The sequence below is a fragment of the Thalassophryne amazonica genome, chromosome 11 (genome assembly GCF_902500255.1).
Source record: "Thalassophryne amazonica chromosome 11, fThaAma1.1, whole genome shotgun sequence".
In the NCBI taxonomy this organism is placed as follows: Eukaryota; Metazoa; Chordata; class Actinopteri; order Batrachoidiformes; family Batrachoididae; genus Thalassophryne; species Thalassophryne amazonica.
The window spans coordinates 38,028,760-38,100,848 of NC_047113.1; the positions used below are offsets into that span (position 1 = coordinate 38,028,760).

The following is a 72,089-nucleotide window of genomic DNA, read 5'->3' on the forward strand; positions in this document are numbered from 1 at the left end:
TTCATCTTTCCTCAACCCGTTCCATTCCTTCTTTTCCTCTACTTGCTCTTTCTCTCTTCGCTCTCACAGGTGGAAAAAAAGCCGCACGGAGGAATGAAAGGGACAAGATCCTAATTAGAAGAGGAGGCTGAGACAAAAGCAGTGGGATAACGAAGGGAAGCAACGATAACAGATATAAAACACAAAGCCTTAATCTTAGAGAGCGTTTGGAGGGATCTCTTATTTCTTGCATTCTACAATGAAGCAAGGCAGGAGGATTGTGGGTACGAGAACACGAGGGGATAGGATGTGATTATGAGTGCAGAGCTGACAGACAGAGATTGGCATGTGTGTGTGTGTGTGTGTGTGTGTGTGTGTGTGTGTGTGTGTGTGTGTGTGTGTGTGTGTGTGTGTGTGTGTGCGCATCCCCAAAGGGCCATCAGCTCCCTCTGTGCAAAGAGACCAACTTAAAAAAAAAGAGTTCCAACTATGCAAGAACGTGCAGCTGCACTTTGAGCATTATTGGCTTATTTGGAGGAAAGCGCAACAAAATAAGAATTTCTTTCAATGAACATTGGCTTATTGGATCCAAATTAAGTTTTATGCAATGTTGCACCAACTTTAAAAATTCCCAGAAAGGGGAGCAAAGAGAAAAACCTAAAATCTCAAGTATATATTTTCTTGCTGCCCGTGTCCTCGGCCAAAAGGAACAACTGGTTGTTTTTGAAACTCCGTTCCTCCCAGCGTTCTTGCATTGCTTGTGGATTCTGTCTGTTTACTTCCCTGTCATGCCATCGCACCTCCAGCGTTACAATCAGGCTGGGGAACTTTGGTTTCTTTGCTGCTGCTGTGAAACTCCATTCAGATGATGAAACTGCGGTGCAGCTGTGTCTGCGGCTCACGCTGCGACGCTGGTGTCTTTGTGGCGCTCTGCTCTACTGAGGCATTTTCTCACTGATGAAAGAGAGTGGAAATGTGTCTCTTTAACCCGCGCACGTACATCTTCTCAGCGATAAGTCATTGTGACTGTCATGTGCTCACAGGTTTGTGTGAGTAGATTTGATTAGACCTTAGTGGCATCATTTCAGGTGTATTTAAAACAGGAATGCAACAATACCGATACTCGTATCCATGTTAGTGTTGATACTGAGGGCACGGTGAGTTGAATTGCAGTAACAACGCTGTGACTAGCATTGTAGAAAAGTTGCCAGATTTGATTTTCAGTTGCTGTGTGATCACGGTGGTATTGTATGGTTTTGTTTTTGGATCATGGTTGTTATTGGGAGAGAAAAATGGGGATTGGTGCATCCCTCATTTTAAAGGTCAGTTGTGGAAGTATGCATTGATGCTGTGTATCGCCACATCCACCATACTACACAACTGCCTTGAGTCCTAGATGGCAACCACCTAAGCAGATAACTGTTCAAGAACCGAGTAATATGGTCAGCATCAGCAATGACCTGGACGGTGAGGTCACTGAGGAGTGCAGAACGTTTGGTTACACTAAAAAAAAATGATGCACTGGATGAACTCAATCCAGTTATGAGCAGGATTTCCATCTAATAAATATATGTAGCCCCAACTCAAATAAAGTGCATCCATGCAAGATAATTAAATTTTATTTAGTTGGGATATATATTTATTAGATGGAAATCCTGCCCATAATTGAACTGAGTTCATCCAACATTGGATGAACTCAGTTCAATTATGGGCAAAAGTAAGTCCGTTCGGCTGCTCCCCTGTTTGCACTCGGGGTCGCCACAGCAAATCCAAGGTGGATCTGCATGTTGCCCTTCCTGATGCAACTCCACATTACATGGAGAAATGTGGCAGGGGTGGGATTTGAACCCAGAACCTTCTGCACTGAAACCAAGCGCATTAACCACTTGGCCAGAGTGATACACTCAAAAAAAAAAAAAAAAGCCTGACTCATTGGACTGGATTCCACCTAATAAATATATGTAATCCCAATTAAATTAAATGACATTATCCTGCATGGATGTGTTTTATTTGAGTTGGGGCTACATATATTTATTTGATGGAAATCCTGACCATAATCGAATTGAATTCATCCAATGAATCATTTGTTTGAGTGATACACTCAAAAAAGACTGACTCGTTGGACTGGATTCCACCTAATAAATATATGTAGCCCCAACTAAATTCAATGACATTATCTTGCATGGATGTGATTTATTTCAGTTTGGGCTACATATATTTATTAGATGGAAATCTTGATCATAATTTAATTGAGTTCAGCCAAAGAACCAGTTTTTGAGTGTAGGTGGAACATATCATCGTCCACCACAAACGACAGGCTGATGATGCCAACGTCACTGTTAAACTCTTTGTAGAGTTCTCAGAAGTGGTAGAGATTAATCAGGCAATGGTTTGGAAAACACAATGCAGTTGCTACACCTGGATGCTGGATCATGTACGCGGAAATGCACCACGTGGCCAGAATGTCATAGATGATGCTCCCTCACCTTGCAAGTGATACTCCTTATCACCACTCGTTTGTCATTCCAGTAGTATTCAAGGATCATTGGAGGAGACCTTGTACCACAGACATCCAGTCATCATCTTAGGTCACTGGTTAGCGTACAAGTTGGACAACCACACAATAAGACAGGAAACACCATAACCCTAAAGACTTGGACCTTAATTTTCCAAAAAAGGTATCAGCATCAACAAGCACGTCTGTCCAGCAACCTCATGACTCTATGAGTTCTTCCCAGGCATCGACCAATCTAAAAGGCCTACCCTCAGTGATTTTCATTGTTTGCACTCTTTATTCACACACTGCATTTTATAGGGGTTTCCAAAACCTTGGAATATTACTGTGTGAATGCAAACAAAGGAAAGGTGAAACATTTTAAACTGGGATCAAAAAAAGTATTACCATGTTTTCCAGAGTTTTTTTTTTTTTCTTTTTTTTTTGTTAGCTTGTGAAGTCCTGCATCTTATACTCCAGTGGGACATGCAGTTGTTCTAAATAATAATACAACCCCAATTCCAGTGAAGTTGGGACACTGTGTGAAATGTAAATAAAAATAGAATATAATTTGCTCTGCACTACTGACAGTCAATGCTGAAAGGTACATCCAGGTTTTGGAGTAACACATGCTGCCGTCCAAGCAACGTCTTTTTCAGGGACGTCCCTGCTTATTTCAACAAGACAATGCTAAGCCACATTCTGCACGTGTTACAACAGCGCGGCTTCGTAGTAAAAGAGTGCGGGTACTAGACTGGCCTGCCTGCAGTCCGGACCTGTCACCCAATAAAAATGTGTGGTGCATTATGAAGAGCAAAATGCGACAACGGAGACCCCGGACTGTTGAACAACTGAAGTCGTACGAGGTCTATTAGAAAAGTATCGGACCTTTTTATTTTTTGCAAAAACCTGATGGATTTGAATCACGTGTGCTTGCATGAGTAAACCTTGTACCTTCGTGCGCATGCGTGAATTTTTTCACGCCTGTCGATTGCATCATTTTCTGGTAAGCAGCCTTTGTGTGAGGACATGTGTAGTGTGCTCGGCGGATTTTCATTTCAAGGAAAAAGACGGAATGACTGGAGCAGCACTGCATCAAATTTTGCCAGAAACTGGGTGACAGCCAGGTGGAAACCATTCAGAAGATTCAGACGGCTTTCAGTGACTTTTCAGTCGTGTGACTATCCGAGAAATTGTGGAAGAGGTGGGCATATCACAGCATGTCCTGTGAGACAGAGGTGCTTTTGCTCCGCCGTCAGCTTCGGCACGAATTTCACCGCCACTCTTTTCATGGCCAAATCTTCTGTCACAGTGGAATGTACCAAAAAAGTGCTGATGTCCACCTCTTCCGCAATTTCTCGGATAGTCACACGACGGTCCCGCATCACCACAGTGTTCACTTTGGAAATGATCTGGTCATTTCAACATGTTGTTGGCCCACCGGAGCGTGACTCGCTCTCCACCGTTGTGCAGACGTCTTTAAACCAGTTGTACCTCTCCTTAATCTGTGTGATGCCCATAGCATTGTCACTGAAACCATCTGAATCTTCCAAATGGTTTCCACCTGGCTGTCGCCCAGTTTCTGGCAAAATTTGATGCGGCGCTGCTCCAGTCGTTCCGTCTTTTTCCTTGCAATGAAAATCCGCCGAGCGCACAACACATGTCCCACACAAAGGCTGCTTACCAGGAAATGACGCAATCGACAGGCGTGAAAAAGTTCACACATACGCACGAAGGTTCACGGTTTGCTCATGCAAGCACACGTGAATCAAATCCATCAGGTTTTTGCAAAAAATAAAAAGGTCCGATACTTTTCTAACAGACCTCGTACATCAAGCAAGAATGGGAAAGAATTCCACCTCCAAAGCTTCAACAGTTAGTGTCCCCAGTTCCCAAATACTTATTGAGTGTTGTTAGAAGGAAAGGTGATGTAACACAGTGGTAAACATACCACTGTCCCAGCTTTTTTGAAACATGTTGCAGGCATCCATTTCAAAATGAGCAAACATTTGCAAAAAAACAAAGTTTATCAGTTTGAACATTACAGTTTTTCCTCAATCGCTTTGGTGCATTTCTCACAACAGTATTAAACTTTGCACAACAGTTAGTGCAACCTCCACAACATTTAATCATTTGAGCACAACCTAGTGGCAGTTTCATGTTCATTTCATCAAAGTGCACATGCTTTAGGACATGTAGCAATTGAGTACATACAACTCTCTGCAGTTTGATCACTTTTAACTTGTTTTTGTCATGTCCGTCAAAATAAACTATTCTTTTAAAGGCTGAATAGTTATTCTCTTTACAATGAATAGTCCTCGTTTCATTGCTTGAGTCATTCCACTCAAAAATGTTGAACACATTGTCAAAAATGTGTCAAGCACTTTTTTCCTATATATATATATATATATATATATATATAGGAAAAAACTAGATTTGACACATGCAAAGTGATTCAGTTTGTGTTATTCCATCAGTTGCCAGTGTTTTTATGACACTGCTATGACTGACTAAATGTTTCTGTTGGAAAACAACGTGTGTCAGTGCTTTGGTAGATTTGGTGAACTGTGTTAGTGTATTGTATTTTGGAAGTGTGTGTCTGCGTTTATTTAAACTGTGTGAATTTGAGCATGAAATTACCTGTTTGGGGAATTGTGTGTTTCGGGTGTGATGTGCTTTAACAGTTTTGAAAAAGTGTTTAAGGTTCTGACAAACGGGTCATAGCGGTTGTAAAAAACTGTAATGAGAGGGGGTGTGTCAAGTATTAGTTGCAACCAATGATGAGACACTTTTTCAGAGTCACTCCCAGTTGAATCCCATGAACCACCACTTTACAATCATGTATAAACCAAGAGGCATGATAGGCACAAGGTGCATACTGTATCTACAATATGGCAACACATGGACGGTCAGCCTCATGGAAGAAGGGTGAGGATGAGTGGAGGAAGGGTAGAGAACCAGGGAAGAAGAGGAAGAAGAGGTCAACCACATAGGCAAATTCCTGATGAAATCAGGGCAACAATTGTGGATCATGTTGTCAATCACGGCAGCCTAATGTTGGGAGAACCACTGTCAATTCAGTCATACAAACATTTCGTCGGGAGAACAGATGAGAATATTGTAATTGAGAGTAATTCAGCACGAACCAATTTGCTCTGCACTCTGTCATACATGAGGCTTGCATTGGGACATAACCATGTAGCATTTTACATGTAGACTTACAACTTTATTGAAGCATAGATTTGGTGTGGTATATTGTGTTGTAGTGTCATAATGTAGAACAGTATTGCCATACTATAGTACTGTAAAGATTTGCCATATTTGCTATACTTTTATTCTGCACCACATAGGACTACAAGACAACCTTGCAGAGGTGGAAGAGGTCCCCTTTTTACTCTGCAGCAAGTAGAGGGCATTTGTGCAATGGTGGTTGTAAACAATGCCATAAGACTTAAAGAAATACAAAGTGCAGTGCTAGAAAATGACAACTTTTTTGGAAATATTCAATCCATATCAATTGCAACCATAGGCTGAGTCCTCAGAAGGACTGAAATGTACATGAAACAACTGTACAATGTGCCCATGCACATACATTCCCGAAGGGAATTTATGTTTGTTTTCTTTTGCCCAATGCTGTGAACACATTACAGTAGAATTGCAAAGGGCATACTATAAAGTAAAATGTGAAAAATGCATATTCAGTGTCTTGTATAATTTTACTTTAGTTTTCAAAATGCCATAAATGGTATATAATGCAGCCTTGAGCATTTTCAAGTAAAAGTACCAAAATGTAACTTTTTATTTCGCATTAGGAAACACTTGATCACCAGAGTGAACTGTCACAATGAAAACATGTTCAAGCCATTTGACTTGATTGTTCAAAGATGATGATTGTTCATTCTGACATCACTGACGCTTTCATTGAAATAAATACTTGCTTTTGAAGAATGAACAACCCATTTTGAGCACGTGACTTGCTTTTGAGGGATAGACAACCTATTTTGATCAAGTGACTCACTTTTGCAGGTTATCTATGTTTTGCAGCTGGCACTAATTGTTTTGAGAAACGCCTTAGCAGTGGTGCAAATGTAAACTGTGTGGTGAGAAATGCACCAAAGCGACTGAGAAAAACTGTAAATATCTTGTCTTTGTGGTGTATTCAATTGAATATAGGTTGAAGAGGATTTGCAGATCATTGTATTCTGTTTTTCTTTACATTTTACACAGCGTTCCAACTGCATTGGAATTGGGGTTGTAACTATTAGTAACTGTTTATATAGAACTTTCCCAGGATTCAAAGGACTAAACAAAATATACTCCAGTAATAAAAGAATAAATGTCAATAATAATGGGTTATTAACCTCGCTTGCTCGGTCTGTACAGGAAAAAAATCAGACCGAGGTGATGACAGTGCAAAAAACATTGAAGTCTGATATGTTCTCATACAGACCAAGCAAGCGAGGTATAAATCATGTAATTATATGGCTGAGTTTTAGCTGCGTCAACAAAATTTGATAGATATTTATGGAGTATGTTCATGTCCGACTTGGTTCTAATCGTGTTTTTGGCTTTCTGGTTTGTAATGAAGTTTTCCATCTAATCTTGACTATGTTTTCATCTTGTCAGTCTTCATTTTGCATGTCCACTTGGAGTTCGTTTGCTGTTAATTCCTCCGATTTGAGGGAAAATGTCAAATGTCAAAGTTGCAAGTCTAATACGCAATCCAGACGATTGTCATGGCAACGGTCTGATATAGGAAAATAGACTGGAAATCAGCCAATCACAGCGTGTGTACTGTGGTAGCCATATAATAATAATAGAAAGTACACAACACCAGTGCACAAAAATTACAAATTAAAGAGTTGAGAATAAAGGTGCAACTTTAGCTACTTATGTTTTTTCCTCTTCAAGAGGCTTATACTCCAGAAAACAGAGTCAGTATTAAAGTTCCATAGATACATTTTGCCCGTTAGTTGCTAACAACTGTGTATAACATGACCTCTTTAATTCATGCTCAGAGTGTAGTCATGAAGAAAAAGGACAGAAAGCTGTCAAATGTTATTTGTATGCATGTTGCACACATGACAGACAGGTGTCAAATTACTCCTCATACCCAAAGCAAGCACCCCCAACAAGATGTTGCCATTACGTGCACCTCCTGCGTGTCACAGCCTGACTGAAATCAACAGCGAGCGATGGCCTGGCAGCGTGCGGCTCCACAGTCTTCCCTGAGGTGGTGCAAGACTTCAGACAAATGTCTTGTTTGTTCACTGCTGAACGGCCATCTTTCAAGGTGGCGGCACGCCAGCGCAAACACACAGATATGTGCACAGGGACACATCATTAATCTCCCTCACTAGGTAGGTAGCGAGAATATTACGAACCAAAATCATAACGCATCGCTGTAGGGCAGAGGTCGGCCGGAGAGAGCGTAGAGGCAGCTGTGTAATGAAATTACCATCTGACACCAGAGATAGATAGATAGATAGATAGATAGATAGATAGATAGATAGATAGATAGATAGATAGATAGATAGATAGATAGATAGATAGATAGATAGATAGATAGATAGATAGATAGATAGATAGATAGATAGATAGATAGATAGATAGATAGATAGATAGATAGATAGATAGATAGATAGATAGATAGATAGATAGATAGATGTTTGTGTGTCTGTCTGAGTGAAAGTGTGACAGTAAATAGCCTTATCCTCCATTAATAACTACCACTAATCCCCTGATGTGATTACTTCTCCCTGCTCCCATCCTCCTCTCCTCCCCCCCCACCTCCTCTCTCCATCCTTTCACACTCTTTCCTCCATTCAGCAGCGCCAACCACTTGTCTTCCACGGCAGAGCTCATCCAGTCCAATCCCCAAACGGATCCAAGGCTTCCACTGTGTTCAGCTGCCAGGCCGATGGAGGTCTTCCAATCTGACGCCTCTCCTTACGACAACTTGCCTCTGGGCAGGTGTATTAAAAAAAGCAACAGTCGGTGGTGTTAGAGGAGAGAGACAGAGGCACATTTAAACAGATTAAGAGCCGTGCATCTGTTCAAAGCTCTGACACTTAATGCCGCCTGAATGAGAGGTGACGTGTGATATGAATCGTGCGAGATGTGGTTCTGGATGTTCAAACGTTTATGGAAATATCTGCAAGCATTAAGGATTATGGGTGTGCAAAGGGAGGCAACAAGAATGTCAGTATAGCTATTTCTGTCCTCAATAACGGGCTGCCAAATGCTTTTTTTCAGGATTTGATAAACTCTGTACATCAGTATGAAGTCTACTGGGTTTCTATGGAAACTTAGACCGAAAGGAAGGTTGAATTTGCCACTTAGCTCAAGATCAGCTCAGCAGTAGTACGATGTGGTTTACTTTTTCAAAATGAACTGACAATACAGCATGAAAGAGCATTTATAATTATTCCACAGATCATTGTGTAATTGTCATTTAAAGGATTCCAGCCAAAGTTTACAAAAGTTGCCTCGTGCTGCAGTTTAATTAAATTCACTTGCCCCGCTGAAGGTTTGAAAAGATGCAAGAAATAATCTGTAAATGAATGTTAACACATTCACAGATGAATAAAATAGCGCAGAGAGATATAACTGCCAGATGAACGTTCTTGCACATGTGTGTGTGAGCACACACACACACACACACAAGAAGCAACAGTGAAGTAAAATATTGCACTTGGTTCCATTAGTCTACTTGACAATGTCGCCATGGTAACTCTTATATGTGACCTTCAAATGCGCTCTGTCTCCATCAGGCTCAGATCGACTAATCACATCTGTGCAGCCGTGTTGTGTTTGTGCACATGATTTTACTTTCCTATTGTTCTCAGTAAATCTGTTGCTGTAATTTCAGACACTTTTGTGCTGATTGTGCACACGCCTGCCTTCAGAGCTGCTGTTACTTTGCTTGGAATTTTCCTCGGCCCCAACGATAGCTTTGCTTTAACTTCGGTGACGAGGAAAGTTCTGAGAGCTGTCTTGGTTACTTGAATCAATTAGTGCTCTTTCATCAGTCACTGGCGTTCCCCTGCACCCTGCGTGCCTCTCTGTGCTTCTGCGTCCCCCTGCTCTCCTTTGTTCTACCTAACGCTCCCTGCCCCTTTCTCTTCATGTTCAGTACTCTCATCTGCTTCTGCTGTTTGTATATGGTGCTCCAGAAGAGCCAACATCTGGCTGCACCTTCAGCCCAGAGACATGTGTCCTTTGTGGGCAGCGGTGTCTGGAGAGCAGCCCCTTCTGTGGGGATCGGCCTTTGGTGCGTGTGTGTGTGTGGTACCTTCAATGTCTCCATTTCCTGAGTGCTGGTGCCTTGATGTGGCCAGAAAGGCAGTGAATGATTTATGACAGTGCTAACTCCATCCCTGCTGCTAATACAGCCATTACTGTGACTGTACGTGCACTCCCACCTGCAGCCTCACACTGATGCATGCTGCAGCTGTCACGGCTGTGCATGGCGAGGGCTGCCGCCGTCTTAATGGATGTTTGATCTAATTTAAAGAGCCATGCTGTGAGAATGGGGTGACAAAGCCACTGGGGCTGTTGCAGCTCCAACTGTAGGTTAGAAGTGTTTTTGTCTCACTTGTTGTTTTTTTTGTTTTTTTTTTGCTTTGTGTTAAAGGTGTTCTTTTTAACCATTCAATGATAAAAAGGATTTTTTTTCTGCACCACTATCATTTTATTACTTATTCAAGTAAAGGATTCACAACCTTATATCACCAATATTTAATTTAATCTTTATTTAACCAGGTTAGTCCCATTGAGATCGAGGTCTCTTTTGCAAGGGAGACCTGGACAATTCTAAAGTTTCCATTCCAACTAACCTGCATGTCTTTAAATGTGGGAGGAAACCGGAGCACCTGGAGGAAACCCAAGCAAACACGGGGAGAACATGCAAACTACACAGGTGGGAATTGAACCCATGACCATCTTGCTGTGAGTCAATAGTGCTAACCACTAAGCTTCTGTCCCGGCCGTATGAGCAAAATGTGCCTTGTCCATCAACAGTTTAGAATTTTGACAAAAGTGCATTAAATACAGTGACAAGCTGATGACACATGATGTGGGTGGTTGTGTGTGTGTGTGTGTGTGTGTGGTGTTGGGGGGGCTACCACACTAGTCTTGATGATAGGACTACAGAAAAGAGATAGATATTCAGTTGAGGATGGCCATGAACTGATGCAGAATGAAAATGATGCACAGTGGATTAGCAATCAATAACTACAGTAACTGGAATCCTGGATGTAGTAATGTCTAAACTACCGTGTCTTAGGTTCTTTTCTGACCTGGTCACCTCCTGTGCAGGTTTTGTATGTCCCCCCTTTTTTTCCATGTGTTCCTTCCAGGTGCTCCAGCTTCCTCCGATTTCCAAACATATGCAGCTGACATGAATTGGTGACTTGAAATTGACTGTTGGTGTGAGTGAGAGCATCAATGTGTTTGTCTGTGTATATGTGTCGGTCCTACGACAGACTGGCGTCCTGTCCAGGGTGTGTCCCACCTCACACCCTATGAGTGCTGGGCGAGGCTCCAGGGCCCCTATGATACTTAATTTTGGCGTAAGCCAGTATTGAAAATAGATATCGCTATGTGTCAGTCCAGCGATAGTGGAAGTGGATTTAGAAAATGATAGATGGATATGATTGACACAGTTAATCAAAATATGCCACCAGAGGTCTGGTTGAAAAGAATTGTGGATAAAATCTGAACATAATTCACATGAAAGATTTGCTGGATATCTGCTGGACAGAGATAAGATGACACTCACACAGGTCTCTTCTCTCAATTGTCAATACTAACGTGAAGTTCAGTGACGACATCTTTACTTGGTTTGGCGAAATGTGTCAGCGCTATGTTTATCACAGCTTTATTAGACTCTATAAAGGTTTTTTAATCTAAGTTGGAAATCATAAATTCCAAGTTCCCAGTTTCCATCAAATGCAGCAGGATGAATTTCGAACCTTGCCCATGCTCCCTGCAAGATCTCACAGAGCAAACACTATATTTAGAAAGGGATTCCCCCAAAATAAATACTTTACAGGCTGTAATTTTATGATACACTACAAAAATACAGGTACTTTATTGACAAAAGTAAGTTTTGGTGATTTTGTTGATAAATCACATGAATATACTTTAAGGTTTGTTGCCTGGTGCAGCTTCCTGGCTGGTGGCAGCAGGGGGTTGGGGCTGAAGGCCTTTTTGAGGTAAATTGGTTTTGTGGCCAATCAAAGTGGCCTCATCAAAGTCTGCCATCCCACAATGCTCCTCGCCTCTTTTCTTCAGTTTATGCAAGTGGCACACAGAATCATCACATCACAGAGAAAGATGATTGAAACGAAAGCCGGAAACCCAGGACAGCACCGGGGTACCAGAATTTATGGCACCAATGTGTGAAGGCAGAGGACCACAGAGGAGAGGAAGCAGGGATGTGGCGACTCTCTTGTTTACAGGTCATGGTCACACAGCGTGTGGCAGCTTTGTGCGTCAGCAGCACAGTGATACCACTGGAAACCAACAATCAAGTCATATTTACACCAGCATTTAATTCAGGAAATTTAGACATTTAATTCAGGAAATTTAGACATTTAATTCAGGAAACATGTCAACAACCACAATTGACTAAGGCAGGATGTCCTCCGATCCACGGTTGGCGGTCTTTAGGGAAAGACCATTTCCGCTGCATACATCATAACAAGAGACATTTTCTGCAAACATTCATGCAACTTTCATCTTCACTGTGCCACGTGTGGCCTGCTGAGAGAGAGGTTTGGTTATAACCCCCCATCAGAAGGAGACTCCCTCACAGACAGCTGCCTCAAAGGCTGACAGACGTATCAGATCTCCTCAACTTCCTCATCTCCTTAATTAGGACAATTAAGAGATTTATAGGACAGATGGATGGAAATCCAGCTGGCTGCAATGTCTGCCCCTGAGGACGGCTCTGTGATGTGAGATCTGAGTACGTGAAATAAGTTCTTTTGGCTTCTCCCTTTCTGCTCTGGCTCGCCTCAGCAGATCTGACATGGATCATTTGGCACAAGTTTTATGCCAGATGCCCTTTGTGACACAACTCCACATTACATGGGCACGAGTGAGCTTGACCCGCCTGTTTTTGGAGGAAAGTGCACCGCATGATGTGTGATGGGAGCTTCCCAAAAAGGAGTCAAACTATAGGTGGGACTCTGGCGCCCTCTGGTGGTTGTGTGGAATTGGATTTTAGAAAATCTTGAAATGGCTGTAAACCAAAACATCTGTGTGGCAGTGAAAGTGTACCTGTTGAACAACATCAGCTCTACATTTCTATAAAAAGCAACAAGAAAACAAGATGTGTATAGAGCCAGTCAGAACATGGAAAGGATGTATTTTCAAGGGTTAGGGTGTATTTTCAATTTCAAAGCAATATTTCTTAACAAAATTGGATCCCACACACATATTTGATAGATAGATAGATAGATAGATAGATAGATAGATAGATAGATAGATAGATAGATAGATAGATAGATAGATAGATAGATAGATAGATAGATAGATAGATAGATAGATAGATAACAAAAAAATAAGATAACATTTTTAAAAAACATAAAATAGTTCAAGTTTGCCTGGTAAGGTACTTATATGTATGGCTGAATGAAGTGCTTGCAATCAAGTTAGAGCTAAACAATTATATATATATATATATATATATATATATATATATATATATATTGTTGTGTGTTGGGAAGGTGCTGGCAGAAGAGTCCTTCACCCTCATCAGCATTATTAGCTGCACCTGTGGATGATGCTCACGTGTAAACTTAAAGACTTTCAGCTGAAGCAGATAATGAGATGGCGTTCTGCATTTAAGCCATGAGTGGTTCAAGCAGAATTGCCGGGAACTCGACCTTGTGACGTTCGTTTGTGAGATGCTGAGGACCGCGCCTGGGTTTGACACATCGTGCCTGTGAAGGAGGACGGGTGAGGGACACATGCTGTCAGCACACATCAGAGGTGATGATTGTCTGAATAAGTGTTAACAGTAATTTGGTATTTTGTTACGCAGTATATTTGAACATTGATGAGAATTGTGCAGTTTGCTTCTCACTGCCGTGGCGTACGGAATGATGATCCTCCACCTGTTGTGAGAAGCTGCTCATTTACATAAAGCTTAAATTCAGACCTGAATGTGTTGCTGATAGCGTGTGCCTTTAAAGGATATTTGTTGTAGCTGTTGACTTACCTCACCTTTTCCATCCTTCACAGAGTCAGTTTGTCGTATCCACCTGGGGGGTGTTCGGCGGTGAGTCTGGGTCCAGAAGCGTCGGGCTTCGATCCATTTGGGCGCTGGAGAGTGCGCCGTCCTTCACCTCGCCAGACAAACCGCACATTTATGTTGTACACAATTATTGCACAGACGGGAAATAAACTTGTTTTGTTTTTGGAACCGCTTTCTGGTTATTTTAGCACTGGGTTCAGTCAGACATTGGTCCGCTCCTCAACCTGCGTCTGCACATAACAGTAGTTCCCGGCCATTCCAAAATGGACCCAGTGGCAGAAGCTGTTCCTTTTGCTGAAAAAGTTCAAGAATACTTGGAGAAGATATGGGAGCAATTACGGCCTCTCGCAAATCAAATTAAACAAACAGATGCTCGCATTACGGAGCTTGCAGCGCAAGCCGTTCTGCTTCCTGCTGCTCCAGCTGCGGCACTATCGATACCGGTGCAGATAACTCCGTCACCCAAGGGGAGGCGGAGTGCGGCGGATTATTCCGTGGATTTCCGAATTTTTTCTGCTCAGTCCGGTTGGGATGCCGCAGCTTTGAGAGGAGTGTTTGTGGATGGTTTGAATGATTCATTAAAAAACGAGCTAGCAGTCCGTGACGAACCAAAAGATTTAGATGAGCTGATATCTTTGGCTATTCATCTAGATGATCGGATAAAGGAGCGTGGACGCGAGAGAGGGCGGACATCAGAGCGGGTCTTTTCGTCTCGGGGTTTTCCCCGACAGGGCTGCCTCTTCTTCACCCCACTGAGACTCCTCCGACGGGACCTCTGGCTCCTCTTGCGGATGAGCCCATGCAGCTCGGACGAGCTGAAGCCGCCATATTGCCCCGGTCGCATAAGCGTCAAGAAAGAGAACAATGACGTATCTCCAGGTGTTCTTAGACAGGCATAATAATGGACACACAAAAAAATAAATAAATAAATAAATAAAAGGGGTTATAATTGTTTGGGGATTTAGAGGCGGTTCTGGTGGAGTGAACGACTGGCAGTTCGGAGCTCGGCTGGACTCAGATAATCATAGGTTTTCATTTTTTGGACTAAGGTAATTTCTGTTTGAGGATTGGGTCGTTTTGTTTTGTTTTTTATTTCCCTGCTTCCCTAACCCCAACCTCATATTGCTCTGAGACCGTTTTGTCTTTTGGGTTGTGAGGTGGTGCAGGTTGGTCACGCTGAGCGTTTCTCAGAAGACATCTGCACCTAGGGGGGGGGTTGTCAGGGGCGGTTTTTGGGTTTGGTTAGGGCCCGGTTCCTCTCCAGCCCCGGTGGGCCTTTGACCGTTCGTCATTGGTGTTACCGGGGTGTGGTGCAGCGGGAACATACCTCAGTCGGAGTGGTGGGCCGATCTGTTGCCATTCGCCATTTCGGTAGTTCCACCCCTCCCGATAGGCTGGTGGTATGGTCGGGTTGGGGCACCGGACGTCTTTCCGGTTTTCCGCTGCGCTTCGGGGATGGGACCGGGTTAGTTTTTCCTGTTTCCTTCCCCAGCTTAGTAGTTTTGTGCCGTTTGCCAAAATTGGGCTATCGATAGGCTCTGGGAGTGGTCTGGGGTCTTTCGGGGTGCTGGGGGGGTAACAGGGTTTGATAGTTGTTTTATTTTGCCCCCGGGGTGTTTTAATGAAGTCTGCCGGGTGTTGGATTTTTGTGTTGTTATGTTTCCTTCCAGGTTCCACCTCCAGGGTCGATGGGACGGTCCTCTGGGGGGGAATTGATTGTGGGGCCAATTAACCAAGTGTGGCCGGGTCTGGGGTTCCTGGGTTGTGGGGAGGGTACCTCCTGGAGTTGATGGTACGGTCCTCTGGGGAGCGCTGTTCCTCCGTGTAAACCTGGGGACCTCTGTAAGACTCCGGTTTTGGTTGTTCTCTCCTGGAACTGGCGGTAAAGGTCTTCTGGGGGGGGTGTTTGTTATTTTTCTTTGTGAATTTATGTTTGTATTGTGTTGTTGGGGCTGTGTTGGGTTATTGCATTTGGGAGTTTTTCTTTTCTTCCCGGGGTTGGATGGGACGGTCCCCTGGGGAGGGTTTGGGTGGGTTTTGTGTTTTTCTTCTATGTTGGGTTGTATATGGGACTTGTTTGGGATTTTTGTTGATGCCAGCCGGCCTTCCAGCCGTGGTGCCCTGTCCTGCCGTCTGCTTTCTGTCATGGACCCCGGAGGGAGGTGTTGTTCTCGGGCCTGGTCTGTTCGGTCGCCGGGAGGCTTCCCGTTGATGTTTTTGTGTTGTTTTCTTTTCTTTGCTCTCCAGGTGGTATGCAAACTGGTTTTTGTCTGTGGAGAAGGTGCTGGCAGAAGAGTCCTTCACCCTCATCAGCATTATTAGCTGCACCTGTGGATGATGCTCACGTGTAAACTTAAAGACTTTCAGCTGAAGCAGATAATGAGATGGCGTTCTGCATTTAAGCCATGAGTGGTTCAAGCAGAATTGCCGGGAACTCGACCTTGTGACGTTCATTTGTGAGACGCTGAGGACCGCGCCTGGGTTTGACACATCGTGCCTGTGAAGGAGGATGGGTGAGGGACACATGCTGTCAGCACACATCAGAGGTGATGATTGTCTGAATAAGTGTTAACAGTAATTTGGTATTTTGTTTTGTTTTTGGAACCGCTTTCTGGTTATTTAGCGCTGGGTTCGGTCAGATGTTGGTCCGCTCCTCAACCTGCGTCTGCACATAACATATATATGTGTGTGTGTGTGTGTGTGTGTGTGTCAGGCATTCAGTTTTGTTTTTGTTTTTTTTTTCTTTGGTTTTTTCTTTTGTTTCCCAATCAGCCCTGTGTATCTAACATTGATGAGGAAACCAAGATTAATAAATGCTGAAATGATTCGCATTTGCTGCTAGAAGAATGTTTTTCTACACATTGAAACAAATTGATGATCCAATGTAAAAAAGGTAGTTTTTCCAAAAGTGAGTTGTTGAAATGAAAGTACTAAAGTTTCAACATTATGTGGTTTTGACATTGACCAAAATCACATTTGTGATTTTGAAAGTGCAGAGTAACACAAAAATGTGCTATGCATGTGCATTCACACGCTGTGATATAGAACTGACAACAGACACACCCTTGTAAATATAATTACAGTTCAAGAGAATGTGACACAGTGACTGTTAACCCAGCACTGAAGAAAGCATGACTCTATTTGTGATTTCTGTTAATGTTGGAGGATCCAGCTCACCGTGACCCTTAACTGGAATGAGTGGGTATATATATATATATATATATATATATATATATATATATATATATATATATATATATATATATATATATATACACACACACACACATACATTTTGGTGGTGCTGCAGTGTGTGTGAATATTAATAATGTGTCAACAACCTGGACCTCATTTGTGGCATAAAATAAAGTTGTTTACTCACCACTATAACTTTGGTGTCATTATTAGTCCACGGTTCAAACGACGTGTTCAGTTCAAATCTGAGGCAAACATTTTTTGTCTTCTACATCTTTTTGTGGTACACAGCACCAACTACTGCACAGGAGGAACCTAGAAGTCAATGTGACTCATTGATTTCAAAATGCAGCTCTTTTCAACCATTTGTGCGGTGAAGTGACATGTCAATCATCTATGGAGTTAAAACTGTCTCATTAATATTTGTAAATGCACACAGGGTGATCTACAAATAATCATTGATTTGCAAATGTGTTCAGATATCCACAAATGCAAATTTCATATTTGTAACTTGTAAATTGGTCTTTGCAAATAATGTTGTATTTGCAAATATAAAACTTAATTTGTAAAAAAAAATTACATTTGTAAAACTGGAAATTGTATTTGTGATTTGAGTTTCAGCATTTGTGGATCACCAATTACACGCATTCATCGCTTTCCTCTGCGACGTCATTTTGAGACATTCTTTTCGCGAATACAGATCCACAAACAAATGCCGACTGATTCTTCTTCTTACTTATAAGGTTTTGAATAATCAGGTCCCATCTTATCTTAGGGACCTCGTAGTACCATATTACCCCATTAGAGCGCTTCGCTCTCAGACTGCGGGCTTACTTGTAGTTCCTAGGGTTTGTAAGAGTAGAATGGGAGGCAGAGCCTTCAGCTTTCAGGCTCCTCTCCTGTGGAACCAGCTCCCAATTCAGATCAGGGAGACAGATACCCTCTCTACTTTTAAGATTAGGCTTAAAACTTTCCTTTTCGCTAAGGCTTATAGTTAGGGCTGGATCAGGTGACCCTGGACCATCCCTTGGTTATGTTGCTTTAGACGTAGACTGTGGGGGGGTTCCCATGATGCACTGTTTCTTTCTCTTTTTGCTCCGTATGCATCACTCTGCATTTAATCATTAGTGATCGATCTCTGCCCCCCTTCTCGGCATGTCTTTTTCCTGGTTCTTTCCCTCAGCCCCAACCAGTCTCAGCAGAAGACTGCCCCTCCCTGAGCCTGGTTCTGCTGGAGGTTTCTTCCTGTTAAAAGGGAGTTTTTCCTTCCCACTGTTGCCAAGTGCTTCCTCATAGGGGGTCGTTTTGACCGTTGGGGTTTTTCATAATTATTGTATGGCCTTGCCTTACAATATGGAGCGCCTTGGGGCAACTGTTTGTTGTGATTTGGCGCTATATAAGAAAAAAGTTGATTGATTGATTGATTGATTGATTCACAAATACACACGCACACTGGATATTCACTAGATGGCAGTGTGGTTCCATTCATTGATGTGGCAAGCTGAATTATTTTTAAAATTATGTGTCCGCGGATTTCATCATGGGAAAGGGGGCGGGGGTGTTAGTGTTGTACTCTTTAACGCAGTGGTTCAAATAAGCGTATTAAACAGCATTGCGCCTGTGCATGCTCCGTGACACAGACAAAGTGAAAGTTCTAAAAGTTGCTGCATTTAGCTAAGCTTCACACAGGAGCCACACAGCGTCACCTCAGCAACCAACCACTCCCGCTTTACGACAACTGTCACAACAGCTAGGCTCCGGGGATCTGATTTGTACCTGTAACACACAGATCAGCGTCCGCAGACTTATAAAACTTGCATTATTTATTATTACTCAGTAACGATCACGATTAAAGAGTCATCCGGGAGCATATAGTTTCAGCTTGCCACATCAATGAATGGAACCACTCTGCCATCTAGTGGACATCCAGTGTGCGTGTGTATTTGTGAATCAGTCGGCATTTGTTTGTGGGTCTGTGTTCGTGAAAAGAATGTCTCAAAATGACGTCGCAGAGGAAAGCCATGAATGCGTGTAATTGGTGATCCACAAATGCTGAAACTCAATTCACAAATACAATTTCCAGTTTTACAAATGTAATTTTTTTTTTTACAAATTAAGTTTTATATTTGCAAATACAACATTATTTGCAAAGACCAATTTGCAAGTTACAAATATGAAATTTGCATTTGTGGATATCTGAACACATTTGCAAATCAATGATTATTTGTAGATCACCCTGTGTGCATTTACAAATATTAATGAGACAATTTTAACTCCATAATCATCTGTGTCCAATCAGATTTCAGGGGAGTCCAGTGCAAGCTTGGCCTCCGCTCTAGCTTCACTCATGCCAGGAAGTGTTCAACATTTGACATTTCCTGTTTCACTGTGGACTCAAAATTTGGTATTTCCTGTTTCAGTGTGAACTTGCTACTGAGTGCCTGCGAGATTTCATGGGCTCTAGACTGTCAATCCAAGAAGTGTTGATCCAGGAAGTGTTTGACATTTGACATTTCCTGTTTTACTGTGGACTCAAAATTTGGCACTTCCTGTTTGGGACTCCCTGTACAATAGAGTGAGCTTTGTGCTGCTGTGCGGCACTTCACTTGTATGAAATCAATGAAGTTTGCAAATAACATGGAGTCTAATAGTGCTCCATTCACCAACTTCTACTCAAACTCTACAGACAAACTGATACATTAAATACAGTGCCCTCCAAAAGTATTGGAACATTTGACATTTCACACATTTTAATTTGTTTGTGTTATTTCAAATACAAAAAAAAAAAAAAAAAAAAAAAAAAATCTAAGGTTATCTTCCTTAAACTCAAACCTGAAAGCAAATCTCTACAACTTGATATAAATTAATTAAAAATATAAAAGCCAAGCGATGACTGATTGCATAAGTAAAGGAATGCTTAGGTATAATATCTGTAAATAATGTTTTATTGCCACTTTTCTTCAGACAAGTCAGGGGATGGATACATGATACATCTCCAAGTCACTGAATAGGTCTTGGACTTTATTTACATCAGTTATGAAGAAATACAAACAGCATGACACTCTATGGTAAATCTGTGTGGAGTAGACAATTCTCAAAAAAAAAAAAAAAGAAGAAGAAGAGCGAGGAAAGCCACCAAGACACCCAGACAACCCAGAAGAAGTTACAGGCTTCTGTGGCTGTGATTGCAGAAATTGTGCATCATGCATGTTTGGCATTTTGTATCCCCAGTTATACAGCTTCATGATGAAGTGGTATAGAGGAGGGTTTTCTTTCACCAGAACATCAACTCTAGGCTTGCATCTTGGATGAACCTTCTGGCAACTTTTAGCTGAACTTTCAGTTCTTCTTTTTAACAAAATCCTCCTCTGTACCACTTCATCATGAAGATGTATAACTGGGGATACAAAGTTTACTATTCTCAAAGAAAACAGCATATATGCATAATTAGCACATTAGAAACAAAACAACACATTGGATGACCGTGTTTGTGTGTGTGTTAGAAAGAGGAAATGAGTCATGTAAAAATAAAATGCTGCAATAAGTAATTTTGGATCAACTTATATACTGAGATAAATTGAAATTGCAGGAGATTTATTTCTTATTTGTCGTACATGGGTGATTCTTTAACTACGGGCACTATTGGCCTTGTAAATGTAATTTCCAGCACACCATTGCCTTACAATATAAAGCGCCTTGGGGCAACTGTTTGTTGTGATTTGGCGCTATATACATGTGCTCTAATGTCACTGTTTATCTCCATAGAAACTACCCAAACAATCTTTCATACAAACTGTTTAAAGGGAGATTACAGTGTTGTGGTGGAAATTACGGCAATAGTGTGGGACAACTACATTTTGTTTAAAAAAATCACAACAGTTGTATGACATTGAATACCCCAATTATGTTTTGATTATTTTACTGATATTTTATTCAGAGATATTTTAAAACATTAAAAAAAAGATATTTTAAAACATATTTAAAACGTTTTTTTTTACCATTCATTTTTATCATTGAAGATCAAAGTCTGGGTGTGGGACAAGCACAAAACGGCAATATTTGCATACAATGATGCTGAAAAAAGGTGAAAAAGTCATCATAGACTACTAGAACAAATTTCTTAACACACTTTCATTGTAAAGATAACTATAAAAGTGTGAAATTTCCCCTTTTTTCTGTTTTTCATACAATATGATCAAAGGACATAATAAGTGCCTGTAGTCTAAGAATCACCCACATATCACGCGCTCTTTATTTCAAATTTCATGAACAAAATCATATCAAATTACTCTCTGCAAATCTAAAACTGCAGAGTAAATCTTAGAGCTCTTGCAGCGACTCTGATGCTTGATAACGTATTTTGCCGCTGGTCACCCACCTGCAGACAAAAACATAGTAATCGCTCCAGTTTTATACATATCTGTTCAGATCTGGTCAGTATTGTAACCACTCACATTTCTAGGCTGCCTTTCCTCTGCTTTATCCCTGTGGATACAGATCATGAGAGTGAAATAAAAAATGTGTCATTTTATTTATTTATTTATTTATTTTGATCCGCCAGTGATGCTGTTTGCATACTCACGGTGAAGTCGCCAGGTGACCACCATGGTGATAATCACCACCACCAAGACCACTGGCACAACAATGGCAGCAAGGTGTCCGCTTTGACTTTCCTCAACGCTCACCTTAAAAAATATTTAGACGTGTGATCCTTCAGTGGCTCAGCGTGTCATGAACTTTCACTGAAAATGCCCTTTTCACTTACAGCAGCCTGATGGTCAGCAGATACGGTCGTAGTGAGTGTGCTTCTCCAATGACCTTTCAGGCAAATCAGAAAAGGAAGCAGCAAGAGGAAGTTTTTAAAATGTTGCTTCTCATAAGACTGACAATCATGAAAAAATAAATAAATCACAAACTATCAAGTCATGTGCAGTATGTTTTGTTCTTACATTTGTATCTCATGCAAGACTACAGCAGAAACAGCAACAACAATAACTTCATTTTTACCTCCGCCAGCGAAGTTGGAGGAGGTTATGTCTTTGCCCCTGTGTATTTTTTGGTGGTGAACAGCCTGGAGCCTACAATTTTTCACATATCGTTATCCAATTTTTATTGAAGATTCATATCCTGACAACCAAGAACTAAATCAGTTTTCAAGGGCATAGGTCAAAGGTCATAGTGAGGAAAAATCTCTATCTTTAACATTAAATGAATTTTCAAAAATTCATAACTGTCACAAAATATCAAATTTCTTTCACATGTTATCAACTGGCAGTTTGATCTGGATCTGATCCAGTGTCACAGACCGAACGGTCCCCCTAAAAATCGCCCCCCCCATGACGCGGTTCACGGATTAAAACCTCATTTCTGCTTCAAACTGCACTCCAGTCATCATTTATCTCAGCGACAGATATCTGAAGCTTTAGTACAACAATCATTTCCACATAAATTCAGCATTATTTCATCATAAAAAGCAGTTTTGCCAAAGTAACTTTGAAAAGTTACTTCATTAGTTATATAGTCCTATTTTACAGTTACTTTATACAGTTACTTCTATAACAGCTGCAGACAACTTGTCAGCAGCAGCTGAATGTAATTAAAGTAATTCCCTAACTTGGTTATTTTTAAGATTTAGTACTCAGGAAAGTAACTATTAGTTACTTTGCTGATTAGTTACTTTGCTGATTGCTCATGTAACCAAGTTAGATTACGAGTTACCTTATTAGTTACATTACTTATTAGTTGCAGGTTTTCGGCAGATTCTAATAAAGTAATTGCATAAAGCTGCTAATGAAGTAACTGCATAAAGTAACTGTATAAAGCAACAAAAAAGTAACTAAAAAAGTAACTTTTCAAAGTTACTTTGACAACACTGATCAAAGGCAGAGGAAGCGTTCAGAGCTAAACGGCTAAACGAGCTGCAAGCTGATGCGTTCACTGCTCGTCGGACATTTCAAAGCGTCACAGACTTTCACCTCGTTTCTGCTTAAAACTGCCTTGTTTCTGTTTAAAAGTGACTTTAAGTAAGGATTAAACAACGAGAAGCCGCGGGATGCACGACACGGAGTCTAAAACACGACAACGCTTATACCATGGTCCCACACAGTCAGCTAACACACAAATATTTATTTAAGTTAACAGAACTTGATAAAAATGCGTAAGTATTTGGACTATTTTATGTTTTGTCTCCGATGCGCTTACCGAGTCTGCAGGCACGCGCTGCATCGGGCCACTCACACCGCCCCCCTCTTTGCTTTGTGGAGCTGCGGCAAACTCTGGCAACAGGTCCAGAAACTACGCTCGCTGTTTTGATGCGGAGCGCTCGACAGCCCACAAGGATACAACCGGTTTCTTCTTCTTTGCCATCTTCAATCTTGTCCAGTTCGTCTGATGTAAAATCTTTATGCCGTTGCTCTTGCTGTTCTTCTCATTCGCTCTCCTCCTTTTTCCATTCCTCAAATGTTTTATTTTGGCCAAAAATATTAAAATTCACTTGGAAATCCATGTTATATCGCGTTTCTGTCATTCACCTGTCAAAACAGCTGATCTGCAGCAACTGATTTGTGCATTGCTATGGTGACGACCAGAGCGGAGTGATTATAACAGTGACTTAACTCGCCGAACTACGTGTGCGTATACAAGAAAATAATGCACGCCAGTTAGACATGGAATTCTCACTGACCATGGTATAAAATGATTTAAGAGGTTTTACCTTTATCATCTGATGGTTAATAGTCACATTAATCCTTTTGATCGCTTTGGGTGAAGAGACTCCATCTCAGACGTGCTGCTGTGGTCCAAAATGGCGCATGTGTAGATGCAAAAGGCGGACAGCGATTTTCAGGGGCGGACCGTTCAGTCTGTGACAGATTACAGATTTTGTGGACATTTAAATTTAGCTTTGAAAATCCAATTTAAGGTGTTTACATTATATCTTAATCAAACATGCCCCAATCACTCTCACATTTGCCAGTGAGATGCAGACTGACACTCACTATCACCTGACAAAGACATTTGAATTTAATATTGAAAAGTCCATTTGGTTTAGATTTTGCATTATATCTCAATCAAAAGTGTCGCAATCTCTCATTTTTCTGTTATGGATTTACCTGCATCAACAAAATTGGATGGAAGTTCTGATTTTATGCCTGTTTGTCTTCCAGTTATCAGTTGGAAACTAAGTGCCAAAAAGCAATGACAAATTGTGCATAGCAGAGATAACCAATGTTCTGTATAAATTATGTGAAAAAGAATTCAGAAACCAAAAAGGTTGGGAAAAAAACCTGACAACGCCACAAAAAAAAAACTTTGATTCAAGTGCATAAACTCCTGATATTTGATCACATCTAATTTAGCTTATGAAAAGCCACTTCTAACAGGACTTTGACCTTGAAAATTTCCAATTGGAAACTAGTGTTGGCGGTGGTTTGCACTCTATGAGCACGGTGCTCTAGTTATAACAGTTTCCAACAGGTACGTCCAATAAAACAATTCCAAAATCATAAACGCAAAGTCAAATGTTAAATACCTCCAAAATAACTGCCATGTGCTTCAAGCTGATGCACTGTAATTTAAGAAGATTCAGAAATGAAAGAATTTCTGGTGGGGAAACAGATCTGCACGCAAAGTGTGACAGCATGCAGCAGATCGTTAATGGGAGCAGCAGTCAGCAGCATCCACCACGGCTACCTGGACACGAGGAATAACACTTGTGCTGTACTGTACGCTGCTTTGCACTAAGTAGAAGATCGGCCTCAAAATCATATTTCTTGATATCCTATTAATACACATAAAAGAAAGTATGAAGGAAATAACCTGCTTCTCCAATAGTGACGGTAAGGACGTTACTGGTGTCACTCATTCCCCATCTGTTCCTGGCAAACATGCGGATGTTGTATGTTGAGGGATGTATCTCTATTATTGTGGCATCTGTCTCATTGGAGCTGAAGTCCACAACTGTCTTTGTGTAATCCCATGACGCTGTGAAGAACAAAGTCAAATTCAACTCAGATGATGACGCAAAATTAAGTACAACAGGTTGATCTCATTACAGTAATTCTCTCACCGTTCGCTGCTTTATACTCCAGGTTATAGCCAGTGACGGGGCTGCCTCCATCATAGCCAGCAATCCAACACAGAGACACTGTGTTGTCATTGATCTCGATTAACTCTAAGATGGGTGGATCCGGGACCACTGACAGGCAACAGAGATATTTTGTTTTTGGGGAAAATACAGTTCATGTCAACATTATGTCATCAGCAGACAAATTCAGTTGTGAACACAGGCTCAGCTGTTATGCTGCAAATTTAAAATTGATTTTGGGATCAAATTTTGATTCAAGTAAAACTCAGACCACAGGAACATATTTAACTAAATTTGTCAGGCAGTCAGCCTGTGATAAAACTTTATACCTGGAAAGAAAATTGTAGAACTTTCTGCAAAGACTGTGGTCATAAGTGGCGTGGTCTCAGAAGATTCAGATGATGATGATGATGATGATGATGATGATGATGATGATGATGAAGATGATGCGAGTACTTGAGAAGAGATTGGAAAGGACAGTTTAATTAATACGTAAGATTTCAATGATTAAAAAAATCCTAAGAGAATCTTCAATTTGGCTGAATTTATTTATTTATTTTTAGAGTTTGGTCAGATGTCTAATGTAGTCTCATAAAATTGAACAAATGACAAGTGCTTCCTATTAAGCACTTGTCAAAAAGTTAGTGTTGATCACTGGTGTTTTACAACAAATATTAAACTTTGTAGCCAAAAAACAATGTATAGACACTGTGGTGAAAGATCCTAATATAACTGAATGAAACCATTTTTTCATTATCTAAGAAATGGCCTTTTTTCTGAGACTGTCACTTTAAATGGAAAGGACATACTGCTACCAGCGTTAGCCCAGAATTAGAATTGCATTTTGCTGAAGAAATTTAATAAAGATTGCATTTCTTACATATTTAAGCACATTGTGCATTTTGTATTGGCAGTCATAAGAATTAATAAACAAGTTTTGGTCAAAAATCACACTCCTTTTGCTGTAATGCCCATACTAACATCCTTCTCAGTGAACATGTCCGGCAGCATTCAGTGTCAAAGCTGAAGAAGAGAACATTCAAATTTTCCACATGTTGTTACGACGTCAGAATAATTGTTGTCTGTATTGTTGTCTTTCTTTGCTAACAAAATTTTAACTATTAGAGAAAAAATTACTCATAACCATCCCAAAGACGTATCGTTATCTTTGGCTGCTTTCAGTGATGCCGGTATTTGGTTAGACTCTTTCTCTCCGATTGTTCTGTCTGAGTTATTTTCATTAGTTACTTCATCCAAACCATCAACATAGTTATTAGACCCCATTCCTACCAGGCTGCTCAAGGAAGCCCTACCATTATTTAATGCTTCGATCTTAAATATGATCAATCTATCTTTGTTAGTTGGCTATGTACCACAGGCTTTTAAGGTGGCAGTAATTAAACCATTACTTAAAAAGCCATCACTTGACCCAGCTATCTTAGCTAATTATAGGCCAATCTCCAACCTTCCTTTTCTCTCAAAAATTCTTGAAAGGGTAGTTGTAAAACAGCTAACTGATCATCTGCAGAGGAATGGTCTATTTGAAGAGTTTCAGTCAGGTTTTAGAATTCATCATAGTACAGAAACAGCATTAGTGAAGGTTACAAATGATCTTCTTATGGCCTCGGACAGTGGACTCATCTCTGTGCTTGTTCTGTTAGACCTCAGTGCTGCTTTTGATACTGTTGACCATAAAATTTATTACAGAGATTAGAGCATGCCATAGGTATTAAAGGCACTGCGCTGCGGTGGTTTGAATCATATTTGTCTAATAGATTACAATTTGTTCATGTAAATGGGGAATCTTCTTCACAGACTAAAGTTAATTATGGAGTTCCACAAGGTTCTGTGCTAGGACCAATTTTATTCACTTTATACATGCTTCCCTTAGGCAGTATTATTAGACGGTATTGCTTAAATTTTCATTGTTACGCAGATGATACCCAGCTTTATCTATCCATGAAGCCAGAGGACACACACCAATTAGCCTAAACTGCAGGACTGTCTTACAGACATAAAGACATGGATGACCTCTAATTTCCTGCTTTTAAACTCAGATAAAACTGAAGTTGTTGTACTTGGCCCAACAAATCTTAGAAACATGGTGTCTAACCAGATCCTTACTCTGGATGGCATTACCCTGACCCCTAGTAATACTGTGAGAAATCTTGGAGTCATTTTTGATCAGGATATGTCATTCAAAGCGCATATTAAACAAATATGTAGGACTGCTTTTTTGCATTTACGCAATATCTCTAAAATCAGAAAGGTCTTGTCTCAGAGTGATGCTGGAAAAACTAATTCATGCATTATTTCCTCTAGGCTGGACTACTGTAATTCATTATTATCAGGTTGTCCTAAAAGTTCCCTAAAAAGCCTTCAGTTAATTCAAAATGCTGCAGCTAGAGTACTGACGGGGACTAGAAGGAGAGAGCATATCTCACCCATATTGGCCTCTCTTCATTGGCTTCCTGTTAATTCTAGAATAGAATTTAAATTTCTTCTTACTTATAAGGTTTTGAATAATCAGGTCCCATCTTATCTTAGGGACCTCGTAGTACCATAGCACCCCAATAGAGCGCTTCGCTCTCAGACTGCAGGCTTACTTGTAGTTCCTAGGGTTTGTAAGAGTAGAATGGGAGGCAGAGCCTTCAGCTTTCAGGCTCTCTCCTGTGGAACCTAGCTCCCAATTCAGATCAGGGAGACAGACACCCTCTCATACTTTAAGATTAGGCTTAAAACTTTCCTTTTTGCTAACGCTTATAGTTAGGGCTGGATCAGGTGACCCTGAACCATCCCTTAGTTATGCTGCTATAGACGTAGACTGCTGGGGGGTTCCCATGATGCACTGTTTCTTTCTCTTTTGCTCTGTATGCACCACTCTGCATTTAATCATTAGTGATCGATCTCTGCTCCCTCCACAGCATGTCTTTTTCCTGGTTCTCTCCCTCAGCCCCACACCAGTCCCAGCAGAAGACTGCCCCTCCCTGAGCCTGGTTCTGCTGGAGGTTTCTTCCTGTTAAAAGGGAGTTTTTCCTTCCCACTGTAGCCAAGTGCTTGCTCACAGGGGGGTCGTTTTGACTGTTGGGGTTTACATAATTATTGTATGGCCTTGCCTTACAATATAAAGCGCCTGGGGCAACTGTTTGTGTGATTTGGCGCTATATAAAAAATTGATTGATTGAATTGATTGTATAGTAACATATAATCCTTATCATTAACAACGTAGATGTATTGAGGATATGTTTGCAAGGCTACAGTGTCTATTACCCTTTGGAAGCATCAAATGAGCCTAACAGGAATTGTTAGTTATTTCACATCCAAATTCTGGTTAGATATTTATCTTTTCTATACTTTTGTTTTTGGAATTGCTACAAAAACTCTAGTTATCTACATCCATTGATTTAAATCATCACGTGATGTAATTTTGGACAGTAAAGATGTTAGCATTCATAGCAGCTATATAGTTTCTTAATGTTGGGTCCTTAATCCACGATTTCTGAGGAAATAAGAGTGTCATAATTTTTAATACCCACATCGAAGAACCGGCTGAACACCCAACTGTTGAAACCCCCAAACTGATGTTAGCCTGTCAGCTGAGCTTGTCGGTGGTCAGGTTTCATTTGTCCTGGACAGGTCATACCACAGGGGTGGGCATCGAGGTGCCGAGACACTGCAGGTTTTCCATGCAACCAGTCACCTCAGCAGGTTGGTTGCTGATGAGCTTCTGCTCTGAACAAAAACACCTGGTTGTCAATGAAATCACCTGGTGAGGTGACTGGTTGCCACGGAAAACTACAGTGTCTCGGCCTTTATGGCACATGATTGCCCACCCCTGTCATACCAGGTCAGACCCACGCTCCACCTCTTTACCCATATATGGGGTATATATTATACAATTATAGACTTTTGATTTCAGTGTACCCAAAATCAAAATTATGCGGACCTGGTCAGGATGGGGTTCACCGAGGCCTTGGCCCCATCCAGGTCTGCATAATCATGGGTACACCGAAATCAAAAGTCTATAACTGCTTTATTATATGGTAAACAAGAAAATTGGGAGTTTGTCAAACATACTAAAACTGAAAAATCAATCTCAAGTTTCAACTCTTTATTATTACTGTCATACTGCACCAACTGACATCCCATTGATCGACTGGAGATGCCTGTTAAGTCCGTGACGAAGAGTCATCAGGCTTGTTTTCTTATAAAGTTCGCCATTCGCCTGTCTAGCTTCCACGTAAAATCGACCGAGTACCCCGTCAAGCATCCGTCTGTCATAAGTTTCAAAGTTGGGCGCATGTCCCTTTTCAGTGACATACTTGCGAAACAGGTTGGCTGCTGACTGTGTATTTCTGCGGGTGTTCTTCGCATCTTTTTCGTGTAAAATTCGTTTTAAGTCAGCGTCGCTAACAGACGCAAACCTGTTTTCTGCCATCTTGTCAACAAACTGACAGCCAAAGTAGGCATTGTATCGCCAATCAGAAGTTGGCAAAATCCCATACCATATAATAATATATTATATTACCTGAGACCAAGACTGGATCAGTAGTGTGTTTGACAGAGTAAGCACAAGTCCAAATATGGAGTTTGTTACATATGATATGCTCACAGGGGGTCGTTTTGACCGTTGGGGTTTTTCCGTAATTGTTGTATGGCCTTGCCTTACAATATAAAGCGCCTTGGGGCAACTGTTTGTTGTGATTTGGCGCTATATAAATAAAATTGATTTGATTTGATTTGATATGTCACATAGCCTGTTTCAGGTTTAAATTGTGCTTAAAGTAGGTGAGTTTTTACACAATAACCCTAACCAAATGTAACTACAAAAGATATATTTATTTAAAAAATAGCTATTTTTGAACAGTAATACCCCTTTAATGACTAACAGCAACTCGCAGACATACCTGTGGTGAAGCTGGAAGTTTTATGTGGCATCACAGTCGCAGTAGTTGATGCCAAGTCCATGACTAAAGTTGTGACAACTTCAAGAAGAATGAAAAGCAATTTTCTTTTTAAGTCTCAGTAATTCACGTGGTATTTAAGTGTATTGAAATATATCATCTGGGCATATCGAACCTACCCTCGTCTAAAGTGGAGCAGAGAAGTGCGGTGGACGCAGGCCCCACTCCTGCATTTGTTTTAGCCTGGATATGCACACTGTACTTGTGGAAGGCCTCAAGTTGTTCAGGATGAGGTTCTCAGTCTCCCGTATGGCTGGAACACTTTGGTGCTGCCACTTCTTGAAGTGTCTTCCAGCAGGATTGTACTCTCTGTAGCTCAGGTTGTAACTCCGCAGAACCCCATTTCGCAGATCGGCTCGTGGGGGCTAACACAACAATAAAATATAGTATTTAAAAGTCTTCACACAATGGTGATGTTAAATGAGTGTGTGAATGTTTCAAAATTGTGATTTTACCTTCCAGGAGACTTTGATACTGTGAGTTGAGAGTGCTTCTAGCTGTACATCGAGCGGGGGGCCCTCTGGTACTAGATGGAGAATAGCTGTTCATTTATTCATTTTTATTCATTTTGGAATATGTTGTGTTGTTATTTACGTACCTGCTTCTTTTGTGATGACTGTAAGAACATGCTGCCTTCACTTATGCCCACGCTGTGACGGCAAACATACGAAGATTATAGGTCTTAGCTGGGCGCAAGTCACCAACGTGATATGAGTCAGCGCGAGATTTACAACTTCAGTATTATGGCGCGCCACCAGGATTCTGTACAAAGAAAACATAAATGACGCTAAATAGTCTGGACAGAATTCATTAAACGTAGCTTTATAAAAGGTTCACTGGCATTATAAACCGGTATTTGGTTAGACTCTTTCTCTCCGATTGTTCTGTCTGAGTATTTCATTAGTTACTTCATCCAAACCATCAACATGTTTATTAGACCCCATTCTACAAGGCTGCTCAAGGAAGCCCTACCATTATTTAATGCTTCAATCTTAAATATGATTCAATCTATCTTTGTTAGTTGGCTATGTACCACAGGCTTTTAAGGTGGCAGTAATTAAACCATTACTTAAAAAGCCATCACTTGACCCAGCTATCTTAGCTAATTATAGGCCAATCTCCAACCTTCCTTCTCTCAAAAATTCTTGAAAGGGTAGTTGTAAAACAGCTAACTGATCATCTGCAGAGGAATGGTCTATTTGAAGAGTTTCAGTCAGGTTTTAGAATTCATCATAGTACAGAAACAGCCTTAGTGAAGGTTACAAATGATCTTCTTATGGCCTCGGACAGTGGACTCATCTCTGTGCTTGTTCTGTTAGACCTCAGTGCTGCTTTTGATACTGTGACCATAAATTTTATACAGAGATTAGAGCATGCCATAGGTATTAAAGGCACTGCGCTGCGGTGGTTTGAATCATATTTGTCTAATAGATTACAATTTGTTCATGTAATGGGGAATCTTCTTCACAGACTAAAGTTAATTATGGAGTTCCACAAGGTTCTGTGCTAGGACCAATTTTATTCACTTTATACATGCTTCCCTTAGGCAGTATTATTAGACGGTATTGCTTAAATTTTCATTGTTACGCAGATGATACCCAGCTTTATCTATCCATGAAGCCAGAGGACACACACCAATTAGCTAAACTGCAGGATTGTCTTACAGACATAAAGACATGGATGACCTCTAATTTCCTGCTTTTAAACTCAGATAAAACTGAAGTTATTGTACTTGGCCCCACAAATCTTAGAAACATGGGGTCTAACCAGATCCTTACTCTGGATGGCATTACCCTGAGCTCTAGTAATACTGTGAGAAATCTTGGAGTCATTTTTGATCAGGATATGTTATTCAAAGCGCATATTAAACAAATATGTAGGACTGCTTTTTGCATTTACGCAATATCTCTAAATCAGAAAGGTCTTGTCTCAGAGTGATGCTGAAAAACTAATTCATGCATTTATTTCCTCTAGGCTGGACTATTGTAATTCATTATTATCAGGTTGTCCTAAAAGTTCCCTAAAAAGCCTTCAGTTAATTCAAAATGCTGCAGCTAGAGTACTGACGGGGACTAGAAGGAGAGAGCATATCTCACCCATATTGGCCTCTCTTCATTGGCTTCCTGTTAATTCTAGAATAGAATTTAAAATTCTTCTTCTTACTTATAAGGTTTTGAATAATCAGGTCCCATCTTATCTTAGGGACCTCGTAGTACCATATCACCCCAATAGAGCGCTTCGCTCTCAGACTGCAGGCTTACTTGTAGTTCCTAGGGTTTGTAAGAGTAGAATGGGAGGCAGAGCCTTCAGCTTTCAGGCTCCTCTCCTCTGGAACCAGCTCCCAATTCAGATCAGGGAGACAGACACCCTCTCTACTTTTAAGATTAGGCTTAAAACTTTCCTTTTTGCTAAAGCTTATAGTTAGGGCTGGATCAGGTGACCCTGAACCATCCCTTAGTTATGCTGCTATAGACGTAGACTGCTGGGGGGTTCCCATGATGCATTGTTTCTTTCTCTTTTTGCTCTGTATGCACCACTCTGCATTTAATCATTAGTGATCGATCTCTGCTCCCCTCCACAGCATGTCTTTTGCCTGGTTCTCTCCCTCAGCCCCAACCAGTCCCAGCAGAAGACTGCCCCTCCCTGAGCCTGGTTCTGCTGGAGGTTTCTTCCTGTTAAAAGGGAGTTTTTCCTTCCCACTGTAGCCAAGTGCTTGCTCACAGGGGGTCGTTTTGACCGTTGGGGTTTTACATAATTATTGTATGGCCTGCCTTACAATATAAAGCGCCTTGGGGCAACTGTTTGTTGTGATTTGGCGCTATATAAAAAAATTGATTGATTGATTGATTGATTGATTTTTGAGTAGAAGTATATCAGTATTGTTTTTAACTTAACACTGAAATACTTGGAAATTTTGCCTATTTAGGGATACATTTCTAAGTACGTTTTTCCAATTGAAAAACCTTTGAATTTGAGCTTGGTATCCATATTTCCAAAATTCAGGAGAGTTTATTCTATCCAAAGAGTGGATACCAACTTCTACTCAAAAATTCTGCTTCCTGAAAAAAATGGTGGTAAGTGGTCTGGTCTAAAAGAGCTTAATCTTAAAGGGGACATGTGATAAACATGCTAATATAGGTCAGGAGGTATGTTAAAAATTGCTCAAAGCTTTCTGTAAAACACACACACACACACACACACACACACATAATAGTTTAATAACCTCTAAATTTAAGTTTGGAATATTTACCCAATTTGTTCTTGAGATAGAGTTTGTAGGACGTAATAGGCCTGCCTCCGTCAAACATCACAGTCCAATGAACAGTGAGGGTCCTTTCCTTCACCTCTCGTATCTCTAGCTTCAAAGGGTGAGGTCGTACTATAGATAAAGACATCTTACAATCAGGATCTAATCAGTTAAGATTTTAAATGAGTGAGTTTTAAGTAGATTTTTTATGACTGAGATAGATAAGTTCCAAAGATATAGGTCATCACCTGGCACCACCGATAGAGTTATCTGGTGCTTGTGATCGTTGAACCATCCTGGTATTTCAACACGGCAGCCGTACATTCCCGAGTCGCTCTCCTGAACCTGCCTGATGGTCAGAGACACGTCACCCTTACGTAGGTCACCCATGAGCAGGTAACGTTCTGACGTTCTGCTGCTTATCGACGGCCCGTCTGAACGGATTACTTGGTTGGAGCAGCCTCTGATTGGGATGGCCCCTCTGCCCCAGCACACAGCAAGCCTGCCGTAGTACTCAGCATCATAGTTACATGTTAAGGTCACGTCTGATCCCACTGCAGCGTTAATGCTCTCTGCAGAGATGTGACCTGAAACAACAAAAACATAAAAATTTTACTGAAAGTAAAGAAGATCACTTGCTTGCAGATATAAAATGTCTTCATGCACGGTCTCACCTAGAAAGAGGCGTAGCAGGAGACAGCAGAGGAAAGGACAACACCTGCGGCTGAACATTTTACAGCACCCGTTGTGGCATCAGTTGGAGGATTTAAGTCACCTGCTGAACGACACTAACCCAAACCACAATGCGGGTTCAGCTTTGAAATCTTCTAGATCACATGATGCTGACCTTAATTTGCTCACGCAAACATCTGCTGGCTGAAGAGGAATGTAGAGGAGGGTCGTTTCCTTCTCTGTGGTTTTGGTTCCTTATCCTTAAAATGACAAACTGCCTTGTTTAAATCATGACTGAAGAGCAAAATGAAGTTGATTAAGAATTGTGCCTCATAGGTCTGTTAGAATCAGCAATCAGCTCACTCAAACACAAGATGCTTCATCAGTGTTTCCTGTGATTGGTAGAAAGTTATAGATTTCAACAGTTTATATTCAAAGCATCTGTTCTTGTTTCCTGTAGAATTCTTCAGCAACTTTTTCAACTAAACTTTTAATGTAAATTTTCATGCAATGGGAATATAACTGATGTGTTGATATATCATACACCCTTATAAACCCATTAGATCTTGATATATGACACTGACAAAAATAGAAACTGTGGTTTACCACAGGGCCACGGACCTTTGAATGTGACTTAGACTGCTGAGTAGACTGCAGGATGTTTAGTAACCCAACTCAGAATTTCCCCTTCAACCACATGCTTTATTATTTCAAAATACAAAGTTGTAAATACTGTGATTATTATAATTAGTCACAAGAGGGGGTGCAAGTAATAAGTAATTCCACATTATTATTATCTTATCTAGTAAATTAAAGTAGAAAGATGTCCCCTACATAATAAAAATTAAGGCACAATAACAAAAGAAAAATTTTGCATCCATAAGAACATTTTAAAATTGAAACATCAAATGCAAATAAATTGTAGCAACAAGCAGATAAAACAGACACAGCAAACCAAGTAGAACATTTTGAAACATTTGCTTTGAAATAGCTGGTGATGTAATGATTTCTTCTTTTTGATACAGACTCTAAAATAATGCTCCAAAACACAGGTGTTGCAAAGATTTCAAAACATTCTGGAACAGTGTTTCGAGTCAGATGTCACCAATTTGTAGTTCTGATGAAAAATTTTGGTATCATCCCCAGCCCCACTTTTGACCCATTCTTTAATTCTGATTCTGTTGTGTATTTCACAGCCCAGTCTCACGTTTTTTTGTTTGTTTTTTGTTTCATGCTCCCGTCATGAAATGAGTCAAATTTTCGTGTTTTTTTAAACTCATTATTACTAACCCTACTCCTTCCCCCAACCCTAACATAACCACCCCTGACCCCCCCGCTTCACTTTTAATTTCATGCAGTCATCACAGAATGAATTAGAATGAATTTGTGCTGCTGTGACGAAAATGAGGCGCTTTTCGTCACGATATCACAAACCAACAAATTAATGTATATTTCGTGCTGCTGAATCACGACTTGACATGAGACCAGGTTGGTATTTCATCCACTGCTGCCACTTTTTGGAATGTACTGGTAGTGTGGCCCACTGACGATGTAATGGATGGATGCTGGCCCTGCACCCCAGGGCGGTGGATTTATCTCACGACGCCCTGCCTGTGGCACCAATGATTGTGTGCTCATCTCAATAATGCACTTTGTTTTTGATGCGATTCTTGATTTTTTGATTCCTGTTTCTTCAGCTTGGTAAAAACTTTGTAAAAACCTTGTAACTGTTAGAATGGCCTAAGCAGTGGGTCACCCCTACGAGTCTGGTCTGCTTGAGGTTTCTTCCTTATCATCAGAGGGAGTTTTTCCTGAACACTGTCGCCTGTGAGCTTGTTCTTGGGGTTGGTAAGGTTAGACCGTACTCGTGTGAACCCCCTTGAAGCAGTTTTGTTGTGATTTGGTGCTGTATATAAATAAATAAAATAAATTGTCAATGTTTCTCCACATGGTTGGTAGCTGAACTTGTTAGCTGACATCGACATGAAGGTGGGCGGAGGTGACACACCCATTGTTAAGCACATGACAGACAAATGCTATGTAAATTCAACTCTTGTTGATCATAATTTTTCATAATCCATCCAGCAGATGGCAGTCACATCTATGGGATATTAGACAGATGCCACAAAATTGCTTTTTCAAATCTCCATCTTATAGTTTCATCAGCAGTACATGCTCTTTGAATTCAGTGAGTTACACAATAATAGCTTTGATTGTTTTGAGGTATTGTTCACACTAGCTGTGGACTAACTCACCCAACCACACACTCATACATTTTTTTTCTGTACAGGCCCTATGCTGTTACCATTTGGGTTTTCCTCCAAACATACCTGTACAGCAATTTTCCTCCTTGCAGATTAGACAGATTGGGGGATTTGTCCCAACACGTGTGCTCCAGGAGAAACATACTTAGATTTAGATAAGGACATTTTGGATGTGGTCCTGTGTTGTTAATGCTAGAGAACTGACTTATATTGAGCTTTCACAGCTAAATGAAGTTTGACAAATGTTAAAAGTGACCTGTAAATGTTTATTTATATTCAAAAACTTCAACATCAATTGAAATTTTAATTAATTAATCACTTTTTAATTAATAAACAACAAAATTAGAAGTGTGAATTGAAAATGGGTATGACTGTAGTTTAGCTATGAGACCAAATTGTCCATGAACCAAATGGTTGGAAGGTTTGATCCCTAGTTGCAGTTGTGTGATAAAAGTTCTTCAGACAAGACCCTGATCTAATAAACTGCTCAACAGCGAGACAAACTAGACCTTCAGGTGGACACAAACATGGGATAATTGTAAAGAAATGCAGTCACTGGAAATAGTAGAAAAGACACACACATAGGTCCTAAGTTCACATACAGTCATCATGGACATGAATCTTATGGCAATAATTGCCTTTCAGTGTTTTCTTTGAACTTCATTATACATTTCAAATAACATTTCTTCATATTAGTAGTGGTGAATGATGAAAAATGTCTTAACTTGACAAGGCCTCCTAACTTCCTATCAGTCATCATGACTGACTACAGCTGGCAGCTTCTCCATGCTAACACAAAGAGGGTTAGTTGGACAGCACTCACTGGACTGACAAATGCACAACGCAACGGGAAAGTTCAAGCATCTCAGTGCAGATCTGAGAAAGAAGATAGCAGATTTACACAAGTCAGGAATGTCTCTTGGAGCTATTTCTAAACAACAACAGATTCCAAGACAGTGACACAGGCAGCGTGCACCACAGCACGAGTATTTTCACTTTGGGTCAGAGTGAAGAGTTTTTATCGCATGGTTAAAAGTGCTGCAGGTGTTGGTGTGGACTGTGCTGAGGAACTTGTCCTTCCATTCGTTCAAGTATTTACACGTGAAGCCCCTCTCTTATATGCATGGTGTGTGGACCAATGGCCAATGAATCTTCACACACACCAGTGGGTGCAACAAGTTTTAATTCAAGTCTCAAAACAGATTTTGCGGTGCTTTGACAGGAGGGTTTGTGTTGCCTATTTCTCTTTTGCCTTCTGCACCATCTTGCACTCTGTGCTCACAAATTTGTTTCCTCACCAGAAACCCTGTCACTTTTGGGCTTGTACACGAGATACACATTTGTGCCTTCAATGGGAAGACAGATAATCTGATCTGATCTAATCTCAGATAATCACACCCATGGGCAATTAGGTGAACGCATCCAACCCCTTCACACACCACACACTTACCTTCAGTTGTGCTGAGATTTCACACAAGCTGGGCAGCCTGGGCTTAAAGCCTAGTTTACACATAGACGGTTTTGTCGGCGGGCAGTACGTAGACCGAAGTTTGCGGTAGTTCCGGCTGTTTTCGCGGTGGAAAGGGGCGGACCATTTCGCCGGCGTTTTGGCCGCCATACTATCCGCAAATACGCGGATAAAACGCCGCTAAATCCGCCGAATAAAGTGGTGTTTTGACGCCATAGCATCCGGCACACGTCAGGCAACGGGGGTTAATACCCAGTTCTATCCTTTACAATAGCAGGTTAAGACGCGCGTGAGAACGGCGGTGTTCTGCTGCCACCAATAATGCCCTGTGTACCGCTGGATTTATCCAGGCAAATCCTGCGTTACTCCAGGAACTTTTGCATATAGGCACCGCCCCCAGAGTATAATAGGCTGAAGCCTCTGTCACTGCAGGGGGAGGGAGATTATACTCAGCCTTTTCTTCTCCTTCCTTTTCCCCCTCCTCAACGTGTTGCTCGTCTCCACCACAGGTCTCTCCTCTGCTTCTGAACCAGACCTCTTGGTAAGTCCTTGCCGCTGCCAATTTTCTTTTAGGAGGCATACTGGAGCTTCTCTGCAAAAATATCTGGAGCTGGCCGCTAGTGAGAGGCCTGCATGTAGCGCGCTAGCGTTTTTATATTGACGGCCGCCTATCGGCCGTTTGGAACGCCGTTAACCGGGAGGTGGCGTTTAGAACAGCGTACTGTCCGTTAGCGCTGCCGTTTTGTCTGCCTCTGTCGCCGGTTAAAACGCCCTTGAGGACGCCGACGTGGGCTCAATCGCTGTTTTACACACCGCTGATTAGAGATACAACACCGGCCGCCAATTACGGCGGTGTAAACTGCAGCACTACAGGAAGGGGCAGGATGAAACGGCAATTAAAAAGTATCAAACACCATTGTTCGCGTTGTCTCCGTCGTCACGCGAATTCTCCGGGAGCGATCCCGGAATTATTCGACATGTTGAATAATTTTTTCGACGATTCCCGGTAAAGCCGGAACTAAGCCACGCCCCCTAGTGCTGGCGTTAACAACGGCGTGTGATCCTTAAGACGGCCAAAAAGTGTTCCGGGATGCTTCCGGGAGCTCTTACCGTCTATGTGTAAACGGGGCTTAATGGTATGTCCTTTAGAGTGTGAGCTGGTTGGGCCTCCATATTCCAAAAGGACAATGATCCCAAGGAAGGCTCTCGGTTCAAACCCTACCCCTGCCACATTTCTCCATGTAATGTGGAGTTGCGTCAGGAAGGGCATCTGGTGTAAAAAAAACTGCCAATTCCACATGCAGATCCACCTTGGATCTGCTGTAGCGACTCCAAGTGAAAGCAGTGGAGCAGCCGAAGGGACTTACTAATGATCCTGAGTGTAGCAGCTGCCCTCTGCGTTGTGTTGTTATGACTCTGCTCATTCGCTCCTCTCGGGATGCAAACTCACGATCTCCAGCATGGGAGTCGGACTCTCTAACCAGAAGGCTAAACCCAGGCTTCTGGCCTTATGACCAGAGAATCCTTTTGAGCTGTTGGGAGTGAGGTTTACTAACTAGATCTACACAGCTTCACCTGCTGGCCTCCATTACATGAGCACAGAGTAAAGCTGGTTCACATTAAGCTTTTGGAACGGCCTTCTCAAAGTCTCGACCTCATCTCCATCAACACTATCTGAGCTGTGGTTAAAGGTCAGGTCAGAGATAAGAACTAACTGAATTAATTAAACTTCACCAATTGTGCCATGAAGATTTGTCAAATATCAAACAAAATTCTGCCCAAAACCTATTGATGTCTACCACAGCCATCTGTCGAAGATGAAACTGAAGTCCATCCAACCAAATATTAAATGTGCTGTATGCATCATTCTAATCCAATTACATTTGGTTAATCGTGTGAGATTTCTGACCATAAAACATAGAGTTGACGGTTGCAAAATATTCGACCGTTTCACATTTGATTCATTACTCTGCGCCCTGACCGCGCGCGTTGCTATGCAGATGTCAATAATGGTGCTGTCAGCTGAGAGCTAGAGAAACTGGCGAAGTGACGACGATGCCAAAATGGGTGAATTTAAACTACCATACGAAAGTATTGATGCGGATTCTGCAGAATTACTCAATGCAGTTGACCAGATGGAGAAATCTGTGGGTCCGCTCACAGAATTTCCAGTTTGGCATGAAGATACTGTTGCTACGGTAAGCTTTGACGAGCCGACCACACCCTTTGACAACGATTCAGAAAGTGACCAGGTGGAGAGGGATCTCATTCAGGTCAATTCTTACAGAAAAATAAATCGTGCAAACGATGGGACTGGATTAGAATGGAAACAACCCTGTTGTGTTTGATGATTTGCGGACGTTAAAGTTGGATATTATGGTCACAAATATCCATTTTACCAGCTCCGCATTCATTTGTGACCATAAAATCCAGCATTAACATCTGCAAATCATCAGAGACAACAGGGTTATTCCCTAAGTATGACCCTGTACTGATAGAAAATCCAAAATAAAGTTACACTTGTGTATCTAGTTTTTTAAATGTATTTTCTTGTTAGTGACAATGTGTGTTGTACAGAACAACAATCATTCTGCCCCCAAAAATGAGCAATTCAAAGAAGTCACTGAAAACTCAGTAACGTCCTGTCATTCATACACAGTGACATCAAACTCAGAATTTAAAGAAACTTTATTTTACAGAAGCATTATGAACACATTAAAATGTATATTAATAATAACAACATTTAGTGGTATTATGTCATATAGTTAGCATAGTTTCCTTCACCTTTCTACGCTTGAAATGTGCTGTTTTTCCCCCACTAATGTCAAATAAAAAAAACAACACAAAAACACTGTTCGTGTGAAATCATTATATGACAAGTCACATAGCTGTAATATAAATAAGAGAAACAGATTTTTTTCCACCTCTCTGTAAAATGAGAAGAAGCTTCTGTAAGTACATCATACATTCATTATAAAGTTGTTTTTGACATATGTTTGAAATATTAACAAAATAATCTGATACATTCTTTGACATGAACATTAATAGCAATCAAAGCCATCAGTCTAAATCATGAGCTCATATTTTGATTAACATGTCCAGTAGATGGCATTGTGTCCACACACAGTATTGCATATAAAAATTTGTATATAACAAATATAATTCCCACCAACCATGACATCAGTTTTTCCATAAAACACCTGAAGAGTGTTTTTGCAGCTTCTCAGCCAAAACAAAACCTTTTCTCTTTTTGATGTTATCTGAAAATAGACCTTTAACCTGCTTTTCTGTGGAATGTGGTGATTTTTGTCTTACTGATCAATAGATGAGTTCAATAGTTTTCCCTCTGAGAGGGTCCATACACACACACACACACACACACACACACACACACACACACACACACACACACACACACACACACACACACACACACACACACACACACACACACACACACAGAGCGTGCAGACACTTGTTCAGTCTGCAAATCCCCACACAAGCCATTAGACTCCTCCGTTTTCTGATGTGCTGCACATCACGCAGGCATTTGGACACTTTCATAATCCGTCTCTGCACGTTCAGACGTCTGCATCAGCACAAAGTTTTTCCCTGGTTTGAAGAAATGCAAACATTATCAGTTCGATGAAGGAAGCAGAGGTGATTTTAATGGCTTTATAGACACCCACACCAAATGTGCAAAACTCTTCAAAAAGGTGCATGAATCACAAATCCATTTCACACTTACGGTAAATAAAGACGAGGATTACGACTACGGCCAAGAAGAAAATTGCTACCATCCTGCCAATGTTCCCCACATCGAGCGCGGCTTTGAATCTTTCCTGCCATGACAGTTAAGTTCGTGATGAAGGACTCAGTCAGTGGGTTAGTGATCTGCCATAAATATACAACGCACTGAAGCAAATTATTAGAAAACAATGATGTGGCTCTGTGGTGTCTAATCCACACGCATGAACACTTACAACCAAGTTGACTACGTCAGTAGTGTGAACATGCACACGTTTGGGTGTTCCCAGGCAAGTTAGTACTTAAACAAAAAGCTGTTGTAATATCAAATAAAGCTCAAGCGGTGCAGCCTTCTTTAGATAGCAATTAAAATTCAAAGCATATGTGTGCAAAAACTGAATTAAATAAAAAATTTGATGCCATACACTTTCTACTTCTTAATGATATATTTAATCAAACACCCAGTAATATGCTTGCATCCATCCCTTAACTGTCAGACTGACTATCGATAAGTGTTTATGTAACGGCTGAGTGGACCCTTGTCATTTGATTGGTGGCTTGTATGTCACGTGACATGGATTATTGGTATCATTTGTCGTTTTGTTTTATTGACCATGCAATAGTTCTTTTTTAAGCATGCAATTTTGTTGCTATATGAAATGTGCTATGCACGCCCCGACCACCGCGCACGCTCACACTACGGGGGTGACGTTTAGCTAAACATGGCAGAGTTTGTTTTGCTGGTGGATGGCGATCTGAAGGAGCTAATTGACGGTGCTATAATTCTTCTAACAACAACAACAAAAAAACAAATCCTCTACATTGTAAGCCATCTGGAGGCATGAGGTGCTGTTACGATGAAAAGATGGATACATTTCTGACATGATTTTTCACTGGACCGAGGAACTACGTTTTTTTGTTGCTGTTGTTTCTTGGGGGAACGTACACAACATCAGTGCACGGTTGAGAGCAATTTTGGATTCCTATTTGAAGTTCGTGTTGGACTGTTAATCACCAGTGGAACACCAAAATGTAAGTCCTGTTTCTGTTGTTTATAAATTAATAAAATATCAAATGACGAGAATCTATTTTAGCTGTTATATAAAACAAATAATGAATGGGGTTTTTTTTCATTCTTTTAAAGGAATAAATATTTCATGAGGTGAAAGCGGGAACGTACCATTCAACAAGGCAAAGCCAAGTTGAATGGCACGTTCCAGCTTTCACCTCATGAAATATTTGTACCGTTGAACTCATAAACATTTATTATTTGTATATTATTTCATTTTGCTAAATGACAAACAGGAGTGGCCTTGGCAGCCACCAGATCTACACTTTGGAAATGAAAGGAGCAAAATAAAAAACAAACTAATTTCAAGCTAAATGTGACATTAACCATCATGCCTGCTAGTTGTTTCCATCATGCATGTGATTATATATATATATATATATATATATATATATATATAGATTATTTCCCAAAATGTTTCTAGATTTTGGAAACGCCATGCCATGTACCTTTAAATGAGCAAATGAATAGCTAATTGAGTCCATCCCTTCCAAATTGTTGATGCGATAACTAAATGTTAGAATTTTACAGCTCACCAAATTAAAAAGGGCATATACATGGATGAACAGATGAGATGTTTGTGAGCTTTAATGCACCAGATTAACCCAAAAAGCAACTTTGTTTTACTTATGTAAAATACCATAAATCTGTCCACCTGCTGACCACTGCCCAGCCCAGTGTCACGCTTATAACTGAAGTTACATGTAACTGTACAGCCTTTCAACTTTCACAAAACTGATAAAATTTAGTTTCCATCGAAATCCAAACATGGCAGTGTTGATGTATTCTTGAAACGTGTTGCAAAACTCCAGCTCACTTTAAATGAAGAGAGCATATTTACCTGGGGGAATTCCATAATGAACATTTTATTTTCTTATTAATGCCGTCTACAGAAGAAAGCGCGCGTACGCATTCATGACATTTTGAAATGACAGAAAATTACCTTTGACCTTGCATGATGCGTGTTGATACACTAGTAAGATGTCTTGAAATCACTTCAGAGGTCTTACCTGGCTACAAAAGCAATGCTTTTAGAAGTGCTTATTTGTCACTAACATTTACAAAGTATAAGATTTTTACAGAAATAAGATTTTTCAGAGTATGCTTCACTATCTTTTTTTTTTTTTTTTTTTTTTGGAAGGAGCAGCCAGTTGACATCATCATGCCTTTCACTACATCTGACTGGCTGTCACCACGTCCTTCCCAGCATCCCTCACGCATGTCGGGAGAAGCCCCTGAGTAATCTATGACATCACTATGGTCACTGCTGTGGACTGCACGGGTCCATCTGTTCATTTGACATTTTTCCCTTCAGGGGAACTAATTCATTTTTCCAGACAGCATTAATTTTGATCATATTAACAATGTCATTATTATGAATCCCTTATTTAAAGGCTAATAAATAAAATTACAGTGTTTTTTGTTTTCCTGACTTAAATCTTAAAAACTGAGTGGCGGTACACCTTTAAGTAAAAGCCTAGGTAGTTATCAAGGCTACTGCTGCTTGTCCAGCAGGTGGATCAACATGCAGCAGGTAAAATAAGTGTTGAACACATCACCATTTTTCTCACTCAATATATTTCTAAAGGTGCTATTGAGATGAAATTTTCAACAGATGTCAGTAACAACCCAAGTAATCCACACACACAAAGAAACCAAAACAAATAAGTACAGAAATTAACTTAAGTGTGATAAAATGGAGAGACACGGGGAAAAAAGGTATTAAACACACTTACTGAAATTTGTACAAAAAGCCTTTGTTGGTAATGAAGCTTCAAGGTGTCTCCTACATGGAGAAACTAGTCACATGCATTGCTCAGGTGTGATTTTGACCCATTCTTCCACAAAAACAGTAATCAGATCTTGAAGGTTTCATGGACCTCTTTTATGAACTCTGATCTTTTATTCCTTCCATAGATTTTCTATTGGATTCAAGTCAGTTGATTTTAGCATTCTACCAGCTTTATTTTCATCGTCTGAAACCAACTGAGAGTTTCCTTGTCTGTGTTTTTGAGATCCCAAGTCTTGCTGAAATACCCACCCTCATTTCATTTTCAACATCCTGATATTTTTTTTTTAATCAAGAATGTCTCAGGACATTTTTCCGTTCACCCTTCCTTTAGTTAATATGAAATTTGCCAGAACTGGATGCTGAAAAACAGCCCCACACCATGATGTTCCCACTGCTCAACTTCACTTTTGTATGGTGGTGTTGGGGTGATGTGCAGGGCCATTTATGGTGTGTATTATGGCATCCAAAGCATTCAATTCTCAACTGTCCAGCCTATATTCTCTCAGTATTTCACAGACTAGTCTAAATATTGTGCAGTAAACTTTAAACAAGCTTCAATATATGCTTTTTCTTTAGCAATAGAGTTTTGCGTGGTGAGAACGCATACAACCCCAATTTCAATAAAGTTGGGACGTTGTGTGAAATGTAAATAAAACAGAATACAATGATTTGAAAATCCTCTTCAACCTATATTCAATTGAATACACCACAAAGACAAGATATTTAATGTTCAAACTGATAAACTTTATTGTTTTTGTGCAAATATTTGCTCATTTTGAAATGGATGCCTGCAACACGTTTCAAAAAAGCTGGGACAGCGGCAACAAAAGACTGGGAAAGTTGATGAATGCTCAAAGAACACCTGTTTGGAACATTCCACAGGTGAACAGGTAAATTGGAAACAGCTGAGTGTCGTGATTGGGTATAAAAGGAGCATCCCCAAAAGGCTCAGCCGTTCACAAGCAAAGATGGGGCGATCACCACTTTGTGAACAACTGCGTGAAAAAATAGTCCAACACTTTAAAAACCATGTTTCTCAATGTTCAATTGCAAGGAATTTGGGGATTCCATCATCTATAGTCCGTAATATAATCAGAAGATTCAGAGAATCTGGAGAACTTTCTACACATAAGCGGCAAGGCCAAAAACCAACATTGAATGCCCGTGACCTTCGATCCCACAGGTGGCACTGCCTTAAAAACTGACATCATTGTGTAATGGATCTTACCGTGTGGGCTCAGGAACACTTCAGAAAACCACTGTTAGTTAACACAGTTCGTCGCTACATCTACAAGTGCAAGTTAAAACTCTACCATGCAAAGCGAAAGCCATACATCAACAATATACAGAAACACTGCCGCCTTCTCTGGGCCCGAGCTCATTTGAAATGGACAGACGCAAAGTGGAAAAGTGTGCTGTGGTCTGATGAGTCCACATTTCAAATTGTTTTTGGAAATCATGGACGCCGTGTCCTCCGGACAAAAGAGGAAAAAGACCATCCAGATTGTTACCAGCGCTAAGTTCAAAAGCCAGCATCTGTGATGGTATGGGGATGTGTTAGTGCCCATGACATGGGCAGCTTAAACATCTGTGATGGCACCATCAATGCTGAAAGGTACATCCAGGTTTTGGAGCAAGACATGCTGCCATTCAAGCAACGTCTTTTTCAGGGACATCCCTGCTTATTTCAGAAAGACAATGCCAAACCACATTCTGCACGTGTCCAGACCTGTCGTCCATTGAAAATGTGTGGCACATTATGAAGTGCAAAATACGACAATGGAACAACTGAAGTCATATACTCAACAAAAATATAAACGCAACACTTTTGGTTTGGCTCCCATTTTGTATGAGATGAACTCAAAGATCTAAAACTTTTTCCACATACACAATATCACCATTTCCCTCAAATATTGTTCACAAACCAGTTGAAATCTGTGATAGTGAGCACTTCTCCTTTGCTGAGATAATCCATCCCACCTCACAGGTGTGCCATATCAAGATGCCGATTAGACACCATGATTAGTGCACAGGTGTGCCTTAGACTGTCCACAATAAAAGGCCACTCTGAAAGGTGCAGTTTTGTTTTATTGGGGGGGGGGATACCAGTCAGTATCTGGTGTGACCACCATTTGCCTCATGCAGTGCAACACATCTCCTTCGCATCATCCGTGAAGAGAACACCTCTCCAACGTGCCAAATGCCAGCGAATGTGAGCATTTGCCCACTCAAGTCGGTTACGACGATGAACTGGAGTCAGGTCGAGACCCCGATGAGGACGACGAGCATGCAGATGAGCTTCCCTGAGACGGTTTCTGACAGTTTGTGCAGAAATTCTTTGGTTATGCAAACCGATTGTTCCAGCAGCTGTCCGAGTGGCTGGTCTCAGACGATCTTGGAGGTGAACATGCTGGATGTGGAGGTCCTGGGCTGGTGTGGTTACACGTGGTCTGCGGTTGTGAGGCTGGTTGGATGTACTGCCAAATTCTCTGAAATGCCTTTGGAGACGGCTTATGGTAGAGAAATGAACATTCAATACACGAGGAACAGCTCTGGTTGACATTCCTGCTGTCAGCATGCCAATTGCACGCTCCCTCAAATCTTGCGACATCTGTGGCATTGTGCTGTGTGATAAAACTGCACCTTTCAGAGTGGCCTTTTATTGTGGGCAGTCTAAGGCACACCTGTGCACTAATCATGGTGTCTAATCAGCATCTTGGTATGGCACACCTGTGAGGTGGGATAGATTATCTCAGCAAAGGAGAAGTGCTCACTATCACAGCTTTAGACTGGTTTGTGAACAATATTTGAGGGAAATGGTGATATTGTGTATGTGGAAGAATTTTTAGATCTTTGAGTTCATCTCATACAAAATGGGAGCAAAACCAAAAGTGTTGCGTTTATATTTTTGTTGAGTACATCAAGCAAGAATGGGAAAGAATTCCACCTACAAAGCTTCAACAATTAGTGTCCTTAGTTCCCAAACGCTTATTCAGTGTTGTTAGAAGGAAAGGTGATGTAACACAGTGGTAAATATACCACTGTCCCAGCTTTTTTGAAACGTGTTGCAGGCATCCATTTCAAAATGAGCAAATATTTGCACAAAACAGTAAAGTCTATCAGTTTGAACATTAAATATCTTGTCTTTGTGGTGTATTCAATTGAATACAGGTTGCAAATCATTGTATTCTGTTTTTTATTTACATTTTACACAACGTCCCAACTTCATTGGAATTGGGGTTGTACAAGCCATGGCAGTTGAATGCATTACTTATTGTTTTCTTTAAACAATTGTACCTGCTAATTCCATGTCTTTCCGAAGCAGTCCCTGGCTCTTGGACATTTCTTCTAATAATTATTTTCACTCCTATCAGAAATTGTGTGAGGAGCACCTGGTCGTGGCCAATTTATGGTGAAATGATGTTTTTTCTACTTTCAGATTGCGGCCCCAACAGTGCTCACTGGAACATTCTGAGCTTTGAAATCCTTCTGTAACAAAGCCATCAGAATGTTTTGCAACAATAAGGTTATGAAGATCTGAAGAGAGCTCTTTGCTTTTACCCATCATGAGATGATTACTGTGTGATACCTTGGAAATGAGCAGTGGTTGGCACAGCTAACCAAAAAGTAAGCTTCAATACCATTTATCCGGATAACTGAAAAGTTCTTTTTTATGATGCTAAACCGATAAACTGCTAAAAAAAAATTCTCTATTACAGATAACCAATAACTTTTCATATTGATTCGGACAGGGTCACATCAGATTACACTGTTGGCTTCTGATAAGCCATTTTCACTTTCACTTTTCGCTGATGGGTAAATTCAAGGATCACAAAACACATAAGAACGCATGAAAAATGAATGAATAAAAATAAACCCCCAAACACTGTCATCATCTTTCAAAAGCAGCAAATCACAGTATTAGAAGTCACAGTTTATATCGTATTATACACACAAACTAAAAAGCTGCTGCTTTTTCACGTTTTGAACCCTGTGGCTTAAACGACCGAAATACATCCATTAATGCATTGACTGGCAGAGTAAAATACACGTTAGTAAATATAAATTCTTATCTGTTAGTTTCAGTGGGATTCATCTGAAGAAATAAAGTGTCCTTTTTTAATCAAAAACAGTGTCTAAACGTTGAAGAAATGTCCCTCTGTACACACAGCTGCACCACAAGAACTCCCCCACCGAGTCTTGGCAATTAAATTATCCCGTCAGCCACAAAGAAATAAAATAATGTTAAAATTAGTCCATTTTGTTTGTGTTGAGCAGACGGCAACAGTGTAACGTTCAAAGTGAACCTGAACTACACAACCCACAATGCTCCCTGCGTTGACCGGCCAATCACGTCTTGCACTTTATGACGATGGTTTTAAAACTTATCTGAAAAGCTCATTGATAGATTTCAGGTGGTGTCTTGGCTTTCTATACCTTTTTGCACCTCCCTTTCTTCATGTGTTCAATATTTTTTTTTCTTGTGTCATTTCACATTATTAAGCAAAACTTTATTTCTGGACATCTATGGTTTGATTTCTTTGTACGTGTGGATTACTTGGGTGGTAACCGACATCTAGTGAAAATGTCATGTTAATAACACCTTTAGAAATATATTTACTGAGAAAAATGGTGAAATGTTCAATACTTATTTTACCCACTGTACATGACTTTTTTTTTTTTTTTATGTGCTGCATGTATGCAGGAATGTATGTATATTAACTGATGAAATAAAGATAACCACACAAAACATGAAATACTGTATTTCCTCAATTAAATGCCTCTCCTTGATTTAGGGGCCTGCCTCATTTAATGACCGGGTGAAAACTTTGTCTGAAAATAATAATAATAATAAACACCTGTCTTAAATAAGTGCCAGGCCTGATTTATGCTTCTACAACTCCATAACTCAGTGGCCACGTAATTATGTTGACGTGGCCGTGACCCTTTCAAACTTCTCCATTGCGTTGGTGGGTGTCGTAATGCGATTCATACTGTTTCTAATGCAATAGAAGTCAAAGTAAATGTAACAACTTTTGTTTGTTTTTTTTCTTCCTTTTTTTCCCAAGTGGTCCCAAATTTTTCCGTTTTAGGGTTGTATACTTTTAATATGAAGATTTAACAGCAACCAAAGTGAGAAATATTATTATGAGAACACATCAAGGATGATACTTTGTCAGAATTAAAAATAAAAAATACCACAACAAATTCTGATCAAAATTGTTCAGTTTTATAAAAATATGATATTTAATTATCTTAATTTCAAGTAATATGCATTTTATACAAATAATGAATGTTTATGAGTTCAGTGGTACGAATATTTCATGGAGGTGAAAGTTGGAACATACCATTCAACGAGGCAAAGCCAAAAATCATGTCAGCTTTTCATCTGAATAGCTCTTCATGCATCCAGACAGCTTACAGCGGAGTGGATTTTGTGTGCGTGCATGCGTCGGTGTGTGTGTGTGTGTATAGAGTGCAATGGTACCAAATGTATGGAACCAAATTATACTCTAAATGCAATGCAGCACAAATGGGACAAATAATCCATGCCATGTGATATACAAAGCACCAATCAAATGACAAGGATCCACTCACCCGTTATATAATACTGTTTATGACACCCTTTTATTCCATGGATCTAAGCAAGCTCTGTATAGCTCTGTTCCACCTTTATACTTAGCATCATAGTTGTGGCCAATCATTACAAGATGGACATCATCCTTGTGATGCTTCACTTGCAATCGGTACTGACATAATTATTTCATCTGTACTGAAATACTCCATTCATGATGCCATGAGATGCACATGACTGAAGTAGTGAATAGGATTCAGAATGGAGGTTGGTGGCATCGAGTTAGAGCAGATATACTGAACTGTAAGCATGCTGATTCCCATTGCGTTGCATGCATCATCGCTGTGCCAACATGGAGAAGTATCCACCATCATCAAATGGGGAAAGAAGCAACATGTAATACCCCATGTCCATTTCAGTGTAACAGCATAACCTAGGCAAATTGTTGTAAGATGTGTTTTTCATTTGTATTTTGACATAAAAAGGAAAATGTGTAGGAGAAAAATTAAAGAATCACTTTATTTATTTCTCCATATGCTATATCCCTTACAGTGTGTGTCTTCTTCTCATGTTGGAGCCATGATTCATGTCAGTCCACTTGGTGCAACAGCTCTCCAAGGTGTGATCACTCCTTTTTAGATGCAGACTAACAAGCAGATCTGATTTGATGCAGGTGTTAGTTTTGAGGATGAAAATTTACAGGGTGATTCCATAATTTATTCCTCAGAATTGAGTGATTCTATATTTTTTTCCCTCTGCTTGGTCTAAAAAAGTAACCGTTACTGACTGCCACAATTTTTTTTCCTGATTTCTTATAGTGTTTCTTAAAGCCAGAACGTTGCCATTTGAAATGACTTTAGTTTTGTGTCATGTCTGTGATCTGCTTTTTTTCTACAAAATTAAACAACTGAATGAACATCCTCCGAGGCCGGTGATTCCATAATTTTTTGCCAGGGGTTGTACATATCTAACTTTGTTGGTGGGTATTATATTAGCTAGCCGCAAATGCAGGGTTGCCAACTCTCACGCATCTGGCGTGACTCACGCTTTCAGCATTAATCTCACACACAAGTAAGAAATTTCACACCAAAATAAAAATATCTCCCATTTATTTTCTGTTGATGACTAGATTAGACCAAACCAGACCACAGTGCATTGTTTCTTAATGAAAAGAGAGGCTAAGGCGCGCACCCAAAACAGCTGTTAACATCTGCTGAGTGCTGATAACATTCTCACTGCAGTATTCTGTGATCACTGATTCGCTGAAAATCTGTCAACTGATACATCAGCTGCATGTGAAGAGATAGTTTGAACAAAGCTTCTTAGCTTATGGTTTTGATCAAGTCAGCCACTGATATGGCATAAAAAGTTTTGGATAACAAGGTAAGCCTATCAACCTTGTAGTTCCTTGCCACTACAGATGGAACCTCATCAGACTAATTGTGTGGTGAGACAGTAGGCTTCAGGCTTCAACTAGTTGCAAACTAGGTAATTTAAAAGGACATATGGTACATTATTTAATGTCCTGGTTAGCACGTATTCATGATTGTAAGTCTATCTGTGCACATGCACTGAAAACATGTGGTTGCTGATGCATTTTATTGATAATTCCACTGACGGAGAAAATGCGTTTTGAACAACTGAATCAAGATGAAGCAATTGTGTTGAAATGGTTCAGTATTTGAAGCAATTAAATATGGTGACCAAGTAATTCGGGGCTTGCTTATTCAATGCAAAAAGACCCACTTTTATTCTCTGGTTTTTAACACTGCATGAGTTGTGTGGTCCTCTGTTTTTATTGTTTTTGTTTTCATTTAGGTAGATTTTATTGGTTTTATCTTTTGTATGCTGTATGTATTTATTTAATTATCTTGCATATTCTACTTATTTTTATTGTTAATTTTCTTTTTTTTTTTATCTATCGTGATTCTATGTGCAGCACTTTGGAACGTCTTTGTCGTTAAATGTGCTATATAAATAAAGTGGATTGGATTGGAATGCCTTAAACATATGATTTAATTTTAAATGTTGAACTCTGAGCTCAACAGGCAACATATTGACCATTCTAAATTCAGCCAGGCCTACATGGGTCGGGGGTTGTGCAGAGGAGGAGAAAGCGAATGATCTTGTTCTACATAATCTGCAGCCTCCTTTGATTACGTTTGGTCAGGCCAGAATACCAGGCTACACTGGCAGAGTCCATGTGACACCGTGTCAAGGCTGATGTAAGACGTTTTCTCATATGCAAACCCAAATCTGTATAAGAACTTTAAATTTTGCATTTGTCTTGCTGATCACTTTGTCAGCTATAAGATCACCAGATCAGGTCTGATCCAATTTATGGACCAATATATTTTACAGAGGATTTACCCTTTTTTTTTAAACCAGCACTTGTTACATTTAATTTGTCATTCCAGTCAGGTGTTTAAAGACATTAATAATATACTTGTGTTATAATGTGATTGTGTCATCATAACATACTGCATGTAATATAGTTATAAATTGAGAAATGTTTGCTCAACTATGGACTGTTATGACCATATTGTACAAAATGGAATGGAATGAGATTTATTATCATTGTCATTACAAATGCAACAACAACGAGATTACGTTTACACTCCAGTTACCTCAGAATACAGCAATTAATCCACAATTATTACTTGCTTACCGTAATAATGGCACACATCAAAATTAAAGACAACACATATATATTTGACATTGTTTATGTGCTCTAAACGTGAAGCAGTCCGTCATTCGAATTGAGGCAAAGTGGGTGAAGGCTGCAGCAAACATGAGTTGCACCGCCACACGTGAGTCGCGCCGTCGCCAAATGAAGGGGATTTGGGGGCTTCAAAGGTTTTTATTTAAAAACAAAATCATTTCAGTGGTGTCTGTTCCTCTTCTCTCACAAGACTCACACGGGAACAGAACCCACTGGCAGATGAAGATAGATTTTGTCCAGCTTGTAAAAAGTTGGATAAACCGCTGCCTCCATCCTCCCTAACTCTCCTTGCAAATTCACTGCAGAAAATGGTTCTGGGGAGCATGAGCATGGCTAAAACTCTTCAGCTTCACCCCGCAGACCCCCGACCAGGGCCCTCTTCTCCCCCAGCCATTTTAAGCATTTTTCAGGGGTGGTGGCCTAGTGGTTAGTGTGCTTGGTGTGCTAGGAAGACTCTTTTTTTTTTTTTTTAAATTAGGGTTAGGGTTACAAAAAATTGTCAGTGCGCGCTGTGCGCAGAGTCTCACTCTGGCCAAAATCCCAAAGTTGGCAACCCTGCAAATGTCTAACACTGAAGTAATAAGTGCTCCAAAAACAGGTTAAAATAATTTGTAATCAGTTGTAAAAAACAATATTAGATAATGCAACCAGAGTCCTTTCCATAACTCTTATTATGATGTTAAAGAATGTAGAAGCTAGTTTAACCCAGTCACAACAATGGCTAGCTAGCATGTAGCCTCAAAAACAAACATATTGATCTCATCAAGCAAAGCAAGCATTTCGCTAGTTTGTGTTCACTTTAAGAATGTTGGGGATTTTTCCCAAATTGTTTAACTTTACGCATTAGGATTAGTACTGCAATGCCAAGATTATATAACCCACAGCAAGAACATTCAAAAGCCTCTTTCTTCACAAATCATGGCACCTACAGAAACAGAATCCACTTGCATTTAATAGGAGTGTGACATACATGAAAAATATTAAAACTTTTTTCTTGTGTATGAGTGAGGGCAATTTAAAGAATTAAGAGACATTTTGCTAATTATTTAACATAGTGGATGCATAGAAATTCAACTTTGTCAACATGGGGTACATTATTTCCAGGTTTATGATGTGTTACTATTATGTGTATAAATACTGTGGGTATTATGAGCTTTATCAGACATGATGAGATCACTGCTGAAAGAAATGCAAACGCCATACCTCAGTTTTGACAAAATCCATCACTGGGCCATCTTGTCTATGACTGTCAGCTGTGGTTGTTGTCATTATATCTGAGGAGTTGACGCAGTTACTTATGAATTAAAATTCTGCCAGGATTCACTGAAAAAAACATAGGCAATGGCTATCTTTCTGGCTGCTCAAACACTAATTGTCAGCTTTTCCAGCTACTGTCACATGAACACATTTTACAGTGGTTTCTTGCCTGACAAAAAACAAACAAACAACAAAAATGTAACCTATGTAAGATACCTATATAATTACCTACCTATTAGATAAAATGACTTCAAGCCTAATCTTAACTGCACTAACAACAACATTGGTTGACGCCATTGCCAGCAGAGGTCAAACTAGAGTCACGTCATCACAGCTTCTAGCTGGCAATATTTCCAGCACTGGAAAAATAGTCATGCAAAATCCTTATTTTTACTTCAAATTACCACCACCACTATTTTTTGCATTTCCAACATTAAATACTTTATTTATTGATAGACTACCACCCCATTCACACTTTTTCCTTCCTTACCTTCCAGTATGACCACTTTTGCGTACGTTTTTTGGTCATTAAACCAGCCTGGGATCTCGACCCTACAGCCATACAGACCAGCATCATTCCTCTGAGCATGGAGGATGGTCAAGGATATATCCCCGTCTGTGACCCGGTGTAGCAGCTGGTATCTGTGGGACCATCTAAAATACAAAGCCCCTTCCTGGGAGGCCAGAAGAGTGTTGGAGCAGCCAAACCTTGGCAGTTTTCCTCGTACCCAACAAAAATTCAGCACTCCATAAGTGTGTGTGTTGTACCTACAGGGCAAAGTGACATTTTGCCCAAACGTACCAATGACGATGTTGGTGCTGGAACACACTGTAGAAGACACCAAAGTTTTAATGCAATTTGATGATAAAATTTAACCCACACAATTTAACCACAAACCCACTACAGATAAGAGTATGGGGGAACAGAAGACAGAATATCGACTTACCTTGAATGAGCATTGAGAAGAAAAGATAACAGAGACGACACATGTGTGCAGACTTGTACAACGATGTCTTGCGGTGAGGATAAAATGTGTTTCTCCCCACACACATCCTGAAATGATGATGATATGAACAGAAGGTTCAACTTCTTCTTTTTAAAAAGAAAGAGGAAGGAATACAGTGCCAGTCATGTCCACAGTTTGGCTTTAATTCTAGCAAACTGTCAACGATCACTATACGATGCACAAATCTGCCTTGATTAAAATGAACATGGTGTGTTATAATCATTATAACATACCATGTTCATTTTAATCATTACAATATAATGAAAGAGAAAGAACACAATATTAAGCAGTCATCAAACAAGATGATCTAACACCAAATTAAGCCAATTTGATATGGAATTTGTTCAGTATTGTGATGTTTGGGCTGTGTTGGTCTGTGTCATATGAATACATGCACTGTTTTCCCAACCTTACATTTGGGTCCCATTTTGGAGTTATGAGCATGTTCAAAACTTCCAAGTCATTGTGTTGCATTGGTTCAGATCACTTGAGACAGAAGATACTTTATTACAAAGCTCTTGTAGCTTAAACACTGCAAAAACTGATATCTAAGAAAGTTTAAAAAAGACTTGTTTAAAAAAAATTGACTTCATTTTTTTTGTCTAAATAGAAAAATAATCTTGTCAACCATTTTCACATAAGAAAAAAAATGTGTCTCACTTTTTCTTAATACGTTTTTCCAGCTAATATTAAGTTGTATTTAACCAGTAACAAGGAAAGGCAATGATTTCAAAACATCCAAGCAAAAGAAACAAGATTGATTTCCTTATTTTAAGACAGAGGCTAATCTTAAATAAGAATTCTGTCTAGTTTAAAGGCACATTTTGATAATTCAGTGCCTAGACATTTTGCTAGTTTTGAGAATTCTAACAAAGTAAAATTTTCTTACCCCACTGGCAGATTTTTTTTTTTTTTCTTTTTGCTTAATAAAAGACAATTTGGCTACATTTCAGATTATTTGGCTTATTTTGAGAGGGACATTTTTTGCAGTGAGACATTCTTTCAGCTCAGCCAGCAATCATTTGCAAAGTCCAGTGTCCAAATGGTAAGAAATCCATGACTAAACCACTTTTTTGTATGTCTATGATGGTTTCCTCAGCAGCTTTGTCAATGACAAGAAGAGGAATTTCTTATGGCATGGTAAAATTGAGAAAATACCCTTAGGCTCTCAGGGTTAAAGACCTCCCAGAAGTAAGCGAGAACATTATATTTTATCTCAGATTGTAACATCATGAATACCATACTTTGGCTCATTTTATTCTCAAGAAGGAAAACTTTCTTCATATATTCATAAATTTCATTTTGTTGAGAATCAGACATGATAAAACATTTTAAATGCTACTTCCAGGAAGGAGGACACAACCCCAGGACTCTTTGGTTTTAAAGAGCCAACATCTGAGCAAGACCTTAATGAAAGAAAAAAATTAAGCATTTTAGGCTAATTCTAATAACGTATTTGCTTGTTTCACACTATTAATCACAGACCCTGATGAACTAATAAATGAAAACATAAAAATAAAAAACAGCAACTTGCAGTCCCACCTTTATTGAACGTAGCGAGCCATAAAACGAGCGCAGATGATCCTCACTTTAAGAGGAAAGATCACATGAGACTGTGTGTCACAACCAGCTCTCAAATAGCCTGTTTGTTGTTTTCATTGCACAGTTAAACATGGTGCTACATCCAAACATAAGAAAATGTATCATGTCACTGAGCTTTTACAGCCTTTTGTCCCCTAAACAAGGGAGGGAAACTGTTCAAGTCCCGATTTTCCACATTTCATCATCAGTAAAAGTCACAAACTTACTGAGATCAGCAACCCTGTGGCTAAAGCGGATCAACCTCCAGACATTTTTTTTCCAGCTCGGCAGTCTTTTACTTCCCTCTCGCTAGTCTGCAATTATTTTTGAATATATAATCCGTAATTAATTACAGGTTACTTGTCATAGGTAATCTACTGCATCACAGTGATGTTGGAACTATTGTAGGTTAACAATGAGTTTTGGAAATGTTTTTTAAAAAAAGAAAAATTGATTGACCTTTAACCTCTCAAGCTGTTGGCAGGAAAGGCTATCATGCTTGGTGGGTGCCAGGACCAGGCTTGGGTGTAAAAGAAATCATGGTCTTTAATTTGGGCTCAGGTTTGGTACGCAGGTGATCAGTCAAAAGAGCAGAAGCACAAAAAGGGTCAGTCAAAAACACAGTCATGGATAAGCAGGGTTCAGAGGCACGAGCAGACATGGACATCAGAGATGAGGCAAAAGGCACAGTCAAAAATACAAAGCAGGATCTGGATACATGGCAAAGCAAAAAAAGGACTAGACACACAGCTGGCGAGTGGTGGCGGGAGGAGATTAAATAAGACAGGAGTTAACAAGGTGCACATGAGGAACAATCTAGAAAGGGGTGTGGCTAGTGAACGAAGATTTAACACTGTGCAAGATGGGGAGGAAGAGAGTGCACAAAGTGAAGTGATGTAGGATACAAAGATGCGTGAGCAGGTGCCAAGAGTGAGAGTGAAAGAAAACACAGTGCGGACATAATCAAAGTGTGAGACAAGGACAATAGCAGGTGCAGTGCTGTAGAGTGGGAACATACTCAGAGGGGCGTGAGGGAAACAGAACTAGGAACAAAGGCAAAATAGAGACTGAGGACAAAATACCATATAACCAAGGACTAGGCATGACATGAGAACTGACCATGAGCATAAATACTAATGCAAAACTAAACGAGGAAAACAAGGTGGTGAACGAGCGAACAACAAACTACATGAAAACAGAAAGCAAAACCTGACATAAAGCATACAGTGAGGAAAATAAGTATTTGAACACCCTGCGATTTTGCAAGTTCTCCCACTTAGAAATCATGGAGGGGTCTGAAATTTTCATCTTGGACATCTGTCCACTGTGAGAGACATAATCTAAAAAAAAAAAAAAATCCGGAAATCACAATGTATGATTTTTTAATAATTTATTTGCATGGAACTGCTGCAATTAAGTATTTCAACACCTGCCAATCAGCAAAAATTCTGGCCCTCAAAGACCTGTTAGTCCGTCTCTAAAAAGTCCACCTCCATTCCACTTATTATTCCAAATTAGAAGCACCTATTTGAGGTCATTAGCTGCATAAAGATACCTGTCCACCCCACACAATCAGTAAGACCCCAACTACTAACATGGCTAAGGCCAAAGAGCTGTCCAAAGACACCAAAGACAAAATTGTAGACCTCCACAAGGCTGGAAAGGGCTACGGGGCAATTGCCAAGCAGCTTAGTGAAAAAAGATCAACTGTTGGAGCAATTATTAGAAAATGGAAGAAGCTAAACATGACTGTCAATCTCCCTCGGACTGGGGCTCCATGCAAGATCCCACCTCGTGGTGTATCAATGATCCTAAGAAAGGTGAGGAATCAGCCCAGAACTGCACGGGAGGAGCTGGTCAATGACCTGAAGAGAGCTGGCACCACTGTTTCCAAAGTTACTGTGGGTAATACACTAAGACATCATGGGTTAAAATCATGCAAGGCATGGAAGGTTCCCCTGCTTAAATCAGCACACGTCCAGGCCCGTCTTAAGTTTGCCCATGACCATTTGGATGATCCAGAGGAGTCAAGGGAGAAAGTTAAGTGGTCAGATGAGACCAAAATAGAACTTTTTGGTCTTAATTCCACTTGCCGTGTTTGGAGGAAGAAGAATGCTGAGTACCATCCCAAAAACACTGTCCCTACTGTGAAGCATGGGGGTGGAAGCATCATGCTTTGGGGGTGTTTTTCTGCACATGGGACAGGACGACTGCACTGTATTAAGGAGAGGATGACCGGGGCCATGTATTGTGAGATTTTGGAGAACAACCTCCTTCCCTCAGTTAGAGCATTGAAGATGGGTCGTGGATGGGTCTTCCAACATGACAATGACCCGAAGTACACAGCCAGGATAACCAAGGACTGGCTCCGTAAGAAGCATATCAATGTTCTGGAGTGGCCTGGCCAGTCTCCAGACCTAAACCCAATAGAAAATCTTTGGAAGGAGCTCAAACTCAAACAGTAACCTGGCTGATCTAGAGAAGATCTGTGTGGAGGAGTGAACCAAAATCACTGCTGCAGTGTGTGCAAACCTGGTGAACAACTACAGGAAACGTTTGACCTCTGTAATTGCAAACAAAAGCTACTGTACCAAATATTAACATTGATTTTCACAGGTGATGAAATACTTATTTGCAGCAGTAACATACAAATAAATTATTAAAAAATCATACATTGTGATTTCTGGATTTTTTTTTTTTTTTTTAGATTATGTCTCTCACAGTGGATATGCACCTAAGATGAAAATTTCAGACCCCTCCATGATTTCTAAGTGGGAGAACTTGCAAAATCGCAGGGTGTTCAAATACTTATTTTCCTCACTGTAACTGATAATGCAAATAAGAAAAGCAAGTGATAAACAATGATCAATAATGTAAACACAATCTGGCAGAACAAAACTAGAACTGAACGATGGCAAAAGGGTGAAAAGAAACAAAGTGACAAAGCAAAATGGAACAGAATAAATGCATGATAAATAACTAATGAAACAAAGCTGGGTTAGATGGTGACAAAAAGAATGGAGGAAGGCCTAGACCCAGGCCAGGCATGACAAAGGCCCCAACTCCGTCAGACTACGCGTCTGCATGTGTTACGGTGGCTGTAAATCTTTAGTGATAAACACCTGAATTAATGAACTGTTCACCTCTCCACATAATAATATAATATATCCCATTAAAAAAAAAAAACTAGACCACCGTGTTTGTAGAGCACAAACCTCCACCAACACTAGTTTCCAATTCCACATATTTTTACCTTGGAAAAAATTTTCAAGGTCAAAGTCCTGTTAGAAATGGCTTTTCATAAGCTAAAATAAGCTGATCAGCTGGCGCTTAGCCTAGGTTCATGTGTTATACATCATACTGACAAAGTGAGGAACCTTGGGGTAATCTTTGATCCTACGTTGTCCTTTGACCTTCACATTAGGGACATTACGAGGACTGCTTTCTTTCATCTGAGAAATATAGCAAAGATTCGCCCCATCCTGTCTATGGCTGATGCTGAGACTCTGATTCACGCATTTGTCTCTTCTAGATTGGATTATTGTAATGCTTTATTTTCTGGTCTGCCGCAGTCTAGCATTCGAGGACTTCAGTTGGTGCAGAATGCTGCTGCCAGAATTTTGACACAAAGGAGAAGGTTTGACCACATTACTCCCATTCTGGCATCCCTTCATTGGCTACCGGTTTCTGCCAGATTGGATTTTAAAGTTTTATTGATGGTTTATAAAATTGTTTATGGACTGGCGCCTTCCTACTTGGCGGACTTGGTTAAGCCCTACGTACCTGTGAGGCCTTTGCGTTCGCAGGGCGCAGGGCTTCTGTGTGTTCCGAGGATGAACAAAAAGTCTGTGGGGTATAGAGCCTTCTCCTACCGTGGTCCAGCTCTTTGGAACGATCTACCTGCTGTTATTCGGCAGTCTGACACGGTGGAGATTTTTAAATCAAGACTGAAGACCCACTTTTTTAGACTGTCTTATCATTAATTTTTTAATCTGTGTTTGCTTTGTAATTTCTTTTTATTCTACTGTGTTTTGTCTTTTAACTGTGCTTTTCTTGCTTTTAATTTTGAATTTAGATTAATTTGTGTTGTTGTGAATTATGTGAAGCGCCTTGCTGCGACTTTGTCGTGATTTGGTGCTATATAAATTAATAAATTAAATTAATAAAATTAAATTAAAATATAAAACAAAATATAGATCAAAAAGGCTTTTCAATGTTAAAAAGAATCAAACATCCGCTAAATCTGTAATACAGATCAAATGCAAATCAAACTTAGTCGATTCACTGAGAGTGCCAGTTTGCACCTCATTGTCACAAATGTGAGTGTCTGAGGCACTTTTGATTGTAATATAAAATGTACACCAAATGGGCTTTTCAACATGAAATTCAAATGTCCACAAATTACACAATCTTGATCAGATCCTGATTAAACTTTGTCAGGTGATAGTGAGTGCCACTCTGCACCTCACTTTCAAATATGAGAGTGATTAGGGCTCATTACCTCCGCCAAGGAGGTTATGTTTTCAGTCGCGTTTGTTTGTTTGTTTGTCTGTCTGTCAGCAGGATAACTCAAAAAGTTTTGAATGGATTTTGATTAAATTTTGTGGAGTGGTTGGTAATGACAAGAGGAACAATTTTAGTGGTGATCCGGATCACGATCCGGATCCCAATGCTAACGCATTTTCAATGTTAAAAGTTAGCATTAAGTAGTTGCAGCTGTCATCACGTTCGGGTGCATTTGTTTTCAAATTGTAATATTTCTTAAATTTATTTTTACCTCCGCCAAGGAGGTTATCTTTTCAGTCGCATTTGTTTGTTTGTCTGTCTGTCTGTTTGTCAGCAGGATAACTCAAAAAGTTTTGAACAGATTTTGATGAAATTTTGTGGAGTGGTTGGAAATGACAAGAGGAAAACGTGATTAAATTTTAGTTCACGATCCGGATCCAGGAAATTTTTTAAAGGATTCTTCACCATTGCGGGATAGGGGGAATTTTGACATTCTAGTTTCTAACTCCACAAAAACAAGGCAGAAAGGCTTGAAAAAAATTAGGGTGTAACATAGTCAAACGTTCTATCAAACAACAAAGTTTGGTGATGATCGGATCCGGATTCCGGATCTGATGATCCAGAATATGCAAAAATATAGGGAAAATGGAAAATGTGTCAGTGTGAGGTGACAAATGAAGCTAGAGATGCACAACTAACACCAAATTGTAGCTGAATCTGTACTGATTCAGTAAGGTGTCATCAGATGTGATGTAGCTTCAAATGTTATGGAGCTAGATCCAGAAGAAAACCGCCATTACCGAAAAATCGTTTTTATACAATAACTTTTGAACTAATAAAGACATAAAAGTGATTCCAAATTCTAGTGGTATGTTTTCATGGTCAAGTATGTCAAATATAAAGGAAAGAAAAGTGTATGTATCATAGTTTTGGTTGTAACACTGAATTGTTGAATAGATCACTGTGCCAAGGAGGAATCTATTTAGGGTCAGTGACCCTATGGCCTTGTTTAGAGAAGTGTTTCATAAATGTTAAAAAATTCATATATTTGCAGTTTAGTTGAATAATAAATTGAATTTTGTCTCTTATTTGTTTTTGTCTATAAGCACATGCAATATCAATATCAGTGCTCAGATGACAGTAGCTTCTGGAAAGGTGCAAGTTGCAATAACTGTGATGCCAAGCGCTAAGGATACATGCTATCCAGTCACAGCAGATGAAACTTTTTACTACTGAGCAAACATCATTGTTAGAGTTTTTTAGGTTCAATGATTCCACGGCGTGTAGATGTTATGGCGTCAGTGACCCCATGGCCTTGGCGGAGGTTTGCACTCTGAGTGCTTCTAGTTTGATTAAGATATAATGTAAAATATACATTAAATGGGGTTTAGTATCCTACATACTGCTTTCAAAAATGAAAGAAACTTGATTGTTTTTGACAGAGTTATGAATTTCTGAAAATTTATTTAATGTTAAAGATAGAGATTTTTCCAAGATTTACCCTGACTTTGACTTATGACCATGAAAATTTAATCACTTGTTAACTATCAGGATATGAATCTTCAGAAAACATTTCATAATGATATTTGAAAAATTGTGGGCTCCAGGCTGTTCACAAACAAACAGGAGGAAATAAAGTCCAATGAGCTCCCTTTGAAGATATCAGCATGGAATTGTTTTCCTTCATGCACAACTTCCTATCGAGTGTTACCATTCTGTGAAGTTTTATTCAAATCAGCTGACCAGTTTAGAAGGATATGTACTTGATAAAAAAAAAAAAAATCTATAATATCATGCATCAATTACACACAGAATTTTAATTTTATTCCCTTGAATATGTTGGACTGGAATTGTTTTTCTTAATGCACATCTTCATATGCTGTGCTGTCAATGTGTGAAGGCTTACTCAATTCCACCACCCATTTTAGAAGGAGTTGCACTTAAAAAGCAACCGAAACACACACACACACATACAATATCATAAGATGCTATCAAGCTGGATGGTCAGGAATGGCTGGACACAAATGCAGGACTCGGACAAACAGGCTTTTAAAGGAGTTTACTTGTGGGTTAAACTGGGGTTGGTACACGAGAAAGCAGTCCAAAAAAATACAACAGTATCAGGCTAAAGGTGTGGTCTAGAAAACAGGCAGGAGGTGAAAAACACAATGAGGCAGGCAGGACTATGAAAAATACAAAACAGAACTGGAAAGCAGCACAAGGCGCATCGATCTGGCGAGAGACTGGAGAACCAAGCGAACCTTATATACACCCAGGTGATGAACTGCAGATTAGAAACAAGTGTGCGTGGAAACCACCAGAACAAGGGTGGGGCCAGACAGAGGGAAACACCCACCATCAAGCACCAAGAGACAGACAAGAGAGATAAGGACAGAAAACCCCAAGCAGGAAAAAAAACAGCAAGAGAACTAACACCAGAAGAAAACAATAACACAAATCAACTAAAACAGAACACACATGACAATACCAAAGTCCGGATCCTGAGCGATGCCTTCAATAAAACACAAAATTCAGATATTAGAATGGAATTATTTTCGTTGATGCACATATTCATATGGTGTGCTGTGAAGTTTCTTTGAAATCCACCAAGCAGAGAAGGTGATTGCTGTACCTCCCCCCCCCCCCCCCCCCAAAAAAAAAACATAACAAAAATGTCAGCAAAAGTAATAATATTGCAAAAGAGTAATGTTGCATTTCAAAAACAATTGCAACACAAGTTATCACAATATTATCACAGGTAGCAATCGCAAACTGTGTGTGCGATTACCACCTGTGACAATTTATTGTGACTATTTTACACTATTATCACATCATTTTTGTTACAAGTGTGGGAGCGCTGTAACAGGTCTGTGCACAACACTGGCTCATCCAGCACAGGGCTGCCAAAGTGTGCTTATAATAACTAGATACCATAATCAATAAATATAAGTCAGGATGTCAGATCTGCTTGACAGTGAGTTTGTGTTTGACATTCTGCCAACTTGTCCTTTGCTTTCAGAATCCCAGTTACTCTTCCTGTTGTTGCAGCTGTTATTGATCATCAGTGATGACACACCTGGTACCAATCAGCTCATTATTAATATCTCACTCTCACACATTTCTGATTGGAGCTGATGTTCACAAAGAAAAAAAAGGTCAGAGCAGAAAAGGTACCGTACGCCAAAGCCAAGCGGCCCTGACAACTCTTTGGCTGAGTGACCTTTTGCTGATGTCTGGTGAAACATGGCGTAAACAGAAAAGGAGAAGTGAGACTCTGCTGATCTAAGTTTGTGTTGTCATTTTTAGAATTTGTGGCTCATGTGAATTGCAGTTTGTTCTGGCTGTCTGGTCCATTTTGGGAGAAATTCAACAGCGCAGTGTCTCTGTGAAAAGTCAAATATTAATCCGCTGCATTTAAGCTTTCCCAGAGTGCTCGCACAGCGGTCTGATAAGTGAAAGCATTGATTATCAGTCCTGCTGATGTCCTTCGGTAGAAACACTCCAACAGGTGACCTTTAAATCAAAAGCGTACATCTGAAGTACAAATGATCTGCTGGACAGGATTTAGAAAAACAGCATTTTTGAGTACGTTCCAGTCAATACTCACCTTAAAGGAAAACGTTAACACAGTTTAATATAAATCTATGTGATGTTAGTGGCCTTTAATGTGTACATAACCGCCAGATGGGGTCGATGTTTCATGGTCAGTTTAAATGGAAAGGAACAGGCCAGTTCCTGAAGATAAATATTTTGGCTTCTAACAGTGGAAGGAACAATACAAATAATTATGAGGTACTCAACACAACACACAAGTCTGAAGAACAGGATGTACTGCACAGACAGTGACAAATAACTTGTGGTTGAAATGTTGGAGGTACTTCTTCTTCTTCTTCTTTGTCTTTCGGCTGTTCCCGTTAGGGGTCGCCACAGCAGATCAATTGTTTCCATCTCACCCTGTCCTCTGTATCTTCCTCTGTCACACCAACCACCTGCATGTCCTCTCTCAGCATATCCATGAACCTCCTCTTTGGTCTCCCTCTTCTCCTCCTGCCTGGTGGCTCCATCCTCAGCATCCTTCTCCCTATATACACTGGGTCCCTCCTCTGCACATGTCCAAACCATCTCAATCTCGCCTCTCTGACTTTGTCTCCAAACCATCCCACCTGAGCTGTCCCTCTGATATGTTCATTCCTAATCTTGTCCATTCTTGTCACTCCCAAAGAGAATCTCAACATCTTCAGCTCTGCCACCTCCAGCTCTGCCTCCTGTCTTTTTGTTAGTGCCACTGTCTCTAAACCATACAACATAGCTGGTCTCACTACTGTTTTGTAAACTTTCCCCTTCACTCTTGCTGATATTCTTCAGTCACAAATCACTCCTGCCACCTTTCTCCACCCACTCCACCCTGCCTGCACTCTCTTCTTCACCTCTCTACCACACTCTCCATTACTTTGAACAGTTGACCCCAAATATTTAAACTCATCTACTTTCACCACTTCTACTCCTTGTAACTGCACTATTCCACTGGGCTCCCTCTCATTCACACACATGTACTCAGTCTTGCTTCTACTGACTTTCATTCCCCTTCTCTCCAAAGCATATCTCCACTTCTCCAGACTAGACTCAACTTGCTCTCTACTCTCACTACAGATCACAATGTCATCTGCAAACATCACAGTCCATGGGGACTCCTGCCTGATCTCATCTGTCAACCTGTCCATCACCACTGCAAACAAGAAAGGACTCAGAGCTGATCCTTGGTGTAATCCCACCTCCACCTTGAATGAGTCTGTCATTCCGACTGCGCATCTCACCGCTGTCACACTATTTTTGTACATGTCCTGCACTACCCTAACATACTTCTCTGCACTCCAGACTTCCTCATACAATGCCACCACTCTTCTCTTGGCACCCTATCATAAGCTTTTTCTAAGTCCACAAAACACACAATGTAAACTCTTTCTGTCCTTCTCTGTACTTTCCAACAGTATTCTCAGAGCAAACATTGCATCTGTAGTGCTCTTTCTCAGCATGAAACCATATTGCTGCTCACAGATCTTCACCTGTTTTCTAAGCCTAGCTTCTACTACTCTTTCCCATAACTTCATGCTGTAGCTGATCAGCTTGATGCTTCTGTAGTTACTGCAGCTCTGCACATCACCCTTGTTCTTGAAAATAGGAACCAGCACACTTCGTCTCCACTCCTCAGGCATCCTCTCACTTTCCAAGATTTTATTAAACAATCTGGTTAGAAACTCTACTGCCATCTCTCCTAGACATTTCCATGCCTCCATTGGAATGTCATCTGGACCAACTGCCTTTCCACTCATCCTCTTCATAGCAGCCCTCGCTTCTTCCTTGCTAATCTCTTTACTTCCTGATTTACTCTCACCACATCATCCAGCCTTTTCTCTCGCTCATTTTCTTTATTCAGCAACTCTTCAAATATTCCTCAACCTTCTCAGCACACACTCCTCCACTTGTCAGCACATTACCATGTGCATCTTTTACCACCCTAACCTGCTGCACATCTTTCCAGCTCTGTCCCTTTGTCTGGCCAATTGGTACAAGTCCTTTTCCTCCTTCCTTACTATTCAACTTCTTGTACAGCTTGCAATAGGCCTTTTCCTTTGCTTTTGCCACTTCTCTTCTTGGCCTTAACGCCGCATCTCCTTGTACTCCTGTCTACTTTCTACTTTCTTCATCTCTCCGTCTATCCCAAAACTTTTTCGCCAACCTTTCTCCTTATGCTTTCCTGGACCTCTTCATTCCACCACCAAGTCTCCTTGTCTTCCTTCCACTGTCCAGATGTCATAACCCAGTACTTGCCCTAGCTGTCTCCCTCACCACATCTGCAGTACTTTCCAGTTGTCCAAAATTGCTTCCTCTTCAACTAGTGCTTCTCTCACCTGCTCGCTAAATTTCACACAACAGTCTTCCTCCTTCAGCTTCCACCATCTGATCCTTTGTTGAGCTCTCACTCTCTTCTTCTTCTTTACCTCTAAAGTCATCCTACAAACAACCATCCTATGCTGTCTAGTGACACTCTCTCCTGCTACCACCTTACAGTCTGTGATTTCTTTTAGCTTGCATCTCCTATAAAGAATGTAGTCCACCTGTGTGCACCTTCCTCCACTCTTATATGTTACCCTGTGCTCCTCCCTTTTCTTAAAGTAGGTATTCACCACAGCCATTTCCATCCTTTTTGCAAAATCAACTACCATCTGTCCTTCCCCATTCCTATCCTTGATACCATATCTACCCATTTCTTCCTCATCACCTCTGTTCCCTTCACCAACATGCCCATTGAAGTCTGCTCCTATCACCACTCTTTCATGCTTGGGCACACTCTCCACCACCTCATCTAACACACTCCAGAAATCTTCTTTCTCCTTCATCTCACAACCTACCTGTGGGGCATATGCACTGATGATATTCATCATCACCCCTTCAATTTCAAACTTCACACTCATCACCCTGTCAGACACTCGCTTAACCTCCAACACACTTTTAACATACTCTTCCTTTAAAATGACCCCAACACCATTTCTCTTCCTGTCCTCACCATGGTACAACAACTTGTACCCACCGCCGATGCTCCTGCTCTTACTTCCCTTCCACTTGGTCTCTTGCACACACAATATGTCTACCTTTCTCCTCTCCATCATATCAGCCAGCTTTCTCCCTTTACCAGTCATACTACCAACATTCAAAGTCCCCACTCTCATTTCCACCCTTCTAGTTTTCTTCTTCTCCCGCTGTTCGTGGCAACGTTTTCCTCCTCTTCTTCGTCGTCTTCGCCCAGCAGTAGCCCAATTTCCACCGGCACCCTGTTGGGCAATAGCACCGGTGGCGGACGCTGTTAACCCGGGCCGCAACCGATCCGGTATGCTTTTATTGTACATGTGCTTAACTGTATTTCCAGTTATTTACAGTATCATAAACCTATTGCTCATTTTTACCCGAGGCCATCAAATATGGCCATCGGGTATTGCGAAGGCTTTTTGTCTGTCTGTCTGTCCATTTTTCCATTTGTCCGTTCATCCGTCCGTCTGTGCTCAGCATACGTCCAGTCCTATTACTGCCAGAATGTTGAAATTCACAGGGAACATTCTTGGGACACACACCTTTGACAAGTTCAAGGATGGCTAACCTTGAAGTATTTTAAGAGGTTAAAATGTCACATTCTGTTTCAATCTGATCCATTTTGTTTTTGAGTGACGCGGATGACAGCCAATCAGAGTGAAGCTGCACCGTGACGTCAGTCACTGGTCTCTTCTAAACTGCTTCGTTTTGTGTGTTTATATACATGTTTCTCACATATTATGTAAAAGCTAGTGATGAATAAACACTTCTAAAACTGACAGCGCTGTTTTTGGAAACTAATAACACCTCTGAACATATTTACAAGACATTTTGCCAAGGTTAGCATAGTGATGTCACTTTCTGGTGTAGCTACTTACTAACTAGCACTGGTACCACAGTCTCTTATACTCGTACAAAGAGACTGGTAGCGTGTTTTTGAAAACATGGCTGTGATTGGTCCATCTCATACGTCGGCCGCTATTGGCTATCACGCCACGCTCTGTAATTGGCTGTGGCTTAACCGCCGAAAATGTAAGTTGGTTCCACTCCTTCAGAGACTGTGGTACCAGTGCTACGTTGTAAACAAAGGCTGCAGCCAATCAGAGAGGAGCGTGTCTCAGCCAATCAGCAAAATGTCAGAATCCTGACTAAAAGTCACGTGACCAAATAACCCGATACCGACTCCTTTGCCTTGCCTGGAGGAGTGGAACCAACTTATAACAGCTTTGTTTCTGGTATATGATTTTAAAGATAGCGAGAAATAAACACTCCTGAAACTGAAAATGCCGTTTTTGTAACCTGATAACACCTCTTGAGTCATTTACAAGACATTTTGCAGACGTTAGCTTGCACTCTAACTTTTGCTAACTCAAAGCTAACTGAGGAGTTAAATTTGTCTCATTAATAACTGCAAATGCACATAGGGTGATCTACAAATATTCCTTGTTTTGCACAACATGAACAAATGATGATTTGATTTGAACATTTACAAATTAATGAAACAACTGCAAATTATAAAAAACACAATGCTCATACGGCTGAGGGTATTTTAGCATTGCGTTATATTTTAAATATATGCTGTAAAAAAATTCAAATTCTGAATAAGCTGAAATCCGTTTTTACATCGCTACTTTTGTAGGATGTGAGTAAAATGAATCACAAGCTCAGGTTTAACATTGATTTCATAAATCCTTGAATTTTATAGGATTGCGTTTATGATCTATGGATATTTATGCGCAATTTCCAAACAAATGACCAGTGTTGCCACAGTTACTTTGAAAAAGTAATCCAATTACTGATTACTGATTACTCCTTGAAAAAGTAACTTAGTTACTTTACTGATTACTCAATTGTAAAAGTAACTAAGTTAGATTACTAGTTACTTTTTTAGTTACTTTTCCAGCTGCCGACAACAACCCTCTGCCACCTCAACATGACAATGATACCTGTTTTGGCCAAAACTCACTTTATAGTCACCCTTTCTTGACTTCAATGAAAATAAATACTTGTTTTATAAAAAGTAAAATAAAGACGTCTTTCTTGACCTCATATTTAACTGTTGACAGCACTGTAACAGTAAAACTTGCAATTTCGAACCTACATTGTTTATAAATGTAACTATTAAATTCTAACATTTTTCTAACATTTAAATTCTCTCTAAACATTTTACTTGTCGAAATTATTATTATACTCAACAAAAATATAAACGCAACACTTTTGGTTTTGCTCCCATTTTGTATGAGATTAACTCAACGATCTAAAACTTTTTCCACATACACAATATCACCATTTCTGTTATGTGTCGGACGCAGCTCGGAGAACCGACCAGCGTTTGAAGGACCCAGTATGAAATAAGCAGAGCACGGTACAAAGGCTAACTGAATTTAATACATAACAGTGATAATACAAAAAGGTGCGGTCTGGCGTGGTGCGCTCCCAGCAGCGCTAACGGTCCGGAGCCAGAAGCTGTTCGGACCCAAGGACCCCGCCGACACCCCCCAGGTGGCCGCAACAACCGAGTCTGTGAAAGAAGGAACCATTATGTGAGTCCACACTCTACACACAGAACACTTAAAGGTGTACAAACAGCAAACACTTCCTGGCTTGATTACTGATCAGCTTCCAACCTGCAGGCATGGAACATCCAGTTCACAAAACTCCACCGCAGTGGAAGCTGATACATGACTAACAAACAGCTCAATACAATAAGGTGTGAGGGACACCACATTTACTGACTGTATAACTGTTAGTCACAAAATCTAACGTACCTCAGGAAGTGTGCTGACGAGCGTGAGACCTCACCCCCCTCCTCTTTCACAGACTGTGCATCAAACCTGGACGTTTCTCAGCATCCGCTGCTGATGAGATGGCTCCCGAGACGACGATCTCACCCGTCTGGTCACAAGGTCGAGTCTCTGGCAAATACACACTGTGCACTCCAGTCTTAAATGCCAACATGCTCCAATCCATCCAGATGCACCTCAGCTGTGAGTCCTGACGAGTCGCAGGTGATCAGGGTGAGGTCCTGACAGCCTCAGCAACACAGCCACTCAGTCCCAAATGCACGCCACCTGGGAGGAAAACAAACAGACAAACAAACCGGCAGCCAGGCCCCCCCCAGCCATATAACAATTTCCCTCAAATACTGTGCACAAACCAGTCTAAATCTGTGATAGTGAGCACTTCTCCTTTGCTGAGATAATCCATCCCACCTCACAGGTGTGCCATATCAAGATGCTGATTAGACACCATGATTAGTGCACAGGTGTGCCTTAGACTGCCCACAATAAAAGGCCACTCTGAAAGGTGCAGTTTTGTTTTATTGGGGGGGGATACCAGTCAGTATCTGGTGTGACCACCATTTGCCTCATGCAGTGCAACACATCTCCTTCGCATCATCCGTGAAGAGAACACCTCTCCAAAGTGCCAAACAGCAGCGAATGTGAGCATTTGCCCACTCAAATCGGTTACGACGACGAACTGGAGTCAGGTCGAGACCCCGATGAGGACGACGAGCATGCAGATGAGCTTCCCTGAGACAGTTTCTGACAGTTTGTGCAGAAATTCTTTGGTTATGCAAACCGATTGTTTCAGCAGCTGTCCGAGTGGCTGGTCTCAGATGATCTTGGAGGTGAACATGCTGGATGTGGAGGTCCTGGGCTGGTGTGGTTACACGTGGTCTGCGGTTGTGAGGCTGGCTGGATGTACTGCCAAATTCTCTGAAACGCCTTTGGAGATGGCTTATGGTAGAGAAATGAACACTCAATACACGAGCAACAGTTCTGGTTGACATTCCTGCTGTCAGCATACCAATTGCACGCTCCCTCAAATCTTGCGACATCAGTGGCATTGTGCTGTGTGATAAAACTGCACCTTTCAGAGTGGCCTTTTATTGTGGACAGTCTAAGGCACACCTGTGCACTAATCATGGTGTCTAATCAGCATCTTGATATGGCACACCTGTGAGGTGGGATGGATTATCTCAGCAAAGGAGAAGTGCTCACTATCACAGATTTAGACTGGTTTGTGAATAATATTTGAGGGAAATGGTGATATTGTATATGTGGAAAAAGTTTTAGATCTTTGAGTTCATCTCATACAAAATGGGAGCAAAACCAAAAGTGTTGCGTTTATATTTTTGTTGAGTGTATTTTAAGCAATATTAGTTGTAGTAAAAAACGGCTTCAAAATTGCACCTTTAATCTAGGGGTGTTGTTGGGGGGGGGGCACATCCCTGCCCTACGCCCCCATTCTATCTAGATTCGCCCCTGCTTTGGCGTTTGAGCACAAAGAATGGATAACATTTATTTATGCAGAAAACATGACCAGATTTACAGGTAAGAAAGTTTTATTGCGTTTTCACATCATGTGGTCCTCAGAAAGAGAGTTTAGGTGCATTTGAGTGGAAAATAGTGTTAGTTGTTGACACGTCGCGGAGGATCAGCTGTTTTTAACGACCAGATACAGAGCGGCTCAGCTCAGAATTCTAAATAAAGGAGGGGAAAAAAGTATAAAAATGTCTTTGTAAAGCTCAGTGCAGGTGTGCTGATCACCGCGCTTTAAGAGGTGAGGACGAGTCGAGCAGCTGCAAAAAACCGCGGATTAAAAGCTCACAG

General features: G+C 40.5%; 2 protein-coding genes across 3 annotated transcripts; both read right to left on the bottom strand.

The window, feature by feature from the left end:
• Positions 1-21,177: 21,177 nt before the first annotated feature.
• On the bottom strand, positions 21,178-30,717 carry LOC117520376 (cell wall integrity and stress response component 3-like). Its single transcript, XM_034181720.1, has 11 exons — positions 30,580-30,717; positions 30,437-30,507; positions 30,101-30,346; positions 29,925-30,002; positions 25,347-25,472; positions 25,000-25,128; positions 24,750-24,914; positions 21,700-21,752; positions 21,517-21,619; positions 21,389-21,419; positions 21,178-21,312 (listed from the first exon to the last, which is right to left on the bottom strand). The coding sequence occupies exons 4-11, from the start codon at positions 29,983-29,985 to the stop codon at positions 21,255-21,257; spliced, it is 726 nt and encodes a 241-aa protein (XP_034037611.1). The 5' UTR covers positions 29,986-30,002; positions 30,101-30,346; positions 30,437-30,507; positions 30,580-30,717; the 3' UTR covers positions 21,178-21,254.
• A 3,243-nt stretch (positions 30,718-33,960) lies between these two features.
• On the bottom strand, positions 33,961-54,873 carry LOC117520377 (hepatitis A virus cellular receptor 1 homolog). 2 transcript variants are annotated; one of them, XM_034181722.1, is made up of 6 exons: positions 54,742-54,873; positions 54,285-54,623; positions 53,741-53,811; positions 41,381-41,474; positions 41,131-41,244; positions 33,961-34,154 (listed from the first exon to the last, which is right to left on the bottom strand). In XM_034181722.1, exons 1-5 carry the CDS (start codon positions 54,845-54,847, stop codon positions 41,171-41,173), a joined length of 684 nt encoding a protein of 227 aa, XP_034037613.1. In that variant the 5' UTR covers positions 54,848-54,873; the 3' UTR covers positions 33,961-34,154; positions 41,131-41,170. The 2 variants fall into 2 exon arrangements, with proteins under 2 accessions (XP_034037613.1, XP_034037612.1); XM_034181721.1 differs by lacking the exon at positions 33,961-34,154 and having other exon boundaries at positions 40,849-41,244.
• Between the last annotated feature and the right edge of the window lie 17,216 nt (positions 54,874-72,089).

Bases quoted from the DNA above. Each gene is read 5' to 3' on its own strand.
- LOC117520376 (XM_034181720.1), bottom strand. From the start codon at position 29,985: ATGGACTTGGCATCAACTACTGCGACTGTGATGCCACATAAAACTTCC. The intron at 21,620-21,699 runs GTAAGTGAAAAG...ATATTTTTTAAG, and splicing joins CTGCTGACCATCAGGCTGCT to GTGAGCGTTGAGGAAAGTCA. The intron at 21,313-21,388 runs GTGAGTGGTTAC...TTTTGTCTGCAG, and splicing joins AGGAAAGGCAGCCTAGAAAT to GTGGGTGACCAGCGGCAAAA.
- LOC117520377 (XM_034181722.1), bottom strand. From the start codon at position 54,847: ATGTGTGTGGGGAGAAACACATTTTATCCTCACCGCAAGACATCGTTG. The intron at 54,624-54,741 runs GTAAGTCGATAT...TGTCTTCTACAG, and splicing joins CTTCTCAATGCTCATTCAAG to TGTGTTCCAGCACCAACATC. The intron at 41,245-41,380 runs GTAAGTGTGAAA...TCTTCAAACCAG, and splicing joins AATCCTCGTCTTTATTTACC to GGAAAAACTTTGTGCTGATG.